Source organism: Abramis brama, assembly GCF_963993115.1.
Source record: "Abramis brama genome assembly, chromosome: 22".
Taxonomy (NCBI): Eukaryota; Metazoa; Chordata; class Actinopteri; order Cypriniformes; family Leuciscidae; genus Abramis; species Abramis brama.
In genome coordinates, this window is record NC_139984.1 from 10,136,684 (window position 1) to 10,187,525 (window position 50,842).

A 50,842-nucleotide genomic window follows, 5' to 3' on the forward strand; every position below is an offset into this window, starting at 1 on the left:
TCTAATAAGAGATGGTTGACGCAGTTGACAAGTTACTTATAGTTAGTAGAAAATGAAAAGTGTAAGCCTTGTTTTTTCTTCCATTTTAAGTCTGTGGATGAGGCAGGTAATCATGTTGGCTCTTTTCATACTTTATAACTGAATAAATGTTAGTGTTTTCACAATGAACAGATTTATGCTGATTCAAAGCAATTTGAAAAACATGGATTTTGAAAAGATGATTATTTAAATAAAATCAAATTGACACAAATAGTTCATATTAAACTATGCCATTACTTTTTTGAGTGCAGAAATCTTACCTATTTTACTGATAAATATGCATCACATTAAGTTTATTAGTTTGTTTATGATAAGTTTTTCAAATAGATTGCAATTTTGTATGCAATCCAAATGCATAAATCGTAAATTTAGGCCTAAATGTTTTTTGAGAGCAAACAGCCTTTTTAATAAATGATGCAAAAAAATGTTTTGCTTTTGTTGTTTCTAGTAAATTTTCTATATATTTAAATATTCTTTTAATTCTTTTTAATTCTTTTAATTGCATCTACAACAATGCAAAATATACTTCTAATCTGAATCTGACATACAATTTTGTTATAATTTTTCCTCGTTTTTCTTTTTAGCAGAATACTAAAGAATTATTTTCATTTAAAGATTTAAGTTTCAGGAATAAGATTTTCAATTGCAGACTTTCTGGTCTCAGACTTTTGGACCCCATGCACTGCCATCAATGTACCCAGATAATAACATCAACCATTTCAAACACATGGAGACCTAATGCTCGGAAACAATACATTGACTTTCAGTGGTCATTACATGGGTATCTCAATGGATAAATATGTTGTGTTGGCAATTGCATAAAGAAATACTAATGCACCAGGTTGTAAAAAAACAACAAAACCCCTAATATTCATTGCAAACTCAAGTATAGAGAATACAGCAGTCAGTCATCAAAACCACACGGAAGACTCAAAGCCACAGTTTCTGCAGAGGCTCAGAACAAAGGCAGGTGCAGTTTGGAAACAAGGTGAGGCAGAGGAAGGGTCTGTGAGCGTCAGGAATAGGAGGGGTGCTTGACTAGCATCGCATTGGATGTGGAGGCAGGAAGGTGTGTGTGTGAGTGTGTTACTGTAGTTGAGCGGCACGAACGAGCGAGCGAGCGAGCGTCAGTCCGTCAGTCACCTGCCGCCCGCTAGCCCTCATTGTTTCTCCGCTCATGGACTAGTGAAGTAGTTTGGCACATGACGGAAAGCAACGGGAGCCACAGTTGTTTTTTCCAAGCCAAAGGACTATCTACCTCGCTGCCTTCGCGAACATTGTTAGAGTAGCAGAAGAAGCGTTCGTTATTTATGTTTATTTATATTTATTTATAACCCGCGCGTTTCGTATCTACACTGCACTGAATTTCGCGCCCCAATGCTTTTACATCAGTTCGTGAATGGGACGTTGGAAACGATGTATCCCAGTATTCAGAAAGACACGACTTTCACCAAAATCTTCGTCGGCGGTCTGCCGTATCACACCACGGACGCGTCGCTCCGCAAATACTTCGAGACTTTCGGCGACATCGATGAAGCCGTGGTAATAACGGACCGACAAACGGGGAAATCCAGAGGATATGGCTTTGTAAGTACATATGTCTTATATCAGTTGTAGTTGCTGTATAGTCTATAGCTAACTCTCAACAGCTTGTCAAATTAACGCGAAGAACAACACTTTGCCTTTGTTGGGTTTTACTCAGTCCGTTCAAATTTTACTCTGCGCAACGTTTAACTAGGCTATGTGCACTATAGTGGCCGTGTTATGGATTGTCGTGGAAATTTATAAAACACATTTGATAGGAATAAACGCGACTTTGAGCTGTTGTGGACCGCAGTTGTGCTTGAGCGGTTGTTGTGGACCGATTCTTGAATCAATTGTTCTTTAGAGTCGGATTGTTCAACGTAGACAACTGAGAAGTGAGCTTTTTATCAACACACTACAAAATAGAGTTGCTTTCAATTGCTAAATTTCATGTGAAAAAAAACAAAAAAAACGGACCATGTTATAACATTGAAAAATCGCTGAATGCGTTCTTTTAACCGGCTCTTTGAAACGAACTGTCCAAAAGAACCGATTCACCGAAATGTATTAACTTCACTAGAACGACACGCTCGTGCGCGTGCGGTCTCTTGGTGACAATGCAACCGTCGTGTGCCGTTGGCGCATGTCTTTTGTTACAGTTCTGAGGAAACAAAAGCCAGCGTAGATCTACAGTAAAAACTCCATCAGCAGCTCAATGAACTGCGTGTTTGAGCTCCAACATGGCTCTAAATTGCCGTGAAGCATATCCTAGTAACAAATGATGATTTGTAGGCTTAGAATGAGCCCTTTTTAATAGGCCTAAATGTTTTTCCACCTAGTCCGATTTGGTGCTGCTGAAGGATCTTAAATGTAATCCTTAGATATTGAGAGCTTTTCGGGGGCACAATATGTTCTTACATTGCATTGCTCCACAAGTGTGTGTGGGTGTGATGTTGAGAGTCACATGTGGGACCATAAGTGGATTATTTCTAAAAAAGCATGTCATCAATTATCTTCTTAGCGTCTTGGATGAAGTTTGAGAGCAGGGTCTCAGATTTCTGTCAAGTGGCCCCTTTCAAATACTTCTTTTAAGCTTTGTAAGTGGAAAGCATAGTCCGGTCCAAGGGTTTATCTGCTGTGATATGCTGCAAAGCCAACCTCTGCTCACTTAATATGGAGGTTATTATGAGGGGCCCAGAGGAACGGCCCTAATGACCGTTTGTTCAGCCAAGCACATCTGACTGCATTTATAACATCAAATGAGTGGCTTTCCCTGTCATTGCATTATTTTCTTTCACTGTATCTCTTTGCATATATGCAAGCCTTAAAGTCCCCATGAAACCAAAATGTAAGTTTTTTGGCTTTTAGTGTGAATATGTTAGTCTTACAGTTATCTATAAGCTAGTGTGCTCCAAAACAATCACAAAATTTGCATTTAGAAGATATAAGCATCCAAAACTTACAGTCTCACTTCCTCCAATATGGGTCAATGATTTTGATGACATCACTCTGCACTTCAGCTTCTAATCAGATTTACTGTCCAATCAAATGCTTTCGAGAATCTAAAGCTCCGCCCCTACATTATAAATAGACGCCGAAGCTGGACTGAAATCTGTCACTTGTTCACACATTTACTAAAGTGAATGGCATATAGTGCACTATATAGGGGAAACGATTTAGATAGTGTAAATATGCTTCCCATTGGGGCGAAGTCAATGAAGTCTGGTTTCACCACGCAAACCGCCACTGCTCCGGTCCAGAGACACGATAAGCACAGAGCGGATCGGTTAGAGATTAGGAGGAAACTGCGGCTTTACCGAGCTCAACGGCTCTGCCCGAGGTGTGATATTTAAACGAAACACTATTGGCTATTTTTAAAAAGGGGAGGAGCTGTTCAATATGACCCGCCCTGTCTTCCTGTTTCAGTGGAAATTACATAAACACATTGAATAACACTACGCATTTAAAGGGACTTCAATGGACCTTTAAAAATGTATTATTTATGGCAGTAACATGGTAAATTGATGTTTTTGGTGTAATATAATACCATGATGGTATAACATACCATGCAATGTAATATAATAAAGTAATGCAATACATGGTTTGATATGGAATATCTTAAAAGAACACCTTGGTACATTATCAAATCACTAATTTGTTTAATACTTTTACATCAAAATCAGCACAACAAACTCTACTAGGATGCAAATTTTATTATTTTATTTAAAAACATAATTATCTAAATGTTTTACATTAAAGTGATTAGAACAAGTTATTTTTCTTTACAATTTTTTTTTTTTAATATAATGCAAAAACCTTTTTGGACCTGTCTTCTACATTTGATAAAAGTAAAATGTAATTTCTTAATTTTTTTCTTTTGTTTTGTGAATATGATCTGCACGGGTTTCGTGAGTTTCGCTCATATAGATCTCTTTCTCCATTTCTCTACTAGAGCGTCTGTGTTCACTGGCACAGAACTGTATCGTGGTTTGCCTTCAAAAGCAGTTGGAAAGCACAGATAAGGCCGCACAGTTTCACTTCATGCTTCTTTTTTTTTTTTTTTTTTTTTTTTTTTTTTTGCACGTCATCTGCGAAGGTGTAAACATGCACATTAGATAAACCAAGGGTGTGAGTGTGAGAAAGGGAAGGAAATAAAGAGACTATATGAGAGTGAGCGATAAATATCTGGTGGCTTTGTCGTGAATGATAGTCTTTAATATGCTGGCTGATACACTCCCTGTGTGGGAGGCCTTGTCTTAAAAGCTGTGTTCTGGAATAAGAAAAAACGAGGGAGGGTTACCAGAAGAGTTCCCAGAAGATTACAACACAACCCTAATGTTTTCCCAACACGATCACTGAGGCTTGTCGCCTCATTTGCTAGCCGCGTTTTGTGACTACTGAGATAATAATATGGTGGCAGCTATGAGTGTGTGTGTGTGCTTGTTTTGTTCGTGTTCAGTCTGAGACGCTCTCCACACAAGGGCACTACAGAAATGAAGCGTACACTCTGGTGTTTACCTGACAGAAACCAGATCCCACGAATTCTCTTCCTAACCGCTCCGCTACTGCTCTGGCTGTATTTCTAGTTCCACCAGCCCTGGGGAACACAGCTGCCACTGGGTCTCCACAGGGTGGGGCGTGCATGTGTGTGTGTGTGTGTGTGTGTGTGTGTGTGTGTGTGTGTGTGTGTGTGTGTGTAGCAGCTCAAACCTAATATTGCAGCCTGCTGGAAGAGCATTTGTCACAGAGACCCGAGCTGTGAAAACAAGTCAGCAGTTGAGGCTGCTCAACCGCCTCACTAAAACACCCATAGACATTTTCTACTTAGGCAAACTGACTTGGTATTAATAACATGCTTGTACTTTTAAGATGAATTCTGCAAAGAGTTAAATGTGGTTTATAAGAGCCAATAAAAAATAGACCGCAATAGACAGTAGAAGAATAAACAGTATTTTTGATCAGCTGATAAGATGAACTGCACTGGACTCAATATTGGTTAATCATGTCAGTTTATTTTTGCATATAGTTCTATGAAATCATTTCAAAGAGGTTATTCTTTCTTTTAATTCTGTTCAAGTTTATTTGTATAGCTCTTTTCACAACACAAAGCAGCTTAACAGACAATGCATGTTTCACTGTTACAATAAGTATTCCTTTATCACAATACTTGTAGCTTAAGGATACTTATTAAAGTTTAAGGATGACATAAGATGTTATTAAGGCTATTTGGGCTGAATTTATGAGGGTTTATAAGTGGGTTTAAAAATGTAGGAAGAAATAACAGTGAGACAATGGAAAATAAAAACATATGCAAAATAATTACATTTCTTTTTTTCATTTTGAAAAACAATTAGGCTATATATATATATCAAAAAAGTATATGTATATATATATATATATATATATATATATATATGTGTGTGTGTTTATATATATATATATCAAAAAAGTATATATATATACATATATATATATATATATATATATATATATATATATATATAAAGTATATGTATATATGTTTATATATATACAGTGAGGAAAATAAGTATTTGAACACCCTGCTATTTTGCAAGTTCTCCCACTTGGAAATCATGGAGGGGTCTGAAATTGTCATCGTAGGTGCATGTCCACTGTGAGAGACATAATCTAAAAAAAAATATCCAGAAATCACAATATATGATTTTTTAACTATTTATTTGTATGATACAGCTGCAAATAAGTATTTGAACACCTGTCTATCAGCTAGAATTCTGACCCTCAAAGGCCTGTTAGTCTGCCTTTAAAATGTCCACCTCCACTCCATTTATTATCCTAAATTAGATGCACCTGTTTGAGGTCGTTAGCTGCATAAAGACACCTGTCCACCCCATACAATCAGTAAGAATCCAACTACTAACATGGCCAAGACCAAAGAGCTGTCCAAAGACACTAGAGACAAAATTGTACACCTCCACAAGGCTGGAAAGGGCTACGGGGAAATTGCCAAGCAGCTTGGTGAAAAAAGGTCCACTGTTGGAGCAATCATTAGAAAATGGAAGAAGCTAAACATGACTGTCAATCTCCCTCGGACTGGGGCTCCATGCAAGATCTCACCTCGTGGGGTCTCAATGATCCTAAGAAAGGTGAGAAATCAGCCCAGAACTACACGGGAGGAGCTGGTCAATGACCTGAAAAGAGCTGGGACCACCGTTTCCAAGGTTACTGTTGGTAATACACTAAGACGTCATGGTTTGAAATCATGCATGGCATGGAAGGTTCCCCTGCTTAAACCAGCACATGTCAAGGCCCGTCTTAAGTTTGCCAATGACCATTTGGATGATCCAGAGGAGTCATGGGAGAAAGTCATGTGGTCAGATGAGACCAAAATAGAACCTTTTGGTCATAATTCCACTAACCGTGTTTGGAGGAAGAAGAATGATGAGTACCATCCCAAGAACACCATCCCTACTGTGAAGCATGGGGGTGGTAGCATCATGCTTTGGGGGTGTTTTTCTGCACATGGGACAGGGCGACTGCACTGTATTAAGGAGAGGATGACCGGGGCCATGTATTGCGAGATTTTGGGGAACAACCTCCTTCCCTCAGTTAGAGCATTGAAGATGGGTCGAGGCTGGGTCTTCCAACATGACAATGACCCGAAGCACACAACCAGGATAACCAAGGAGTGGCTCTGTAAGAAGCATAAAGGTTCTGGCGTGGCCTAACCAGTCTCCAGACCTAAACCCAATAGAGAATCTTTGGAGGGAGCTCAAACTCCGTGTTTCTCAGCGACAGCCCAGAAACCTGACTGATCTAGAGAAGATCTGTGTGGAGGAGTGGGCCAAAATCCCTCCTGCAGTGTGTGCAAACCTGGTGAAAAACTACAGGAAACGTTTGACCTCTGTAATTGCAAACAAAGGCTACTGTACCAAATATTAACATTGATTTTCTCAGGTGTTCAAATACTTATTTGCAGCTGTATCATACAAATAAATAGTTAAAAAATCATACATTGTGATTTCTGGATTTTTTTTATTTAGATTATGTCTCTCACAGTGGACATGCACCTACGATGACAATTTCAGACCCCTCCATGATTTCTAAGTGGGAGAACTTGCAAAATAGCAGGGTGTTCAAATACTTATTTTCCTCACTGTATATACATATATATATATATATAGTTTTGATCCACTTCAAATATATATTAAAATGCTGTCAATTGATTATAAATGATTAAATAATTAATCAAATTAGTCTGTAAATAATTAGCCTACAATTAATTGCACCTAACATTAAAACTTGCAATGTATTTTTATATTGTAACACATAATACACACATTGAATCTCCAAATTAATGTAGAAACAACATAAAGTTGGTAAATTCTAAAAATATCGTTTTTGTTTTCATTGTTTTTAACCCATGTAACCTTTACATAAGTATCTTTCCTTTACGTATTTTAATAAATAAGGTTGTTGATGAAGCCAACATTTTACATACCAGTAAAGTGCAAATAAATACACTAGAACAAAGATACAAATGAAATAAACATTTCTTTAAGATTTTCAGGTATGTCTGACAGTATTCAGGTAAGAAATTCTACAGAAATTTACTAAAGTAATCAAATGTAAAATAACACTACATAGTCTTCACTGTATATATTAAATATATATTAATCATTATTAAAGCTGCAAAAGTTTTTCAGTAAAGAGCAGTGAGTGATTTTCTACTTTTCTTTTGTTCTTTGATGAACATTAATGACATGGACTGCAGCAGGTTTATTAGGCTGCTGTCACTTTAAGAGCTAATGCACATGACCCGGATCTGACACCCATCCGATGATCTCCTCAGGTGCGCTGACATCAAAGTAAAAAAAACTTGCCAAAAACCGGCATTTTGACATAATTTTGAGAGTTTTTTGTCCATTCAAGTGCAAGAACACTCAAAAGAGGACTCAAATCGGCCTTGATCTTTTGAAATAAAAGAGTTTAATCTTTTAAAACATTTAAGACTTCAACATTTCCTCTCTAGTTCAAAAACGGATTTATGGAGATTAAACTGCAAAATCAAATTGTTCTGAATTTAAAATGAAACGAATATATTGAACATAACAGACATGATATTTGCTTGGTGCTGTTAGTGATTTCACATGTGAAGGATGTGTTTCTTAAAGGCACAGTGACCAAAAATGGATTGAGTAATTCTAAGGCTCAGAAAACGGTCAAAGAATGATTAAATATTAGGAAAAAAGAAAGTTAATGACTCCTTTAAATATCAAATCAAATAGCGTGGCCAATAAATTGCACTCAGTCATAAACTTTAGGAATGTAACAATATATTACAATACAAAAATGCAACAATATGTATCGTGGATAGTGACAATATATATTGTGTATAGATTACCAAAAATAAAAATTACTGTGTGAGAAAAGTTTTTAGAGTTTTAGTGTCAGTACTACATTAATCTACTATATATAATGTTGAATATAATGAATAATAATGCAGTGGGGGAATATTTGTGGGTCCTGATAATGCCAAATATCTTCTGTTACTAGTAAAAGTGGCCTACATTTGAAATATATCTAGTCAGTGAAAGAGTGCAAACATATTAGTCTAAAATAATTCAATATTTTCAGCTTCAGAATCATGAATATGCTGGTGTCACCACTGTCCTGTGCATTGGGTTACCAGCCCCAAGTCCAAGCCTATTCATTTACACCCACAATGTAATACCAAATTTAGCATTTTAATCAACAGTACATTTTTTGTTAACATTTTACCATGTGTCTTGGAGTATCGCAATAATATCGTACCGTGAGTTCAGTATCGTGATATGTATCGAATCGTGACATGAGGGTATCGTTACACCCCTAATAAATTTGTGTCTGTATTTTAAATTTCTCTTTTCTTTTTCAGGTCACGATGATAGATAAAAGTGCAGCCGAGAGAGCTTGTAAAGATCCCAACCCTATTATTGATGGCCGCAAAGCTAATGTCAACCTGGCGTACATCGGGGCCAAACCACGCAGCCCACTGACAGGTAAATACCAGACATAAGCCTTAAACTTCTTCAAATGACGGTAATTATCTTTTAAATACTCTAGTTAACTATAATTGCTCTGTCACTTTTAAAGGTGAGCGGTGTTATTTATGCATCACAATAATGCAAAAATAATGCCTGTTTTCAAACTGGTTTTCCGTCTACCAGGACATTTTCAGAGCACTTCATGCTTCCTTCATTTTCCAGCAGGATTTGCACCTGTCCACACTGCCAAAATAACAAAAACCTGGTTCAATGACCATGGTATCACTGTGTAATTACTGTGTGATTTCATGTAATATTCTATTTTTTTGAAATCCTGTTTTCGTGGGTTTTATGAGCTGGAAGCCCAAATTATGTACAAATAAACAACTAAATACTTGAAATCGTTTAAGTTGTGGGCCCTGAATCTATAATCTATGGAAGTTTAACGTTTTGAATGGAATTATGGAAATAAATAAACTTTTCCATGATATTCCAATTTTTTGGAAAGGGTCTGTAATTAACATTTCACTGTTTTGAAAGTGATTTATTCTATTCTGCTGTATAAGAAATGATACACTACCCCTTTAAGAAATGAATTCTAAAGTTGTTTGAAGTTCTTCTTCCCTTATACGGTAGAGAAATTGTTGCAGCTTTTTCCTGTTGACTCTGATGTATGTTTTCATCATAACATGCCCTCAGAATCATGATGGTGTTTTTACTCTGCACAAATATACTACACACACACACACACACACACAAGCACAGATTCACACAAACTCAAACTCACACTTATTTTAACAGTTTGTTTGACGGGTTAAGCCTGTCGAGAATTTACTGCCATCCTACATTTGCATCTATGCATGTGTGTGAACGTGTTGGCAGAAAGTGATATGTTTAACTCAGCATGTCTATCTGTACGTTTAACCTCCAACTTTGCATTTCTCTGGCTAATATGTCTGAAAAGAGGAAGGGTATTGTCAAGAGAACTTAAAGCACATACACCTGTCCTAACACACTGTATTCACACAGGAACAGAGGATATTTGGGCCTCTGCTCTTGTTCTCATCCCAACATGTCTGAAACGGCAGTCCTGTATCGCTCGGTCTCTCGCTCTGCCGTTGTGACCGTTGTCACGTACCGGTTTTTTCCTTTTCTTTTCAGACTAATATGTTATTCTGGGAAACATTGTTCATGCACTTTTTTTGTATAAAGGTCAATGATAATACTTATATTATTTAAAATTTTGGTTACGTTCTTTAAGTTACATTTTTTCATCTAATATTTATAATTTATTTTATTTCAGCTTTGCTTCTATTTAAAGGTGCAGTCTGTAAGAATGACAACTAGTGGTCAAAATAGGTACTGCAGTCGTTTCTCCTGCCGCCTGCTCCTCAGACTGGACGCTCACACGGGTTGCCAGTTTGAGCAAACGCAACAGGAACAGGCGCAATGGACAATGAAAAATGGCAAATTGGAAACGAACCGAAACAAAGACAAACACATTTCAAAGTAAAATAACTGGCTGTAGAAGTGTTTTTCAGAGAAACGAGTATGTGAACTCAGCATGTTTCCTCAATATATGCAAACATATCATGGTATTTTTATGCTTTAGTAGAGTGAAAAAGTTACATACAGCACCTTTAAAGGAAACGCTTTTTAATTGTTTACGTTTTATTCAACTCTTATGTTGAGTATACTTTGTTTTGACCGATTTTTTTTTTATTATAAAAAATATTAAAAAAAACAAATCTGCTTTAACAATTATTTTCAAAACTTATGCCAAGCTACTGGTGGCAAAGCCTTTTACACCACCTAGACAATTCTGACTTTAAGCTCCGCAAAAATTGTTGAAATAAAATTCAATTCCTAAACTTTTCCTGGCCATTGATGGAATTCTTCGGCAATCCATGTTTTCACTGTTGTACGGTAGGAGGCGCTATTACACATCTTCTCAGAGAATCTCCGGATCCAAAAGTAAGTGAAGAAGAAGCAGAAACAAACGATGTAGAAGCATTTAAATCAAAACTGCCTAACATTACCTAATGGCTCTGTTCTTTCTTTTGATATGTTGTATGTTCAGATATTCATACAAAACAAATATTATCGGTGCCATGAAAGTTTTGTGAAAATGATCAAAACTGCGGATACTGGCTGGAAACTTAGAAAGGTATATTCAAGCCATGTTCTGTGTGGATTGCATTTTTAATGTATTTTTTAATAACATCAGTCCAGACACAAAATGTAGCCTAAGTCAAGTCATTGGCCCATGTTTAATGGACAGAGATTTTTTTTGATAGACATAGAGAAACACAAGTTGAATTATATTCACCATAAGGTTTGTGTAAATCCTAAAGTGTGTTTATGCAAGTGCTGCAGTGCTGTGTGAAGAGACTGTTGAGCCGTGTGTGTGTGTGTGTGTGTGTGTGTGTGTGTGTGTGTGTGTGTGTGTGTGTGTGTGTGTGTGTGTGTGTGTGTGTGTGTGTGTGTGTGTGTGTGTGTGTGTGTGTGTTGAATGGCCATCCAGGCGAGAGATGTTTCTGATCTGTGTCCGGGCAGATACACTGTTACGCTGGAGAACAGACAGCCTGGAGTTTTTCACATGAGCGACTTCATGAGAGCGTGCAGACAGGAAGAGAGGAAAAACAGAAAGAAAAAAACAAAAGTGCATATTGGGTGAATGGAGAGAATGAGTGCCAATTAAAGCCTAAGGAGTGTGTGTTTGTGGAGGACGCAGAATTACAAACATGCATCATGAATGTCAAATTTGACAATGAATGACTCTAAGGACAAATTTCCAGAGAGGATAGTGAATTAATTCCATTCAATTTCTTCTGTTTAACAGACATTAACCTTAATTCACTGCCAAGATGTCTTTAGTGTTCTGGGTTCAAGATGTGAAGCTCTATCGACACAGCGACTTAAACAACAAAAGCATGTGTACAGTAAAGGACTTACAATGCGAGTCTATGGGGCAAGACATTTCAGAGGTGTTTAAAGCAGAAATATGCAGCTTGTATTTTTGTTATAGTACTTATTATTAATGGTCAAACAATGTTGTTGTTTTTTATGGCCAATGCTGATATCTTAGAGAGCAGGGTGGCCGATGGCTGATATGATATCATGTAGTTTAAAGTAACACATGCTGCACTGAAATGTATTTAATGCCATAATATTTAATGAATTTAGAAATAAATAAAAAAAGGAATGAATATAAAAAAGTCTTATAATATAAGACATAAGTATTAAAGAAAGTAAACTAATAAAGATGCAGAAAGTAAGCTCTTGTATGTCTGTGCTCTGGCGCTGTCAAAATAAAAGTCCTGTTTCTGACACTTATCGGCCAAACAGTAAAACTAATTTCAGCTTTAACTCAGCATGTCTATCTGTATGTTTAACCTCCAACTTTGCATTTCTCTGTGGCCAATAAATCTTCTTTTAAGTGGTGGGATACTGTTGTAGGCAGATGAATCTCTGGTTATGTTTTTCATAACAACCCCTTTCTGGTGTCCTTGTGTTTTTATGTGGTCATGACATATTTTGAGATTAACTTCAATATTATTAACTTCATGTTAACACAAACAATGATTAGGTCTTATTTCTATGTTTTTTTTGTTTTTTTTAAATTGTGTATTTTAACATGCCTTGCAATGTCTTGTCCCATAAACTTCCATTATAAGTGCTTTACTCTACAAACCATGTTTGTTCATTTTTACAAACTGAAGAATGAGGTGAAAGTATTTTCTGTAATCGACAGTATGCCATGAAAGAGCTTAGTTTCAAATCTGGAACATTCTTGTAAAGGCCGTAACACACCAAAACTAGGACTGAAGATTTACAAACCGTTAAGAAAGCGTAATTTTGAATATCAGTCATGCTGATTTTCTTCATTCCAGGCGGCTCATGTTGTTATGCTAAATATTGAAATGCTCAGATGATATGTGACCCTGGATCACAAAACCAGTCATAAGTCGCACGGGTATATTTGTGGCAATAGCCAACAATACATTCTATGGGTCAAAATGATTGATTTTTCTTTTATGCCAAAAATCATTAGGATATTAACTAAAGATCATGTTCCATGAAGATATTTTGTAAATTTCCTACCGTAAATATATAAAACATTTATTTTTGTGAGTGAATGCAGCACAATCGCGAACATAAATGGACAACTTTAAAGGGGATTTTCTGAATGTGTCGATTTGTGTGCACCCTCAGATTCCAGATTTTCAATAGTTGTATCTCGGTATTGTCCTATCCTAACAAACCAATCAATGGAAAGCTTATTTATTCAGCTTTCAGATGATGTATAAATCTCAATTTCAAAAAATTGACCCATGTGACTGGTTTTGTGGTCCAGGGTCACATGATGTAAAATTATAACAGCCTTCGATCTGTACCGTCTTGACTTCTTTATTCGCTTTCATCATTTCCGCTTTTATTCTCGTGCACTGACTCGTTCGCTAAACTGAACAGCCAATCAGAGTTTTCTCTCTCACCGACGTCGGCCCAAAAATACCCTCGACGATGACAAACTGGGCCGGCCGACACTCAACAGCTGCCCGACTTTGGCCGTCTGTCAGCTTGGTGTGTCAGGGCCTTAAAGGAATAGTTATCCTAAAAAAAAGTTAATTATTTACTCATCTTTCCAAACCTTGTGTGCTGTTTATCAGTGAAACACAAAAAGTGGATTTTGAAGAATCGTCACTTATTTTCTGTCCAACAAGGACCCAAAAAACCCACTAAATCTGATTAAAATGGCATATTTGATTAAAAATCTGCAGTTTAAGGAAAGATGAATCTTGACTGACTATAATAAAACCATCGTTGTACTGAAAAAGCTGATATTTTGTAAGTAAATGGGGTCCAAAACAACTTTTTTTCACTAGATTCACTAGACTAGTTCCACTAAATAAGGAAAGTCCTACTGACATTGAACTTGTCATGATTTTTTGATGAATTGTCGCTTTAACTGTCAAGACACTGGTCGTTGAATGTTGCTTTTCTGTTGTTGTCACAGGATACTCTTCTGGAGTACAGCAGGTTCATCCAGCCCTGATCCAGAGGCAGTATGGGTAAGCATTTCTTCTCATTCTGCTAATGTCAGGCTTGAGGGAGAACCGTTTCTGCATAAATAACATGAAATCCTAGCCTGACCCCTTAGAAATAGTCCTGTCAAAACCGCAGTTTGATTTAGCCCAAAACTGTCAGTTACTCCTAATCTGGCTTCTTCTGCTCATATATCCCGTTTCAGCTCGTCTGACTCCCTGTAAACCTCAGATCTCAGGACATGAGCTGTGAACGTCAGTGCACCATTTGTCATGTGTTTACAGTGCCGGCTGCTTTTCTCTCTGCGGTTTATTTTCATCTCTCTCTCTCTCTCTCTTCCAAATTCTCTCTCACACTGTCAGTGACACTGTCTGGGTTTCTCACTTTTTAAGCTGTTCCCGTTTCTGTGTTTCCCTCTTGGTTTCTTTCTGTCAGTGTTTCTCTTTCCTTTGCTCTCTCAGCTCTCGGTCTCTCTTCCCTATCCTGTTTGACCTGTTTGTCTGTCAGTTAGGTCACCACCTGCCTCAAGTCTGCTAACCTGCCAGGTGTTATGCAAAACAAACCTTCATCTCTCTCTTTCTTTGTCTTTCTCTCTAGCTATACACATCTTTCTTGTTCCCTATCCCACCCACACTTCTCACAAACATCTGAATCATATTTTTACCTCTAAGTACATTTTAAAATAATGTCATTATTTACTCATGTCATTCCAAACCTGCAAGATTTAACTTTTTCTACACAAAAATGACCTACTCCTAGTGACACTTTTTTTACTTTTATGTTTTTTACTTTTTTGTGCTTTTTGGAGATTGACAGAGAAAGAAAGAGCTGCATGATATTATTAACTTCTATAGAAAATATAGCATACAAATAATAACAATAACACTAGTAATGATCTATATCGTGTAAATGTTTGGGGTCAGTAGGATTTAAAGAAATTCATATTTTTATTCAGCAAGGACACATTGAACTGAACTGAGCATAAGAGACTTCTTTCAACAACATTTAAAAAATCGTACCGACCACAAACTTTTGAGCGATAGTGTTTGTTTCTTATTGTTGCAGTGTAAGAAGTATTTGGTCACTGTGTCAAAAAAACACATGGACTATTGTTGTGTAAACAGACAGTCAATTTTTCTTGTATCAGTCGTAAAATTAAATGCAAATACAATTCAATCACTACCTGAATTTTTCAGATGGGAATGAAGTTGTAACTCTTGTAAATAACCAACCTCTGTGTGTACAGAGCGAGATTTAGCACTCAGAAGAGGAGTGTGTGCCGTATTTAAACAGTGTGTGTACATAGTGTAGCCTATTTGTCTTTTTTATGCTAGTCGAGGGTCTTGTCCATATCTGTGGGGGTCTCTCTTTAAACTCACTGTCTATGGGTTAACCTTTGGTTTGAACAGGTGTCTTATACCCATTGTGGGTCTGTTTGCATTGTGAGTTAAAGGGACAGTTCACCCCAAAAATGAAAATACTGTCATCATTTACTTACCCTCAGGTTGTTCCATGGCTTATAACGCTTTAAGGGAAACTTTTTTTTAAATCCCATTTGTCCAATACAACTAATTTTTTATACAAAAATACAACAAAAAAACGAGTAAAGGATGAATTTTAATTTTTGAACTATATCTTTAAGGTTAATGAGATTGTCTGATGATGTTTGATGAGTATTCGCTCTGAACAAAGCATCCATTGTCAGGTTTGAGACGTGCTCTGGGTTATCATCACTACTCAGTTAGCTTAGTTAGTGAGTTGTACATGGCTGGGTTGGCACTCTCGCCATCTGTTGGCTGGCATTAGAGGGAGTTTTTGGTCTGGGGAATAGGGTGTTGGTGTTGGGGTTATCCTGAGGTTGCAGGCTTTGGCAGGGTGCTAGAGATGGGGATTACGGAAGTGGAGGGTGCTGCTAACAAACCCCCTGTGGTTGGGGGTTGGGGGTTGGCAAACACACAGCATTGTGGGAGGTCTGCAGGTTTAGGGAGCTCTGCTGAACTAGCACAATGAGGATCAAACTACTTGAGCATCTGAGATACACATACACACACGTCTCTCTTACACCTTTGGCTTGTCATGTGCTCCAAGTCTTACCCTGCGTCCCATGTCCATACTATCCAAGCTAAATAGTATGTGAGATTAAAATAAGTATTTCCAAAAACATAGTATGACTGAAAAGAAGACCCCGGATTGTCTACTATTTCTGGTAGATTTTCGATTTGTGGATCTATGGACAGTCTAATGGATAATATTGCCCACAACCCATTGCGCTTTGGAGGAGGATTCGGTTCAGAACTACAAACATGAGTAAAACGTGTTTAAAAAACTACAAACATGGCAGATGTGCGCGGCCGATGGTTAAGTAGAGGTTAAAGGGGTTTGAGTGACTAATAATCAACATTTAACCTGTCAGATCAACGTGCTGCGTCTTTTCTCTCCAATATGGTAGGAAATTAAGTGAAATGAAATGTGGAAGACGTTAAATGTGATTGACAGGCCAGTTTACGTGACAGGATACGCGTAACGACCGTTAAAGATGCAATTTTATGACGAAGTAGTATGTCCCAATTAAGCTTGTCTACTCTTGTGATACACACTCAAAACTCTTTCTTCACAAAAAGAGTTCATACTTTTAGGGTGTAGTAAAAGTAGCTGAATTGGGACAGAGCATGATACATTCACTGACATTTGACCTTTATAAAAAAAATTGGCGACATTCACACTACTGTAATAGCAAGCAGTCATGTGACATTGTTGATAATCTTGTATTTATGGTTTAATTGTCACTTAATCATACACAACCATTCAAAAGTTTGTGGTCTGAAAGATTTTTTTAAAATGTTTGTGAAAGAAGTCTAGGCTCACCAAGGCTGCATTTATTTGATTAAATATAGTAAAAATAATAATAATACTGTGAAATATTATCACAATTTAAAATAGCTGTTTTCTATTGTAATATTTTATAATTAGTATTTTAAAATGTAATTTATTCCTGTGATCAAAGCTGAATTTTCAGCATCATTACTCCAGTCTTCAGTGTCACATGATCCTTCAGAAATCATTCTGATATGATGATTTAATGCTCAAGAAACATGTATTATTATTGCTATTATCAATGTTGAAAACAGTTGTGCTGCTTAATATTTTTATGTAGAAACCAACATACATTTTCTGGATTCTGTGATGAATAGTGTTCAAAAGAACAGCATTTATTTGAAATATAAATCTTTGTTACATTATAAATGTCTTTTCTGACACTCTTAATCAATTTAATGCCTCCCTGATGAATAAAAGTATAAAATATATTTTAATCCATTTTCTAGATAGAAAGATATAAATACTATTTATTTTGCAAATTATGCATATTAATGCCAGAAATGTCACACAAGCACTCATTTTAGCAGCGTTACATAAGTAAGAGTGACGGGACACGGGTGGCCCTCGCCCAAATTGCCCCCTTCACTAATTTGTCAGTAATTTAGTGATTCCACAGTTTGTTTCTGTGTTTGCCTGGTAAGACATGACCTTTAAAAGCCCCTGTGTCTCTCTGTCTCTTCTTGTCTTGCCCCCACCCAACAGCTGCGGCTGCTAAAAGTGATATTCTGCTCTGGGCAAACAAGATCATTCGTCCTTCCTCTTTGTCGTCATAATTTGCTCTCCCTTCCATGTTGCTTCTTTTCATTTCTCTTTGTGCTTCTGTTCTTTGTCGCTTTCATGCACAGGCATTTTTAAAAAGGCTTCCTGCATCCCCATATCAACAGAACCACCAAAATAAATTACAGATAAATACTCAAACCTACTAAAATGTATTGAATTAGCTATATCACAGCGTTTTCAAATACTCAAAAAAACTGCAGAATGTAGAATGGGGTCTTGTTTCATTGTTTGATTGGATGGAGGCAGATCTGAACATGAGCTTGTGGTCGATTTTAAGACTGAGCAGGTTTAAAGGGTTAGTTCACCCAAAAAATTTAATTCTGTCATTAATTTCTCACCCTCATGCCGTTCCAAACCCGTAAGACCTTCGTTCATCTTCTGAACACAAATTTTGATGAAATCTGAGAGTTGTGGCGTGGTGCTCTCGTGAACTCGTGTTGGAGATTATTTTTTTGTAAATAAAGCTGTAAATTGTCACTTGCTTTGCATCATAAATTTGAGGTTAAACCACTGGAGTCACGTGGATTACTTTAATGATGTCTTTACTACCTTTCTGGGAAAGTGGTAGTTGCATAGCTGTCAATGGAGGGACAGAAAACTGTCAGATTTCATCAAAAAGATCGTCATTTGTGTTCAGAAGATGAACGAATGTCTTACGGGTTTGGAACGACATGAGGGTGAGAAATTAATGACAGAATTTTCTTTTTTGGGTGAACTAACTGTCATAATACACTTCAAGCAAAATCGGGAAACAAACTGATCGTTCTATACAAAGTTTGATCACAGATGAAGAAAGTTCAACACTCTTACTTAAGCAATAAAAACAAAGAAAGCGAAACACAAATGTGACGTTTGCTTGGATCAACCATAATAACATTGGTTAATAAAGTGAGATTAAGTACATAAAGTATATTTGTGTAATTTAACATTTAATTATTACAGGTTTGCATTTTACATTTCACTGTTTTTATTCATTTTGAGGAATACTGAATCATTTTTTGTGAAGTGAGATGAGTAAATGCTCACATTTAGTCCAGAACTACAATAGCATCATGTTTACACACAGCGCACAATGGATTCACTTACTCACGATTTCTCTCAACATGAGGACAGGAGATCTGTCAGTTAATACATGGGAAAGCACAGTAACTTGCGTTACTTATTTGAAAAAGTAAATAAGATATTTTGTTGTAAATATATTACTTTACAAGTTACTTGGAAAAAATGTAATCTGATTACGTAGCTTGAGTTACTTGTAATGTGTTACACACAAAACTGCGAGACTGCCGAAGAACAAAAAGTGAGTATATCAGGGCCTTTAAAGGATTAGTTCACCTCAAAATGAAAATGTCCTGATAATTTACTCACCCCAATGCCATCCAAGATGTCCATGTCTTTCTTTCTTCAGTGGAAAAGAAATTATTTTTTTTGTGGAAAACATTTCAGGATTTTTCTCCACACAATGGACTTCAATGGCAACCAGAATGTTGAAGTTCAAATCAATGCCGTTTCAAAGGGCTCTGAAGTGCTTCAAAGGGCTCTGCACGATCCCAGCTGAGGAATGGGGTCTTATCTGGCGAAACGATCGGCCATTTTCTAAAAAAAAATAAAGATTTATATACTTTTTAACCACAATTGTTCGTCTTGTGCTGGTCTGTGACGCGCCACGTATTACGTCATCATGTTGGAAAGGTCACGAAAAAAAAATAAGAAAATAATAATAATAAATTAAAACAAAGATGTCGGACGATTTTGAAGTTGGAAGAGAAAATGAGATGGAATTTTTCGCCCTTCCCTACCTTTTTGAACCGGAGTACACAGACAAATAACTTAGAAAGATGACGTGACTCGTGACCTTTCCAACGTGATGACGCGTCGCAGACCAGCACAAGACGAACAACTGTGGTTAAAAAGTATATCTTTTTTTTTTTTTTTTTTGAAAATGGCCGATCGTTTCGCCAGATAAGACCCCATTCCTCAGCTGGGATCGTGCAGAGCCCTTTGAAGCACTTCAGAGCCCTTTGAAACGGCATTGATTTGAACTTCAACATTCTGGTTGCCATTGAAGTCCATTGTGAGGAGAAAAATCCTGAAATGTTTTCCTCAACTTAATTTCTTTTCCACTGAAGAAAGAAAGACATGGACATCTTGGATGGCATTGGGGTGAGTAAATTATCAGGAAATTTTCATTTTGAGGTGAACTAATGATTGGAGAAGTCTGGCATACGTCACCAGTGTGAAGTCTGTCATTTCAACAGAACATGGAGTTATTATATTTTAAATGAAAATGACAAGGTCAAAAAAAAAATTAACATGCATTGTTGAATCTTTCACAATAAGATTTTAAAAAAAAATGGAACATTTAAGAAATAGATTGAGTACATTTCACACCTCTTTTAATCAGCTCATTTATAAAGGCTCCAAGAACTAATAAGGTCAAGTAAAGATTAGGCAGCTGTCTATGCTAGCAGCACAATAGTTTTTGGAAGAGCTAAAGACACACTCATTTTCAGTTAATTTGCAGCAATGGGTTTGCCCTACTTTGTCAGTCCTCACACCCTTGTCAACTTTGGTCTTCTTTATTTTGCCTTGTCTCTCTCTCTGTTTCTCTCTCTCCTCTTCCTTGTCTCTCTCAATCCCTCTATTTCCCTGTCTGAATTAGCATTTGCTAGGATGAATAGGGTCAGTAAGGACGGCAGACTCAGTTGATTTGCCTACTCCACAAAGCCACTGTCAGTCCCTATAAATCATCCTTCAGCCCAGGACGGCAACGAATGACACTGCAGATGTGTGTATGCGCGTGTACGAAAGGAAGTGTATGCTGCTGCAGATGTGTGAGTGTGTATGATGATGTTGCTGGTTTTCTATATTTCGAGCTGTCTCTGCGACCCCTCTGGGTTCCTCTTTGTTTTTGAGGGTGTTTCGTGGGTATGGTGTTAGCATTGCCTGCGCCTCTGGTCTCTCTCTCTCTCTCTCTCTCTCTCTCTCTCTCTCTCTCTCTCTCTCTGTCTGTCTGTCTGTAGTGATTATTCAAGTTACATGATTATATTACATGATTATTCAAGTTAAAGCTACATTACACTACTGTTCAAAAGTTTGGGGACAGTAATATATTTTTAAAGAAATTAAATCAATCAAACGTGATGGTAAATACAATTATAATGTTACAAAAGATTTCTTTTTCAAATAAATGCTGTTCTTTTGAACATCATATTCTCGTCCTGGGTCGACGTTTCATTCAGTAAAGTTTGGCAGTTTTGAACTTATATGCTCTTTGGAGATTCTGGACTCTTTCAGAAGATGTACTAGCGCCCCTTACTGTATAACATTGAAAACATGGACAACTTACTCATGGGCAAGCACCACGCACATTAAAATAAAAATGTTTTAAAAGTGCTAACTAAAGGATAAAACAACAAAAAAGTTGTTGTTTTTTGTAAGATTTTACCTTTCTGTAAAAGTTCACTATGGAAGTCCATATTTTATTTGTCACTGAGTAACTATATACCATATAGTATATCGTGATGAGCAGCATTTACTGTGAATCGAGCCACTCTGAGACACTGCAAACTGGTGGATCATGAGCTGCTCGCGTGCAAATGAACACACTCTGAAACACACAGCGCATGTATTTAATCACAGCCTTCGCGATTTCGATAAGCCCTGGTTAAATAGTTAACACTCTCTCTGTGTTTCTGTTTGCAGACTCAGCCAGCCATATGTTTACCCTCAGGCCTTCCTGCAACCCAGTCTGGTTCTGCCGGCACAGGTCACCTCCTCCTCCTCCTCCACCACGACTCCTTACCTTGACTTCAGCACTGCCTACAGCCAGTACGCCTCCTCAGCCTTCGAGCAGTACCCCTACGCCCCTTCGCCAGGCTTCCTGAGCTACATGTACCCGCCGGGCACCCCCGGGCCGTCCTCCGCCTCCTCCACCCCGCTGTCCGTCGGAGGCGCCCCAACCGCAGCCTACATCCAGATCCCTCCTCATCAGCTCCACACCGACCGCCTTTAGGACAGGCCACAAGGACCGACCGGGTAATTCTGAAATTGCACTAGAACATCATCATCATCATTATGGGACAGGGAACTGTGACATCATCAGCCTGTGACTGGGGTCGCATACAAAGGGCTTCAAGTTTTTCTGCTTTTCATTATCCTTCAGTTTATGGACTTTTTCTTATGATTAATTATTATGTCATTATTGGTAGAAGATTGTTGCAGAACCAATATTAGATCGCGATTCAGATGGATTCAGGGAATGATAGGAAACGACAGGTTATACACACACTACCGTTCAAAAGTTTGGGAGCAGAAGGCTTTTTTTTCTCCGATGTTTTTGAAAGAAGTCTCTTATGCTCACCAAGGCTGCATTTATTTACATTTTTGCATTATTACAATTTAAAAGTGTATTGTCAAAAATTTGAATATATTGTAAAATGTAATTTATTCCTGTGATCAAAGCTGAATTTTCAGCATCTTTACTCCAGTCTTCAGTGTCAAATGATCCTTCAGAACTAATTCTATTATGAGGATTTGATGCTCAAGAAACATTTATTACTATTATCAATGTTGTAAACAGTTGTGCTTGATATTTGTGTGGAAATGTGATACTTTGATGAATAGAAATTTCATTAATTTGAACTTTTCTGATATTATAAATGTTTTTACTATCACTTTTGGTCAATTTAATGCATCCTTGCTGAATAAAAGTATTAATTTCTTTTTTTTAAAAGAAAAAGAAACATACTTAATCCAAACTTTTGAATGGTAGTGTGTATATTCAGTATACTGCATAAACGAATGACAGGTTTTTTTTAAGGTTGTATGTTGTGCATATATGCAGGAAGATCTATTAAGCACAAAGCCTTAGAGACTTATCCATTTTTCTTTTATAGAGCTGTTCTTATGACTCAGATGTGCTTCCCTCTCCCTGAGCAAAAACATGTGAATTTTTTAACCAGACTTTTTCCAAGATTAGATAACTTTTCTAGAAATGTAGCACTGCATAGGATTTGTAAACCTGCTTATCGCCGTCTATCGCCTCTGTCAAAGGTCTCTTTACTTCCTGTAGTTCCTCTTTCAATCTTTCAATCTTAAGTAGCTCCACTTAGATTGTTAACATTAATCCAGCATTCAGTAACATGGATGCAAGATGCGCTGTAGCTCGCCTGCGAATAATCATGAGGAAATAGACATTAAAACATTGAGTATTAATCATATTTTAATCCTGTCTTATACGTGATGCTTTTTAGACTGTGTTTTGGTCAATATCTACATCTGCTGAAAAGACAAAAGAAAGAGTATTGTGACAAATGTCAGTGGTTGCCATTGGTATCGCTCCACAAATGACACTACAGGACAAAATGCCAGCAGGAACATGCAGGAAAACATGAGAAAAGTCTTGGATTGAGAGGACTTTTGGACAGCGCAAGACGATATATTGCCAAGACAATCTGTTTGTTTTCACAAGAACAGTGTTGTCATTAATCTACCCTGCAACAACAAACTCAAAATATGAAAATACCTTACAGTGAAAGCCATAAGACCAGAACATGCAAAACAAGTAATAAAGTCATTTACAGAAACTGAGCGTCATTGATGTGGTTATTTTGACGGTTATGTACGGGTGGCTTCACTGTTCCACTTTTTAGATGCATTATTAATGATTCATTTTCATTCATATGCTTTTATTATTATATCTGTTCCTCAACTCTTTTCAACTTGTCAGTTGAGTTTGTTTCTATTCTTTGGATCTTCCTTTTTTCTTCTTCATACAAATTAATTGAGAAACACAGAGGTGTACATGTGCTTACGATGAATAACCAGTTTAATATCCATTTATGGCTGCTTCAACGGAAAAGCTGGAGCGAATCCAAGAGTTCATGGACATGCAAACAAATCTATGCAAATGAAGGGAATGGAGGGCATTTGGGCTTTATATATTTTTGTGAGTAGGCAAACTATCACTATGGAAACTACAGGAAGTTTTATGCATGAGGCCTCAGACCTCAATCCAAATGAGCACCTGTAAACGTCTTCACAAACAGCCCTCCAACCAGACCAAAAGCTTATATACCGGTATGCATTGTGCAATGTTCTTTTTCTTTTCTTTCTTTTTCTGGACAATAGGCCTTCCTTTTGTGAACCACCTACATGTCAAGTTGGAAAAATGAATACTGGCTGATTATGAACACATTTATGACCTTCACTTAGGCAAATGAGTGTTCAAATTAGACATATGACAGTTCAGGCTTTAGTTTAGACTTGTTGTCATCCAAAAAGTAAGAATGGCATACTGTATTAGAACAACACCAGGGTGAGTAAATGAACAGACCTGTTTTTTGCTATGCTGTAACAACACCATTAGGTGGAGAAAGTGTATTGACGGTCATCCAAAAGTAAGAGTGAATTCTGATTAAATGTTTTTTTGCAAGCAAAATATAAATTAATGCAGGTTTTTTTTCATTACATTAGATCAGATGCCTCATGTATAAAGCTGCAGTATAATCTTGTTTACGTTAAATAAACCTGCTCCAGAATTAGGGGAAAGTGGCACACAGTTTTACTCAGCAAGGCACACGGTCCGATGATATGATACAGAGATTGTTAATGATCATTCACAGCTATCAAATGTATCAAAAAGCAAACAAATGTATTCATTTTGATATGTACTGCAGTGATACTCAAAAATTATCTTGCTGTCTAAAAAGTATTTGTGTATGGTGACATTTTATGCTCGTGCAAGCATACTAAGTACACTAGGAGAAAGCATTGTGCGCTGATGTGAAGCAGCTTACATGCACCGTAAGATCCATGTGATGCAACAAATGCTTCACTACAACATATTTATAAATACTTAAATACTCACTTAGCAGCTGTTGCTGATGATTACCATGACATGTCTGCGCATTCACAATATTGGAAAGATCAACACCGCAGATGAACACATAAAAAATTAATTGGCAGATGCACCACAAAGTTTGGTTTGTCGTAACTGTCAGACAGTTCTACATTTGGAAATTGGGTAAAAAAAAAAAGTAAAAAGTCGAAAATAGGAGTGTCATGCTAGCAACATTGTAAACCTTGCTAGCAACATGTTTGCAATGTGTTAAATATTGCTAACAACATGGTAAATCATGCTAACATGCTACATCATGCTAGCAACGTGCTAAATCATGTTAGCAATATGTTAAATCGTGTTAGCAACGTGCTTAATCATGCTAGAAAAGCATAAATCCGAGTCTGAGGACATGGGCAGCTCTGGGAAGAACGTCATGGTTGCCATCTCGTAATTATGGTTACGACTTGACGTGAACGCAGCATAAGCTCATTGTTTTGGTTCAGAAGGGAAAAGGCGGCTGCTGTTTGTTTGCGGCGCTCTGTGACTGTGTGTCTACAACTCTGCATCGCTTTACTCGATGCGATGATGGCGTGTGATGTCTGCAGGTGTGGAAATACATGTTGACAGGCAGGTAGGACATTCGGACCGAACGAACACTTTATGATTCTGAAACTTCCACAGAAGATATTTGTACATGCTTTAATATTTAGACCACTTTTATCATTGATTGCTATCAGGATGTGAAGAGAGATTCAACCAGTAGAAAAGAAAAGAAATTTCCTACCCTACTGTCACAGGCTGGTTGCAGCAGAGATGAAACTGGATCTAAGTGCAGCAGTCTTTATTGAAAACAAAATCAAACTAACAGAAACACTCAGGTTTCTCTGAAATACCAAAACATGAACCAGTAAATAGCAACAGCGATAGACAATTGAACGGGCCCGTTTCAGAAAGGAGGTTAAGTGAAAACTCAGAGTATGTTGACCCTGAAATGAGGGAAACTGTTTCAGAATGGGAGGTATGCCAAACCTGAGAAAGCAGGGTAAGTCAAGCCCGTTTCTGAAAGAGAGGTAACTTACCATGGTAACTTACTCTGTGAACCTAACCTGGTCAGGAGCAGGTTTTCTTAGGTAAACCCAGAGTTTCTTTAAGTCTCCTCATCCTCCCCCTTTTTAAACCATGAACGGTGTTTAAATACTTAATTTATTCATTCATGCTACAAAAATAATCTTAATGCAAACAGAAACAAGATTATTTATCTGGGGTATTTATCTTACCCCACTGGCAGATAATTAGCAAAATAAGAAAAATGCACTTAAATTATTTTTTTCCCCAGGAAAGACTGAATACACAAAATGTAATTTTTCTTATGTGGAAAATGCATTTTGATTTAAGAATCTTAAGATATTTTGACAGGAAACAAGAAGACAAAAATGCTAAGTAAGCATTTTTGCAGTGCAGTACATTCATTCATTGCACATTTTTCTATATAACATCGGGGTGGGGATGCAGAGCACATTAGTAAGGCCACTGTATGCAGAGCGGGAAGGAAAGTGTGCCTCGCTCTCACGCTCCTTCTGAGAATTTTTGTGTTGTTTCCTGGACACAAACCCGTGAGAGCCAGCAAAAAGGAGATTCAGATTGCAGGTCAGTGGTGAAGAAATCAGTTTAAATGAGGATAATCTGATAAATGACATTCACTTGATAACATCTTGCTGCAACCTCTGGAAGTAACCCAATAATTAGGATTTCCAATGTGGTTTGATGCACTGTGATGACAGATATTTTCCCATCACCGCTCCTTCTGAAAATGAAGCCGATTACTGAATGGAATTGAAGGATGCCAGTTGGACGGGTAGAGATATATGCTGTAACCACCACCACAGCTGTCAAATAAACACAAATTATTCACAATTTATTTGGTCATCTTTATTTCCTACAATAAAAAAGCAACAGTTATTCCTTTTGCAGTTGGATTTTCATATTCTTCCAATAATTGGTATTGTGGCCGTCTCCTCTTCATCCCCCCATTTTGCGAGCCTCTGCCTTCTTGCTGTTGGCTGAGTAGGTTCCTAATTAATAAATGGAACAGGTTGGATTAGAGAACATTTAATTATGTGAAAAGAGCATTAGACTATGTGGCAGAAGCTGCTGCACACTGATTGATATTTATTTAATATGTCAAATGTTTGTTAAGTCATGTAGCGTACAGCCTTTTATGCTTAAAGATTTAACTGATTTTTTTTTGTTGTTAATTTTTATAGTTAAAGTTGCTGCCACGTTCTTATTTATTTTTTTGACTGTGGGATGAGTATTAGTTCAATAACTTACCGTTCTGTCAATTTTCACCTGATAATATAACAGTGATTAAGAATTATACTTACGTAGAGTCTGACATATAAATGAAAATGACGCAGAAGTATAAATTGGGCTTAATCAACTCAGAGTTCAAGTTTTAACTCTAAGATGTTTGAACCTCCTTATTGAAACGGCCCCTGAACAGAACTAACTATATCAGTAACCATGGATACAAACCGGAACAGAATCTGGAATTTCTCTCACTGGAACAGACTCGGGAATTTCACACTCAGGAATGGACTCGGGAAGATCACTCACTGGAAGCATTGTGACCACTGGATTTGGCAATGCTGTAATCCTTGGAGCGGGAATTTTTCTCACTGCTGTTAGATCTATCTGTAAATGGTCTGTCGTTCTGTCATGGGCTGGTTGCAGCAGAGATGAAACTGGATCTAAGTGCAGCAGTCTTTATTGAAAACAAAATTAAACTAACAGAAATACTCAGGTTTCTCAGAAATAACAAAACATGAACAGAACAACCATTGAATACCAATGACGACATACAACTGAACAGGACTAAACACAGGGCTTAAATACACAGCAAACAATAGAGGGTAAATGAAGTAGACACACGCACACCTAAACAGAACTAACTCTATCAGTAACCATGGATACAAACAGGCAGGGGATGGGGGAAGACTGAACTAATTAACACACTGACAGCAAAACACTAGAACAGAAATACAAACATGAATCAAAACACACTCAACACGTGACACTTCCCTCGCTAACTTTCCTCTGTCTCGTTCACTCAGATGTGCGTTATTGCTTACGTTGCACGAGTGCCCACTTCTGGCAGAACCCTTGCAATGGTTAAATGGAGCCCTTGATCACTGGAATCAACAATGAAGCTGATTTATAGTCTACAGTTTTTTGTCCTTATGAATTTTGTTTTACACACCATTTTATAGGCCTACAGGCCTATGCTTGGGCAGTTGGAGAAAATATTAAAAAAATTACACAATTGAAAATTATAACAATACAATAAACTATAACAGTCAGCTTAAGGTATCTACAAGTACTTTAAGATTAAATGTCTAATTAACTGTATATTGAGTAGACTCAGGCTGCTTTCCAGTCCACTTTTAGACATGCACTTGTGAACTTCCCTAAGCACTTCCCCTCGGGGGAATCCCTGCCGCCATTTTGAAGTGTGTTGCACTTTGTGAAGTGGACGAAGGAAGTTTATATGGACAGACCCTCGCTCCCTCGATTTTGACAGAGTCAAGAGTCTCTGAGAGTCAAAGAGTCTACTTCATATGTACACTTCAGGCAGCTCCATATACCACAATGCAACACGATTGTGACGTCAACGCATATTGCGTTTAATTTACCCCACCACAAACAACCCTATAATATATTAATTATTAAAAAAAAAAAAATTAAACAACTCAAACACACCTATATATTGAATGCTACATTAAACAATTTCATAAGGGGAAAAAATAAATAATAAATCAACCCCATTGTTGATTGTGATCAAGGGCTTAGCACGTTCCAATTCAGCCTATTGCTAAGGTTCCGCCAGTCGTGGGCACTCATGCAAAGTAAGCAATGACGTACATCCGAGCGAGACGAAGGGAAGTTAGCGAGTGAAGGGTATGACAATTTTGGACTAAGGCTGCGTTCCAGTCCACTTTTAGACACGCACTTGTGAACTTCCCTAAGCACTTCCCCTGGGGGAATCCCTGCCGCCATTTTGAAGTGCGTTCCACTTCGTGAAGTGAATGAGGGAAGTTTATATGGACAGACCCTCATTCCCTCGATTTTGACCGAGGGAGCGAGTCTACTTCAAATGTACACTTCAGGCACCTATATGTCCCACAATGCAATACGATTGTGACGTCACATATCTCGTCTAATCACCACCACAACAGACAACTCTATGATATATTAATTATTTTTTTAATTTAAAACAACCCAAACACACCTATAAACATTTGGATGCTGCATTAAACAAATTCTTAAAGGAAAAATAATTTAAATAATAAATCAACTCCATAGCTGATTCCAAGTGATCAAGGGCTTAGGACGTTCCAATTCAGCCCACTGCAGTTTCCACCAGTAGTGGGCACTCGTGCAACGTAATCAATGACGTACATCCGAGTGAACGAGACGGAGGGAAGTTAGCGAGTGAAGGGCATGACAATTTTGGACTGGAACGCAGCCTCAATCTCAAAATCAAGGGGTTGAGAGTCTGTCCAAATAAACTTCCGCCCACATTAGACGAAGTTGAACACACTTCAAAATGGCGGCGGAGATTCCCCCGAGGGGAAGTGCTTAGGGAAGTTTGCAAGTGTATGTCTGTGGAGTTAAACACAGCCCTGGAGCAGCTGATTGAGATGTCGTGAGAAATCGGGTCTCCATCAACTATCAGTTAATCCACCTTATTTTGCAACGTAGAAGTAAAGACAACTTCACAATACATGACTTTTGGCTGGATTTTGCTGTTGCAGACAGATGTCCAAGAATACAAAATAATTTAGTTATTCTATGGAACACAAAATATTTTGATGCATAAAGGACATTTGATGAACCACATAGAATGGAGAAAAAAATAGGCCTACTATGGAAGTCAATGGGGTCCATCAACTGTTTGGTTACCGGCATTCTTTAAAATCTTCTTTTGTGTTCGTGTTCATAAGAAAGAAACTCATACAGGTTTGGAACAACTTGAGGGTGAGAAAATGTATGACAGAATTTTCTTTTTGGGTGAACCATCCCTTTAAGTATGACACCAGGTCAGCGACTGTAAATGTTAATCAGTTCTTTAATTGCACCGCGAGGAGGCAATTACGAGGAAGCTTCCCGAGGGGTCATGAGCGAGGAAACACACTGTAAAGGAAACGAGGATGCGCATATACAAAATGAGAAGCACCCCAAATGTCTTTTAAGGCGGGCATACACTGTGCGATGTCTGTTTGATTTCAGCAAGGAACCTACTCACACTGAACGAGTAGATCGCATGCGATGTAAAGCCAAAGCTCAGGATTTATGTGCTCACACTATACGTGTGAAATATGCGCGAATCAGCGCGATAAATCCTCGTGCCGGGTTGCGCCTATGGAAGATATCATGTAGCCTATCCAGAGATATTGTCAAAACAAGCATCAGCTATCAATATCAAGAAGATTTAGCATTTCCAATTTATATATTAAATTATTAGTAGGCTAGTATTATTGTATTATTATTATTATTATTATTATTATTATTATTAGGGAAGGCCTATAGGCTATTAAAGTGATAGGCTACTATAATTAAATTGCCACGCAACAATTTCATAGCGCATCACCGCATAACCAACGCGCTGTGAGGATAATAAAATATTACATTGAAGCTTACTTCTCCGCATTAAAAATTGTCTAAAACATTTAGGTCGATTACAATGAATTATATACATATAATTAATTATTAACAGTCTATAATATGTCCGAACACTGCAATAATTCATCAATGAAAATTAAAAACAGCTTTATTTCCAAAACATTTTTTAACAATAAAAGAGGCAAAGTGTAGCCTACATCGCAGGTGGCTTGGAAGAAGTGGGTAATGGTTAATCCATTTTGCAACACGAACTGGAGGTAAGCAACAGTAATTTGTAGCTTTGAACTACAGAACTTTAAGATCTCCCTTTTTTCGTTTTTTGTTTTGTTTTTTTTTTGCTGCAGATGAAGAGTGAGGGAAAAAACACTGAGTTTAGGGCAATCGGTTCGTAGCTCTGCTTCAACTGTGCGATATAGTCACGAGGAGCGACCAAAATTTCTAACATGCCAGAAATTCATCCGACCATCCGATTGCCGGTCGTGAGAGGTGAGAGGCCTCTCTTTTCCCCCTGTACACTGCACGAACACTGCACGACAAACGACGCACGACAAAGCTGAAAATCGGCCCGACCCGAAAAAGAGTCGCACGAGTCAGAATTCGGCTCAAAATCGGACGAAAATCGCACAGTGTATGCCCGCCTTTAGTTTGTGCACCTCGTCAGCGTTGTGTTGTCCGCTGCTATGATAAGAAACCTTGTAGTGTAGAGTGAGCAGAGCACCAAAGCAATTCAGGTAATCTTACAGTCCAGCAGTGTGAGCTTGCCCTAAGCAGTTTTCTGTGAATTTGCGAGATTTCTGGACAATTAATTTTGCGCTACAAATCATTGGGGTTATAACGACAATACATTAAAATAATATGGTAAGAAATACCAGTTTGCGATATCAAACAGCATTACCGTTTTGTACAACTAAAAATAACTGGAAGCTGATAACACCGGAAACCAGACACGTACGTTATAGCCTATTTACAAATGGCCGCGCCCTCTGTTAAAAATAAAGTGGTTATAGTAGGCTATATACTGTCTATGTAGGCTACACACAAACAACATTAATTTAAAAATGTATATAATTGTTTACTTTATAATATTAAACAAATTGGACATAATGTAATTTCTTTCACTTGATAAATAATTGTTTACTGTACAATATTAAACCTATTGGACATAATGTAATTTCTTTCACTTGATAAACTTTTAGTCGATGGCAAGCATAAGGGAGGGACATTTAGGCCTATACCATTTAATTGGACAAGAATTTGTAGTGCAAGATAGTCATACATTTTGCTGATCTGTTTTTTTCTGGAGGAAAGAGACCATTTTAAAAGCATAAAGACTAAATTAATTGAATGGGTGTGTGGGTGTGTTGTGTCCTGAGTAATAACTCTCCTACCACTTCATTAAATTCTGTTCTACTGAAAGCAAATACAAATACTGGCCATTTTTCTAAATGTCATTATTTCTCATTAAACCCCACCATCATAAATCTCTAATCGCAGCTGAATATTTTGAGCTAGGGTTAGACCATAAAAAACTGTTGTACAGCGCCATCTAGTGTTAATATTCATTCATGCATAATTAATGAGCAAACCACTGCATGTGTGCATGTGATATATACAAAGACCCTTTTCTTTTTCATGTATTTATTTGCATTCAAATATGATTCATATTGTTTTTGGTTTTTTTACCCAGTCATGGATGTTATCCTCAAACAAGATTTAATGAAAGGCAACAGACACTGTAAACTTGAAGTAATTGCAAAGACTGGTGGCAAGGACTGGTGTCATTAAAAAAGCTCAGTCCACGGGTGGTTTGTGTGAAAGTTAAAAAGGAATGGAATATCATTGCAAACAATACAGTTTGGGGTGTCATAGAGTCCCGTAAAAATAATAAGAAAAAAAAACATGAGCATGGTACAGACATGAGCGAGCTGTAATGATAAAAACCCAAAATAAATGCTCAGTTGACAGACACACAAACACTTGGTCATGCACAAGCTAAACACATGTAGCCTACATACCTGTGCATGTTCTGCCTCACACTCACACACACACACACACACACACACACACAAAAATACCCACACAGTTGCACTCACTTGCACACCCACATGAACTCTCACGGAAATTAAAAAAAAAACTTGTGGAAAAAAATGTGAAACCCTGGTTAAGTTGCATACATCCAAAATTATTGGTGTTGTAGTAAACAAAATTGAAAATGAATTGTGAAAAGTGAAGTCAGATGAAAAGTGAAAAGCATGTCTAAATAAACTGCTCTAGCCCCTCCCACACCATAAGCCCCACCCACATCCACCTGAACCCCTGCCTCAGCTCCGCCCTCTGCCCTGCACTGATACTAGCAACACACCTATAATATTACACAGAGGACTCTACGTTAATGTAGATATGCAACGCTCTGTGTGGGGTTTTATTTCAATATCGTTTTAACAGGTGTGTTTGGCTGTTGCTCGGGGCGGTGAGATGGTCCAGTGAGGTAGAGCCAGACTTCGGTCCCCAGGTTTTCAGCAGGTTTATAGGGTTTGTGTCTTGAGCTCGATGGGCTCCCCGCGACCATCCGTCTGGTTCTCGGCCTCGGGGGGCCGGCTGCCCTTGAGAGTGGCTAGCCGCTCAGAGAGGCCCCTCATGCGGGGGAACAGCATGTAGTCGTACAGGATGGCCCCCATAGCACCACCAATCATGGGCCCCACCCAGTACACCTGACAGAAGACAAGAGGAAGGAAGAGGTCACTAAATGATCTTGTCCATCTATCTATAGTTCTATCATTCTATCTATCTTTCTATCTATCTGTCTGTCGGTATGTATGAATGTATGTATGTCTTTCTATCCATCTATCTATCTATCTATCTATCTATCTATCTATCTATCTATCTATCTATCTATCTGTCTGTCTATCTATCTATCTATCTATCTATCTATCTATCTATCTATCTATCTATCTATCTATCTGTCTATCTTTCTATATATCTATCTGTCTGTCTGTCTGTCTATCTGTCTGTATTCTATCTATCTATCTATCTATCTCTATCTATCTATCTATCTCTCTATCTTTCTATCTGTTTGTCTGTCGGTATGTATGTATGAATGTATGTTTGTCTTTCTATCCATCCATCTTTCTGTTTTCATCTGTCTGTCTGTCTGTCTCTCTATCTATCTATCTATCTATCTATCTATCTATCTATCTATCTATCTATCTATCTATCTGTCTGTCTGTCTGTCTGTCTGTCTGTCTGTCTGTCTGTCTGTCTGTCTGTCTGTCTGTCTATCTATCTATCTATCTATCTATCATCTGTCTGTCTGTCTGTCTGTCTGTCTGTCTGTCTGTCTGTCTATCTATCTATCTATCTATCTATCTATCTATCTATCTATCTATCTATCTATCTATCTATCTATCTATCTATCTATCTATCTGTCTATCTATCTATTCATCTGTCTGTCTGTCTTTCTATCAATCTTTCAGTCTGTATCTTTATATCTATCTATCTGTCTGTTTGTCTATCTATCTATCTTTCTATCTATTCATCTGTCTATCTATCTTTCTGTCTGTCTGTGTCTTTCTATCAATCTTTCTGTTTGTGTATCTTTCTATCTGTCTGTCTTTATCTATCTATCTATCTATCTATCTATCTATCTATCTATCTATCTATCTATCTATCTATCTGTCTATCTATTCATCTGTCTGTCTGTGTCTTTCTATCAATCTCTATGTCTATATCTGTCTATCTATTTATATGTTTCTAACTAATCTTTCTAAGTATTTTCGTGACCTGTAGTACGGGGCAGTTTCAGTATTTTATGGGTCGTGGTTTTCTTCTTACCCAGTGGTTGATGAAATTCCTCATGAGAACAGCAGGGCCGAAAGACCTGGCTGGGTTCATACCAGCGCCGGTGTAGTACATCTGATTCAAACACAAATAACATGGGACATTTTCAGTGTACTGCACAGTAAAAAAACTCAAACATAAAAAAAGAGTTCTAATATTCTAATATAGTCTTGCTCACCCCCATCAGGTGGCCCATGGTAACAGAGAAGCCAATGGACAGAGCGGCAGAACCCAGACGCCCGTTCCGTCTCTCGTCTGTGACGGCAAAGACGCAGATCACCAACTGCATGGTGAGAAACACCTCCACCGTGGTTCCCATTCCCAGACTGATCCCAGGCTGCAGCTGTACACGGAAAAATATGGATGAAGGTTTAAAAGACCACAACATAGATACCTCTTTCTGTAAGGGCCTGTAAGTATGTGCTATATACAGTAAGTATCATTTAAAAAATGCTCTTTTAGACTCTTGTAAAAAATAAAACATAAAAATGTGCATTTATAAAAAATAATATAATAAAAAATAAAAAAATTCAGATTTTTTTATCAAGACTAAAATTAAATATAAATATAAATAAATCCAATATAATTCTTGTTCTTGGAGTCCCTCTTACCGTGTTCATTGCCAGTGTGCCTCTCATGTTGTTGGGCGTGACTCCGTAGAGGGCCGCGGCCCCTGCCATGGCCCCCAGGCACTGGGCACACATGTAGAAGAAAGCTCTGAACAGGGACATCTGAGAGCCCACTAAGTAGGCGAAGGTGACGGCCGGATTGATGTGTCCTCCGCTGATGTGTCCGATGGATTGGATGAGTGTGGCAGCAGCGAAACCGAAGCAGAGGGCAGTGTGGAAGACGTGGTACGGCCCCGAGGTCCAGCGCAGCGCTGCGCCCATCCCAAAGAACACGAAGAACATGGTGCCGAAAAACTCGGCAAACACCGCCCGCCAGAACATCATAGAGCGGAACTCCCACATCGTGACTGAAGAGATCCAACTACAACGAAAACCCAAGCTTTTTTTGAATTAGCAAAACTGGCTTTGGAAGTGTCTTAAAAAAAATATTTAAAAAAAATGGAATTGTCCTTGTTAACAAGTAAACAAAAAGTTAAATCCTGTGTGACTTTTTAGCTAGTTGAGCTGAAGCTGCCGTAAATAAATAAATAAATGAAAAAGGGAAATGATGGCAAAAATAGTGATGAGCGTCCACCTAATAGATCTAGCCGTTAGCTAAGGCTGTGTGGGAAGCCGCGAGTAAACGGTCACACATGTAGCCGCGCACGGGTCGCCTCCGCCGGTGTTGTTTCTCTTCGCCTGCACAACACCCAGACTGCTAAAGAAACATGAGGTGTGTGTGGTTGTGTGTGTGTGTGCGTGATGAAAATTTGGAGGGTTTTGTCAGAAAGACCTGAACATCGATGCTAAAGGCTAAATCTACAGGGCTAATTCTAGTTGAGCGACACAGAAGAGGTTACGGAGCATATCCTGCCCACACCAAGTAGAGCTGGTCTGACGGACCACAAAGGGGCCATGGGGGCATTTATAATGGCCCCGGGGCCCGGTGTGACGACATAATCCCCCCCGGGAGGCAGAAGCTAAAGGGGGCATCCCATATCAAGCACCCTTCACTCACTGCGCTCTCCATTAAACTCAATCAGAGTGAGATTAAGACAGGAACATCGGGCTCAAAGTAAAGGGGATGTGTATCTCTGTGGGGCTCTAAAGTACAAAGCTGATCCACCAATAAGATTTTAGTGAGGCACACTTTGAGATCATGAAATTCTGTAAGCTTATAACATGGCTAAGATCTCTAACATCAGGAAAGGGTTGTGGATTTTTTTAATCAAAAATTTAATTTATTGCCATAGGTTTAACAGGTGAGTTAGTGCTGACTTGAACTCACACATAGGCAGAAAACACACACACACACAAGGCACATCGTCGTAATAATGTCACGCATCCGCACACGCACAATGTGCCTCCATCCGCGCGGCTCAAGAGAGGCCCTGTGCGGAGAGACATGAGCCAGCCGTGTTCAGAGACGTGCACTGAAACCCCTGAGCACAGGAAACACATTGTTCCTCAGAGCATGAAGCTAGCATGTGAAAACACCCTTTATCTGTCGCTCACGCCTGACCTCCAGTGATCGCTGATCGGGAGTGAAAACTCTTTAAAACTTAATCTTGATGGTCACGTAAAAAGAGCAACATTGTTTTCCCAGGACACTTGTAGATTCATCTATCCATATATCCATCCGTCCAATCCGTCCGTCTAACTATCTGTCTGTCTGCCTGTCCATCCATTCTATCCATCCATCCATCCATCTATATTTCTATATATCCATCCATCCATCTGTCTGTCCATTTTTCTATCTTTCTATCTATCTATCCACCGATTGTTCTATACATCCATCCATCTGTTTCTATCTATCATTCATCCATCCATCAATTCATCTATATTTCTATCTATCCATCATTCTATATATCCATCCATTTATCTGTATGTCTGTCCATTGTTCTGTCTTTCTATCTATCTATCCACCGATCATTCTATCCATCCATCCAACCATCCATCTATCCATCTATCCATCCATCTATTCATCTATCTATCTATCTATCTAATCCGTCCATCCGTCCGTCCGTCTGTCCATCCATCCATCCATCCATCCATCCATCCATCCATCCATCCATCTATCTATCTATCTATCTATCTATCTATCTATCTATCTATCTATCTATCTATCTATCTATCTATCTATCTATCTATCTGTCTGTCGTCCATTGTTCTATCCATCCATCCATCTGTTTCTATCATTCATCCATCCATCCATTCATCTATATTTCTATCTATCCATCTATATATATCTATATTCTATATATCCATCCATTTATCTGTATGTCTGTCCATTGTTCTGTCTTTCTATCTATCCACCGATCATTCTATCCATCCATCCATCCATCCATCCATCTATCTATCATCCATCTATTCATCTATCTATCTATCTATCTATCTATCTATCTATCTATCTATCTATCTATCTATCTATCTATCTATCTATCTATCTATCTATTCATCTATCTATCTATCTATCTATCTATCTATCTATCTATCTATCTATCTATCTATCTATCTATCTATCTATCTATCTATCTATCTATCTATCTATCTATCTATCTATCTGTCTGTCTATCTATCCATATATCCATCCGTCCAATCTGTCCATCCATCCATCTATATTTATATCTATCTATCCATGGTTCTATCTATCCATCCATCCACCAATTGTTCTATCTATCTATCTATCTGTCTGTGTATATAAAATCCAACTTTTTGTGATGCCACCAACTGTAAACACAATGGTATAGATAAACTTATTAAAATAATTTTCTTTAAAAACATCAGTGCAGTGCAGTTTATGGAGATATGGTTGAATGATGCTGGTGGTTCTGGTTTGTTCAGGGCAGAAGTGATTATACAGAGGTTTGTATTGTGTGAGGAGCAGATCGGTTTTGGAGGGGCGGGGGGGCTTCGTAGCCGGATAAAGCCCTGGAAAATCCCTCTGTTAGAAGAGCTCATGGTGAATTAGGATCGCTGATCTCATCTGTTTTACTCCCTCACTTACACACACACACACTCATACACATGCATGCTGAACAAAACAAAATGCTGGCTGGCACTGTGTGGATGTTCTTCATTGTTTATGTGCATGTGTGTGTTATTAATAGCTGCTATGTATGATGTATGCATGTATACTCAAGTGCAAGTGTGGAACACAACACACTACCTCTGTGTGTGTGTGTGTGTGTGTGTGTGTGTGTGTGTGTGTGTGTGTGTGTGTGTGTGTGTGTGTGTGTGTGTGTGTGTGTGTGTAAGTAAATGTATATAATGTGGAAGTGTTCAACATGCTTTCTGTAAGAACACAGAGAAACAATATTAGCGTTTATTAAATTATGCTACAAGTACAAGTTGAAATGTGGATCAGAGTAATTTGTAGCAGAGCAAATCTATGCGAGAAAACAAATGCTTTTTGTGTCATGCCAGGAAATGTATTATAGTTCTAGTTTAAATAGTTTATAAATTACAGTTTGATATCAAGTACAGTAAGAGTTTAAGAATCCCATTATTCATAAATCTGAAATTCAACTTATGCTCCAAGTGATAAACAAAGTAAATCTTGAGAACACAATTATATTTATTGCCACTAAAGATATAATGACACAATATCAACAAACACACTGACATAATAGCGATAAAATGAAATTCACACTGAAATTCTGTCGTTATTTGGTTAACGGTGGATTTTGAAAAAAAGTATTTATGGTCTACACTTTATTTCAATGGTCCACTTTAGACTAACTATAAGTAACTTGTCAACTACATGTCAACTAACTCTCATTAGAGCATTAGTAGACTGATAGGGTTAGTAGAATAAGTTGACATGTAATTGCAGAGATAGTCAGTAGAATGTCTGTTGGGGAGCAAAAAAATAAAGTGTTACCATATTGAATATTATTGAAGCAAAAATGCAAGCTCAAGCCACACAGGCAAATGTTTGGCACTTTTATAACTATCCATGTTCAAGCTGCGGGTTTTGTACAAACAGTTTTCATTTTTCATAGACTACTTAAGACAGTAGGCAGTACAGCTTCTGATCCACAATAGAATATTCTATGAAAATATTTTCATTCAATATTTACAGGTTTTTAAGGAAATATGTGGTAACATTTTCCACTTGATCGTCCTCATTTGTGAAACACGAGCAGGACAAACGTCTGTGTAAATGATTCTTAAATCTGTTCTCAATAACTTGCGTGGTGCAATTTAGGTAAGAATGGTTATGAAGAAATGACACAAAATTTGTTCTGGTCATGTTTCACGAATAACACCTAGCGATTGGTTGTTTGTGACTTTGACAAAATATAAAAAAACTGAATCTGAATCTGGTCAGTTGAATCTGAGCTTAGCTGTGCTCCAGTTTGTTGCTTTGCTTGTTTCTCATGGCGCTCTGTGTGACGGTGGACAGGGACGATCGAGACACGCTGGCCGTCTCCACGATCTCAATGTCCTTACAGGTCAAACAAGCCACCAGCTTCTGTCTGGACGCACTGGGGGCGAAAATAAACTCGTGGGATAGTCCAGCCAGGACTGCACCTAATATTGGCCCGATCCAGTAGACCTGAACACAAGAGGAAGCTTTATTTTTAAAGTGGTAAAAACATAAAATAACCTATATTCATCTCCCTATTTGTGTTCTAGCAATGCAATTTAAGAGATTTTTCAGGGTTTGGACTGCAGAAGTGAACAACAGCAGGGGACACGTCTATAGAAGTATGTGGGAGACAAATACTTGCTCCAAAAGCAACTTTTTTTGTAGGAAAAAGTTTTCTAGATGATAATTGTGGAACTGTGTAATTTCCGTTTGTATTCATTAGTACTAACTAGTCAACAGAGATGCTTGAAATAGCTGTTTAACTTACCCAGTGGTGTTCCCAATATCCAAGTATTATAGCGGGACCAAGGGAGCGAGCCGGATTCAAGCTGGCACCAGAAAACCTCCCCTGAAATCCACACACGTGCATTTAAAAATTATTATTATTATGTGTATTTACAATAATACATGCAGAGGGAGGACAGCACAATGGGATCATTATTCATAAAAATAATCATTAAAAATAGCTGTCAAATGGACAGTAGATTCAGTTGGTTCAATAGGTTCATGTAGTTTGACTGGTAGTTCACCATGTTTAAGTCATAAGGGATGTACATACACTACCGTTCAAAAGATTGGGGTCGGTAATTTTTTATGTTTTTGAAAGAAGTCTCTTCTGCTCATCAAAGCTGCATTTAATTGATCAAATATACAGTAAAAACAGCAATATTGTGAAAAAAGATTTAATTTTGAAATTTGAATTTTCTTTTGGAATATAAAATGTAATTTATTCCTGTGATCCTATAATCATTCTAATATGATGCTCAAGAAACATTTATTATTTTTATCAATTTTGAAAACAGTATTTTTGTGTGAAACTGTGATACTTTTTATCTTATTTTTATTATTTATTCTTTCTATGATGAATAGAAAGTTCAAAAGAACAGCATTTATTTGAAATATAGATCTTTTGTAACATTATAAATGTCTTTACTGTGAATTTTTATCAATTTAATGCATCCTTGCAGAATAAAAGTATTAATTTCTTACAGCAATAAAGATTGCAGTGGTTACAGCAAACCCAATGGCTAAGTTTCCAGGTTCGTTTATTTCTCTCCTGCGTTGATCTTCCACAGAAAATACGGTGAAGCCCAGGACAAACGTGGCAAGCATCTCCATCACGAGAGCTTGACCTGCGTTCATGTCCACTGGGACCTGAGCGAGAAGGAAATGAGATGGAAGTTTTAGTTTTGTTTTGTAACATTGAGTGTCATGTTGATTCTCTATGGATTAGAAAGTAAGTGCAAAACATCTTTAAACAGCACATTTCTAAACACAGCCCTTAGAAAAAAGAAGTTTATTCAAGTGTGCTATTAGTATACTTCTTTTAAACTAAAAATAATGTACTTTCAGTCTACTTTTTATGTACTTCTCAGAAATATACTTAAAATGAAATGTAAGTGTACTATACTGACAGAAAAGTATATTTGGCCTATATCGTTTGATCAAGATATAATTAGTATAATTAAGTATTCTAAGTATACTTGGCTTGTAGGAGTTTACTCTTTTGATTGAGTTGCCTATTAAATACTTTTTCATATACACTGTAAAAAAAATATATGATCAATAAGTTATGACAACACATGTTTTACATGGCTTTAACTCATCAAAATAAGTTAAGCAGTTGTCAACTTTTTTATGAGTTAAACAAGATTTAACTCATTTTTAAGTCAGTTTAATGTGATTTAAGTTGAAATGACTTAAACATCCAAGTTGATTGTACTTAAAAATAAGGCAGCTTTTTTTTTTGTGGACTTTACATACTGTACTAAACTTACATTGTTTAAAAATATTGATTTATTTCAAATTGTATATTTTTTTCTATATTTTTCATATACTAAAGAAATGTGCTACAAGTGTTTAACTAGTAAACTATATCTATATGTTCACTTGAAGTATAGTTGCAGTACAAACAAACAATGTAGTTGTAAACTAGTTGTGTACTCAAAGTTTACTACTGTTACACTCAAAGTATACTTAAAAGTATTCTTTTATACACAAAAAAATGGGTCAATTTTAATTGTTTTGAAACAGTACGCTTACAAAGTATACTTCTAGTACATTGATTAGTATACTTAAAAATAAACATGAACTTTTCTTAAGTATACTTAATAAAATTAACTTGATGTATACTTGTGTTTTGTAAGGGAGGCCTGTAGTATGAATCTGTTAAATGTGGCGTCGGCTGGGCAACGAGGGCTCTTGGCGCTCGGCGAACGGTGGCTCTGGCTTCCCGAATGGGTTGGGGCGTTGGGCTAGCAACCCGTCCTCCGTAAAAATCCTTAACCGCTAACGAGAGAAGAAACATTCCGTAAGAATGACCGACGCGGGAACTCGGATTTTATGATGACGATGACGGATCAAACCGGAAACGGTGTCCAGTGTCTGATGCGGATTTCGATCTTCTCCACCAGAAACATCACCCGAATAGGCACTTGGAACGTCCGGACCCTATTGCGTTCTGGACGACTGGCCCAGCGATTGCGGGAGTTCGACAACTACAAGTTGGACGTCTTGGGCATCAGTGAGATGCGTTGGAGCGGTAGTGACGGCATGGTCAGCGACGGCAAGGTGGTTATCTACACGGGTCACGAAGACAAACACGACATTGGACTTATCCTTGGCAAGCGGGCTGCTGCGGCCATGATTGGATGGAAGCCCGTCAGTGACCGCATCATCACCGCTCGATTCCACTCAGCGCACGTTAAGACCACCATCGTGCAAGTGTACGCCCCCACTGAAGCCGCAACGGATGTTGAGAAGGACGCCTTCTTCGAGCAGCTGCAAGACACTTTCAACACCAGCCATGATCTCAAGCTACTAATTGGAGATTTAAACGCCTTACGGGGAGGAGATTGAAGAGGCTTTGAGTAGATTGTTGGTCCCTTTTCATCCGCCGACGAGACCGATGACAACGGTGAGCAATTCCGTCTTTTTTGCAGCCTTAATGGCCTCTTCATCGGCAACACCATCTTTCAACACAAGGCCATTCACAAGAAGACCTGGAGGTCGCTTATTTAATGAGATCGACTACATCTGCATCAACCGGCTATGGAGATCGGCGTTGCAAGACGTGCGTGCGTACCGAGCAGCAGATGTTGGATCTGACCATTTTCTGCTGCGAGGGACCCTCCAGTTGAAGCTCAAGCCGCAGAAACGTCAGCAACCCATACGCCCATTTGCAGTGGAGAAGTTCAAGGATCCCCAAGTCGTCACCGGATACACGCTCCGCATTCAGAACCGGTTCCAGCCGTTGCAGGATCTGGACGATATCGAAGATCAATGGGGCAGCTTCAAGCAGGTGGTCACAGAGGCTGCGCAGGCAATTGTCGGCTGAAGGAGTGGGAGGCATAAGGAGCGGTGCATTCAGGACCGGACATGGGCTATCATCGATGAGTGAAAGGAGGCGAAGAAGCGACACAAGCAGGCCCGCACGGAAGATCAGCTGAACATCGCAGCACGGCGATACGCTGAATTGGACCGAGAGGTCAAGAGGAGCTGCAGAGCCGATAAGAAGAAATTGCTGGAGAACAAAGGCATCGAAGCTCAGGAAGCTGCCGATAGGAACGATACCAAGACCCTGTATCGCATCGTGCTTGAGCTGACTGGAGCTCAAAGTAGCTCAAGCATTCCAACCAAAGATAAACACGGGAAACTACTTCTAAGCAAAGAAGAGCAGGACGCCCATTTGATCGAGCACTTCCAAGAAACCCTGAACCAGTCAGAACCAACATCCACCTACGATTTCGACAGTGAGCCAGGGCAGCCTGAACTCGAGGTCAACATCGGCGATATCACCACTATAGAGGTCAATGCAGCAATTAAAGCGCTCAAGAGGAGTAAAGCTGCTGGACTGGACGAGATATCCCCAGAGCTTTTGAAGTACAGCGGGCCAGTGATCGCCCAAAAGCTGGATGAGGCGTGCATCAGCTGTTTGCAGTCTGAGACTGTCCCTAATGATTGGCGAAAGGGCGTCATTGTTAATCTGCCGAAGAAGGGGAACCCATCTGACTGTGGGAACTGGAGAGGCATCACCTTGCTCTTAGTGCCTGGCAAAGTCCTTTGCAGTCTCATGCTGCGACGCCTGCGTGACAACCAGGCTGGATTTCGAGGAGGACGGTCGTGCAGTTAACAGATATTCACTCTCCGTAATATCATTGAGCAGTCCGTCAAGTTCAAGCGGTCCCTTTCCATCAATTTTATCGACTTCAAGAAGGCCTTTGATAATAGTGTCCATCGGGATTCGCTGTGGCATATTCTTCACCTGTATGGCGCCCCGCCACGATTCATCGCCATTTTCAAGAACCTTTATTTGAACTCCAGTTGCGCGATCAAGACCGAAACTGGGACCACCGACTTCTTTAATATCGTGACCGGCGTCCGGCAAGGATGCATTCTATCGCCATTCCTCTTCTTGATCGTGGTCGACTTTGTCATGGTGAAGGCAATGGACGGGCCCGGTTATGGGATCCCATGGACTGACCAATCACACCTGACCGACCTGGATTTTGCTGATGATAGTGCACTGCTCGCGGAGACGAGGAAATCCCTTGGACGTATGACCTCCTCTTTGGACAGGGAATTGGGCAAAGTTGGGTTGAAGATCTGCGGAAAGAAGACCGAGGTCATGCAGGTCCATTTGCTACCAAGACCGGCCATGATCCCAATCCATCTAGGGCAGCAGCAGCTGGAAGATGTCACCCAGTTCACTTACCTTGGGAGCCTAATTAAAAATGACGGTGACTCGGAGGTGGATGTGATCTGTCGCATTGGCAAGGCATCGGCAGTGTTCTACCGCCTGCGGCCCATCTGGACATCGAGTACCATCAGCCTGACCATCAAACTACGTCTGTACACAACCATCGTCCTGCCTACTGTCACCTACGGCAGCGAGACGTGGAAGGTCACAGTGGCCGTCACCCGTAAGGTTGACGTATTTCATCAGAGGTGTCTATGATGTATCCTTGGAATTAGCTATCTAGACCACATCACCAAGGTGGAAGTCCTCCGACGGAGTAAAATGCACAGACTGAGCATCATCATCGCCGAACGGAGACTATGATTGGCCGGCCATGTTCTGCGAATGGACCGGCACCGGATTACAAGGCACGCCATGTATTGGGAACCTCTAGATGCCAAGCTTGGACGTGGACAACTCAAGACCAACTGGAGGTCCGCGTTCAAAGATGACTTGAAGCGACTCGGCATCAGCTGGGTGGAAGCCAAGGACCGTACATCTGATTGTGACCAGTGGAGAGCTCTCCATGTCTTATATGCTAGACAGCATGAGCAGGACTAAGGTCTAAGGTAAGTGAGAATATGAAGCTCATACTTGAGGACGAAAAAAACACCTTAATATTATTCAGAGGCCCAAAATTCGCAGAAATATTCAATTTGCTGCAGTTGCTGATATTTATATGGACAAAAAAGAGAGATGAAATTCTGATAGCTTGTAATGTAAATCAATGAGATCTTTTTAACAGAATAGAAGATACTTACATAAACTGCATATATATATAATAATTTTAGTTTTATGATCAAAGCTCTGTAGTTTTTACTGTGGAGGTATAAACACATAATGCAATACAATGATGATCAAGAGATGAACAAATAAACGTTCCTCAAAAGCCTGATGGATCAATATTTGATCAATGTTAACATATGTTTTCTAAAGAGTGATGTTTGAATAATCAAGGTAACCGAAGTTGCTTCATTCCAGTAAGTGTTTGTCTTGAAATATTAATAACAATATAAAATGTATTCTTATGTTTACTTAAAATCAGTCATAACATTTCACAGCTGTAAAATATGTATGTATCACGACCTGAAGGGGGCTTTTTACAATTATACTAAAAGGCCTTTTACTTTCTAACAAAGAATAAACTATAAACCAGACAACATAAGTTATAGTAGTTTGTGTACAAGAAGTTGTGATCATGTTGATCATCTAGAGGCCTTAGAAACACATGTATCAAATATGAAACGGTAGGCTTTATAGAGTTAACAAGCCCTAAAATCAGTGGGAGATTTCAGGTTGAAAAATAAAAGCCTAACAATAAAGTCTGACTAGTGGATGTGAATGTTGTTTCAGGACCAACAGGTTCAGTATGTGGGTCTGAACATGTCCTATATTTGGTGAAAGCCTCTGCACCTTGTTGATGTAGTTCTGTGCGGTGGACTTCAGGGGCAGCGACAGGTACATGAGGCCCGTGGCGAGGATCCCCCCCAAACACTGGGCCACCAGATACACCAGCGCCCTGAACACATCCACCTTACGCGTGGCCAAGAGCGCCACAGTCACTGCAGGATTGACCTAAAAACAACAGGACACTCTTACTTACACTTAAATCACCCATCCCACAGATTATTTTACTTGCTCTTACCAAAGCCTACTATGGGATGAATTTAGTCTCAAAATAATTAACACATGCATGCACAATTATCCATGAACTTGATAAATGTTGCAGATATGTTTTACTATACACAACCAAATGCCTTTCAAATTGCGTGCGCAGAATTCAGAATTAAATGAATGTGTAGCAATTTGTACAAATAGAGACATTTTTGTGAATACAAATGCTTTATTTTGTATTAGTGTATCATAATTTGCACATGCAACAAAGGAGATGTGCATGTGTGGATCAGGTGATGTGTGCATTCATTGACGTCTTTTCTGAGTCAATCTCATTTGGATTTTGAGACTTTCTGTCCGCGGTTTTCAAGCATTTCACAACCCACACACAAACAACTACAAATTAATAGGCCTGTAGCTAGTTATTAATGTGTGCACATTTATCCATCTATTTGAAAAAACAAATGTGCGTAACTACATTTAAACTAATACTTTACAACTTGTGTGTGCAAAATCCAGAATTACCTGAAATGTGCAGCATTTTGTACAAATAGAGACATAGTTGTAAATACAAAACCTTGATTTTCTATTAACAAGGTAGGCCTATCTTGCCAAGTTTGGTCTTTTAATGTTAGCCTACTGTCTTAATGTATTACATTAAGTGTTTTCTTTATAACGAGGAAACATTCGATGTGAAACCTTGCGCGTTTTCTGCTTGTCTGTACAAGGTATGTTTTATTAATAAGTTGTGTACTAAATTTTGGGGCTTCAGTATCACTTACTTAAACCACATTGAGCGTCTTAAAGGGATAGTTCACCCAAAAATGAAAATTAGCCCATGATTTACTCACCCTGAAGCCAACCTAGGTGTATATGACATTCTTCTTGCAGACGCATACAATCACAGAGTTATATTAAAAAATGTCCAGGCTCTTCCAAGCTTTATAATGGGAGTGAATGGGTATATTTTTTTGGAAGTCCATCAAAGCGCATCCATCCATGATTAAAGTGCTCCACATGGCTGTGGCGGGTTAATAAAGGCCTGCTGAAGTGAAGCGATGCGTTCGTGTAAGAAAAATATCCATATTTAAAACTTTATTGACTAAAATAACTAGCTTGCGGCAGACGGCCGTACGCAAGTCCCGCCCTACATTTGTTCTTGTTCCAGAAGCCGTTTCACTTAGATATGTCACAATAGGGAAGAAAAGACTATCGAAACTTCTGCTTCAAGCTGACTTTATGGTATTATTATAGGGTATTATGATTTCTGAGAAGCACATGACATGCCATTGTTAACACCACGATCTTCCAGTTGAGTTAACAAATAAATAAATAAATCAGTTAATTACCTGAGCCCCACTGATTTCACCAAAGCAATATCCCAGAACCACAGTTGCCATACCGGCAGCCAGTGCGGGGTAGATGGGCCCCGGGGAGGCCCCGTCCGGCCCCGGCACTAAAGAGCCCAACACAGCAGATACAAAGATCAGGGAACCAAGAAGCTCTGCCAGAATCCCCTGCCAAAACTGACGGCTCCTCAGCTCCTGGTGTGAATCAAACAGCGAAAATAAAGCAAATAACTGACGTTAAACCTGTGATGAATCAATAACCAGTAAATCATTTTTTAAATAGCTAATTTATTTTATTTTTTTTACAGTAATTTACATGATTAAAACGTCCATGCACAGAGACAGCAAACTGTTTTAAATAAACATACACTATAGAAAACTACTGAATAAAATGAGACACTAATTAAATAAAGACAGAAAATAAAGAAATAAAAAATAAAAAAGTCATCAATTCAAATTTATACACAGTAAAAAATTATATGATCCATAAGTTGACAACATACGTTTTTACACTGCTTTAACTTTTTAACAAGTAACACAAGATTCAACTCATTTAATGTAATTTAAGTTGAAATGACTTAAACATCCAAGTTGATTGTACATAAAAATTTAAGGCAGCAACCTTTTTACAGTAGTGATTTTATAATTATATATATATATACACACACACATATATATATATATAGTTACATATAAAGTGTAATTTAATATAATGTAATATAATTTATGTTTTGTGACGATGCAAGCAAGTCAATAAATAGAAGTATTTTTTGTGTCACCATACATTTATTCCATAGTTAAAAGTGGAAAGACAATGAACTAAAATCAACTGACACAATAGATATCACCGATTTTTTTTAGATTGCATTTCATCATAAGTTCACCCTAAAACCTGATCTTTTACGCAAACACAGCAAATTGGACGCAAATTGAACTGAATCTCCAGCAACCAATCAATGACTGTGTTTTATTTGTCCTTACCTCTTTTATTGCCATTCCAAGTCTGATCTTGTACAATCCGTCCGTCCGTCCGTCAGTCAGTCGGTCAGTCTATCCTGATGTGTGTGTGTGTGTGTGTGTGTGTTTGAGGGCACGGGCTGCGATGGAAGGGTGTCTTCTGTCAGAAAGAGGTTAATTAATTCCAGTGGAGGAGACTACAGGAGGCCCGGGCACAAAGGGATCACCCCTCCCTTTCTCCCGCTAAATGCTTAGCAGTGCTGACAAACCTCCACAGCTGCTCAACATGCATCATAAACATCCACTTCAGTCGGGCACGTGAAGCTTTTAATGCTGTAGAACAACGACCCTCGGTCGCTCGTATTCACCTGCCCTGCAGAGACACTGGCTGAAAGAGAGCAACTTCAACCACTAGTGCAAGGAGTGAGGGTTTGAGTGTTGGCCAATAAGACACACTGAGTGTTGTTTGGTTTATCATTATCTGCCACTGTTGGGTTTCGGTGCCAACATCCTTTAATTATAAACGAGTGAATGTGCACACATATATTATCCATCGTTTCTCTCCTTTCATCATTCTACTTGTGAAGTCCTGTGATGATTGCCATAGCGACAGCCTGATTCAGTTGCCATGACACCTATTATGATGAGGCAGAGCTAGACGGCTCTTTAAAGTGGCCTGTTTTAGATGAACTAAACATGCAATCGGGACCTTTTATTGGCCTTTAAACACGGTCAGAGAAAAAGGTATAGCGCTGTCACTGGGGCAGTACTCTAAGGTACAAAAGCGAAAAGGTACTAATATGTGCTTTTAAAGTACTAATATGTACCTCTAAGGTACTAATATTTACCATTTATGTAAGGTAAAAGGTACAAATTTCAAGTAAGGTACAAATATGTACCTTTTCACTTTTGTACCTTAGGGTAGCGCTGCACCTTTTTTCTGAGAGTGAATACATGTTCAGTTTAGGCTGGATAGGCCTAATACAGCTTCACTGAAATGTTTCATTTCTAGCATTTTATTACAGACACACATGAAACATTCAATTAAATATGACTAATTGATATCTGCGGTCTTTAGCCTCCTTGTTAACGCCGGAGACCCGGGTTCGAGGCTGCACAGAGTGGGGCAGTCGCCTAGAGTTGAAGAATGTTCAACTTTGGGTTAAACGCAGCGCTCATCACTGTCACTTTTTACCCAGCCGTCCAATCACAGAGAAGGAGGGGCGGGACTAATACCACACCGACCAACCGTCACATTTTGCTTGTACAACGTCAACAGATGAAAACATCAAGCATAACAACGGAACAAAATAATTTAAAACAAGAGCCAGAGAAAATACTTATATTTATATTATATAAATTTTTTAATAAAGAAACAACACAAACCCAATAGGATATTTCCATTGGCATTTGCAGAAAATAAGCTCCGAAACCAACAAAAGTTCATGATTCTTGCACGTTTTGTTCATCATGATAATCTCCACAAATGAACACAACTTTTCTTAAGCCTAAATACAATCGGCAGAAGCTATAAATGAACTCCACCATGGTCATATGACTTGAACTTCAAGTCTTTTTCATGTCTGGAGATTGTTATGGCCATGACAGGGTCTTGATCCGGTGGTCCTCCATCCACACTTTGACTGGCCCGGCTGTGTGGATTAGAGCGTCGCTCTGCAGGGCAAAACAATCCTTTGATTTGGGGAACATTGTCAGAGAGAAGGAAGCATGTTTTCTTCCAGGATAATCTTGCATGTGGATTGAGTCGCACGTCCTTCACAAAGACAGACCGTGCCATGTCCATCATCTCCAGACCTGAACCCCACTGAAAACCTCTGGAATGTAAGCAAGAGGGTCACCAGCCATTAAATAAAGCCAGTCTGCTAGAATTTTCTTTGCCAGGAGTGGCATGAAGCCACCCAACAGCAATGTGACCGACTGATAGGGAACATGCCAAGACGCATGAAAGCTGTGATTGGAAATCAGGGTTATTTCACCAAATTTAGATTTCTGAACTCTTCCTAAGTTAAAACAATAGTATTGTGTTGTTTAAAAATTAATATAAACTTGTTTTCTTTGCATTATTCAAGGTCTGAAAACATGGCATCTTTTTTCGTTATTTTGACCAGTCATTTCTACAAATAAATTCTCTAAATGACCATATTTTTATTTGAAATTTGGAAGAAATGTTGTCACTAGCTTGTAGAATAAATCAAAATGTTAATTTTACTCAAACAGAACAATAAATCCAGAGAAACTGCTAATTTTGCAGTGGTCTCTTAATTTTTCCCAGAGCTGTATATTTCTTTTGATGTTGGGTTGAATAATGACCTTGACAGGTTTAATGAGATTCAAGGTCAGTGATCAAGTGTAAAGAAAATGTGCAAACAAAGATGAAACAGTAGTTCATTTGCAGCCTCAACATTTATCTCAACACATTTCTGGGGCGGACCTCTAGATTTGAATATGGTTTGCTTATAGTGGCTGATTACAGGTCAGAGTGAAAGTTGAACTTCTGAGACTAGATCAAGGTCAACACTGACTTGGAGAGGTCAGGGGGGAAGAGAGAGTGTGTGTGTGCGCGTCCTGCCTGTAATCCACTTCATGCTGGTGGTTTGTGGAGCTGTGATCCCCTCTTTTGTGAACCTAAACCCGGCGTAGGCCAGCGAGGGGAGGTCGACTTGACAGTGTAGAAACCTTTTTTCTCCATTCTCCACACTCAGAATGCTGACACCAACAGTACACACACAAACACACACACACACACGAACAGCACAGAGTGCATCACACAGAATCGAACTGCCAGCTAAGGATTACTAGAAAAGAGCAGGACAGAAATGGGTAGAAC

The 50,842-nt window shown here is 38.5% G+C and overlaps 3 protein-coding genes across 3 annotated transcripts; 1 reads left to right on the plus strand and 2 right to left on the minus strand.

Annotated features, from left to right (window-relative positions):
- The first annotated feature begins 1,001 nt into the window (after positions 1–1,001).
- rbm38 (RNA binding motif protein 38) lies at positions 1,002–23,359 on the plus strand. The gene is made up of 4 exons (XM_084098532.1): positions 1,002–1,626; positions 8,960–9,083; positions 14,086–14,140; positions 21,477–23,359. The coding sequence occupies exons 1-4, from the start codon at positions 1,417–1,419 to the stop codon at positions 21,784–21,786; spliced, it is 699 nt and encodes a 232-aa protein (XP_083954658.1). The 5' UTR covers positions 1,002–1,416; the 3' UTR covers positions 21,787–23,359.
- An 8,542-nt stretch (positions 23,360–31,901) lies between these two features.
- mipb (major intrinsic protein of lens fiber b) lies at positions 31,902–35,637 on the minus strand. Its single transcript, XM_084099129.1, has 4 exons — positions 34,746–35,637; positions 34,313–34,477; positions 34,129–34,209; positions 31,902–33,008 (listed from the first exon to the last, which is right to left on the minus strand). Exons 1-4 carry the CDS (start codon positions 35,103–35,105, stop codon positions 32,823–32,825), a joined length of 792 nt encoding a protein of 263 aa, XP_083955255.1. The 5' UTR covers positions 35,106–35,637; the 3' UTR covers positions 31,902–32,822.
- A 2,438-nt stretch (positions 35,638–38,075) lies between these two features.
- Positions 38,076–48,043, minus strand: LOC311072705 (aquaporin-4). The gene is made up of 6 exons (XM_084097892.1): positions 48,019–48,043; positions 47,038–47,232; positions 45,488–45,649; positions 40,327–40,491; positions 39,605–39,685; positions 38,076–39,303 (listed from the first exon to the last, which is right to left on the minus strand). Exons 1-6 carry the CDS (start codon positions 48,031–48,033, stop codon positions 39,088–39,090), a joined length of 834 nt encoding a protein of 277 aa, XP_083954018.1. The 5' UTR covers positions 48,034–48,043; the 3' UTR covers positions 38,076–39,087.
- Between the last annotated feature and the right edge of the window lie 2,799 nt (positions 48,044–50,842).

Coding starts and splice junctions, on each gene's coding strand:
- rbm38 (XM_084098532.1), top strand. CDS start 1,417: ATGCTTTTACATCAGTTCGTGAATGGGACGTTGGAAACGATGTATCCC. Junction 1,627..8,959: donor AATCCAGAGGATATGGCTTT/GTAAGTACATAT, acceptor TTTCTTTTTCAG/GTCACGATGATAGATAAAAG. Junction 9,084..14,085: donor ACCACGCAGCCCACTGACAG/GTAAATACCAGA, acceptor TTGTTGTCACAG/GATACTCTTCTGGAGTACAG.
- mipb (XM_084099129.1), bottom strand. CDS start 35,105: ATGTGGGAGTTCCGCTCTATGATGTTCTGGCGGGCGGTGTTTGCCGAG. Junction 34,478..34,745: donor GCACACTGGCAATGAACACG/GTAAGAGGGACT, acceptor TTCCGTGTACAG/CTGCAGCCTGGGATCAGTCT. Junction 33,009..34,128: donor GGAATTTCATCAACCACTGG/GTAAGAAGAAAA, acceptor GTCTTCTGTCAG/GTGTACTGGGTGGGGCCCAT.
- LOC311072705 (XM_084097892.1), bottom strand. Junction 39,686..40,326: donor CCACTGCAATCTTTATTGCT/GTAAGAAATTAA, acceptor TGTGGATTTCAG/GGGAGGTTTTCTGGTGCCAG. Junction 39,304..39,604: donor GATATTGGGAACACCACTGG/GTAAGTTAAACA, acceptor TCTTGTGTTCAG/GTCTACTGGATCGGGCCAAT.